The 72,089-nt window shown below is 26.3% G+C and overlaps 3 protein-coding genes across 3 annotated transcripts in view; 1 reads left to right on the top strand and 2 right to left on the bottom strand.

The window, feature by feature from the left end:
• The window catches only part of LOC145833548 (alpha-(1,6)-fucosyltransferase-like), an 11,214-nt gene extending 5,267 nt beyond the window's left edge, over positions 1-5,947 (bottom strand). Inside the window, exons 1-6 of the mRNA XM_082940715.1 lie at positions 5,807-5,947; positions 5,117-5,160; positions 4,688-4,871; positions 3,145-3,253; positions 897-1,125; positions 1-195 (exon numbers count right to left, since the gene is read on the bottom strand). The exon at positions 1-195 is cut by the window's left edge and continues 40 nt beyond it. Of these exons, the coding sequence (XP_082796841.1) occupies positions 1-195; positions 897-1,125; positions 3,145-3,253; positions 4,688-4,871; positions 5,117-5,160; positions 5,807-5,928 (883 nt within the window). The 5' untranslated portion in view covers positions 5,929-5,947. The remainder of the gene's footprint in view (positions 196-896; positions 1,126-3,144; positions 3,254-4,687; positions 4,872-5,116; positions 5,161-5,806) is intronic.
• A 12,853-nt stretch (positions 5,948-18,800) lies between these two features.
• Positions 18,801-38,049, bottom strand: LOC145835099 (H(+)/Cl(-) exchange transporter 6-like). The gene is made up of 20 exons (XM_082942642.1): positions 37,911-38,049; positions 34,921-34,977; positions 34,540-34,620; positions 34,230-34,296; positions 33,863-33,972; positions 33,396-33,522; positions 31,468-31,597; positions 30,819-30,951; positions 29,648-29,761; positions 29,023-29,189; positions 28,734-28,821; positions 27,813-27,948; positions 26,789-26,942; positions 26,164-26,323; positions 22,540-22,646; positions 22,090-22,279; positions 21,685-21,812; positions 20,962-21,070; positions 20,471-20,707; positions 18,801-19,419 (listed from the first exon to the last, which is right to left on the bottom strand). The coding sequence occupies exons 1-20, from the start codon at positions 38,016-38,018 to the stop codon at positions 19,339-19,341; spliced, it is 2,484 nt and encodes an 827-aa protein (XP_082798768.1). The 5' UTR covers positions 38,019-38,049; the 3' UTR covers positions 18,801-19,338.
• Positions 38,050-58,207: 20,158 nt separating this feature from the next.
• On the top strand, positions 58,208-67,315 carry LOC145833546 (alpha-(1,6)-fucosyltransferase-like). Its single transcript, XM_082940714.1, has 10 exons — positions 58,208-58,338; positions 58,975-59,021; positions 59,291-59,474; positions 60,940-61,048; positions 62,336-62,564; positions 63,247-63,481; positions 65,368-65,562; positions 65,828-65,957; positions 66,458-66,556; positions 66,720-67,315. The coding sequence occupies exons 1-10, from the start codon at positions 58,208-58,210 to the stop codon at positions 66,972-66,974; spliced, it is 1,614 nt and encodes a 537-aa protein (XP_082796840.1). The 3' UTR covers positions 66,975-67,315.
• The last annotated feature ends 4,774 nt before the right edge of the window (positions 67,316-72,089 follow it).

Raw genomic sequence — 72,089 nt, 5'->3', positions numbered from 1 at the left:
TTCTTTCCTGTAACTTCTTCTTGGGTCTCATCATGTACATCAGGAACTGGCCCATCCACCAGAGGGCAGGGGCGTCGTGCAGTTTTTCCAGCTTGCTCAAAATATCAGCCGGTACATCGATGGGCGTATGAGGGGGATGATCGGCGAAATTTCCGTGTGGCGGCAGTTCAAAAACTACATTTTCGTCTTCATTTCCTTATAAATTAAACTGTTAGACTTTTTATTAAACAAAAAACCTTAGTTTTTCAACGAATTTAATTTATCAAGCACAGATTGGTTTTACACGCTTACTTATAACGCTTTTAAAGTGGGCTTTTAAAACGGTAAACTCTTTACTAATTTATTATTAATTTATTGTAATAGGTATTGTTTACATTTCTAAACAAATCTTCCTAGTTTAACTTGTAATTTTATATTTAAGTAATAAAATAATAATAATAATAATAATAATAATAATGTTTTATTAGTAAAAGTTAAGCTAGTGTAAAATATACTTAAGCTTTATCTCAAGCCGCATTTAAATGTTATAAACTAAGTAAACTAAAAAGGAATTTTTACTATGTGTGAAAAAAATTTAGTTTTTGCTTAACATTAAAAAAGACATTCAAGATATATTTGAGCTCATTGAATATTTATTTTTTGTGCTTAGTAATAAAGTTAAGTGTTGTGTTTAAATACTTAAAAACCGTTAAACCACAATTTAATATGAACTAACCAAACAGCTCATAAATAAAATAGTTAAATGTTGCTTTTGGTGAGTAAAGAACTTATTTAATGTATCAAGTACTATGTTAAAAACTTATTTTTCTGAGACTTATCGCTGTGTGTTTTGTTTTTGAGCTGCCGTTCCAATTAAAACAACAAACCCAAAACACGCGAACAACTTTTCAACAAACCAGTTTCAACTTTATCCAAATGCCGGCAACTTTCGCTCAGAGGCAGCAACGCCGCCGACCACCCTTCTTGGCTGTAGTCCTTCAAAAACCCGTTGCTAGGCACGAAGGTGCGACCGGTGCCGAACGAGATCATGAAGCAGTACAGCATCCAGTGCGCGACACACCCGAACCCGCAGGTCTGCTGGGGTCCGCAGGTCAGGCGCCTCGCAATAGTGCAGTTCTGTGGGTTCTGTTGAAAGAAATTTTAGTTTCAACGCTTTCATACGTAAAAGTTCAGTAACAACACTTGAACTATCATGTACGTTTAGTTCTAAGTAATGAAAAATTAAGTACAGTAACCTCTCGGATCTTTACGCACTCGTGACGTTACGCTTTCTCGTTTAGTTACGCATTTCAGAATTCTATAAAATTCAGAAAATAAAATTTTTAATTCTTTTTGATATATTGCACAAATTAGGTTTAAAGTATATTTTTGAATTAAAATATGTTTTTGAATGCTAACACACCTCTCTATATCTTTAGACTTTGTTAATTTATGTTCCTTGACTAATTGATAAACATTTAGTTATACCTCAGTATATCAGAAATTTTGTTAACAATAAGAGATTAAATCGAAATTCTGAAATAAACATGACTGTGTTTAATAATGAAAGTATAATGAAATAATGAGAGTTTTTAACACAAAGAAATAATACAGCAGTCTTGCCCTATATATTAATAAACACATGTTATAAATGTAAAGAAATGCTTAATTATAAATTGAATTTGCTGAGTAGAATAGAATATAAATGTCACATATAAATAAAGATAAAGATAATTTCTACTTATTATTAAAATAGTAAAATTATTTCTACTCGTATTATTATTATTTTAAAGAAATTCAAATCCTTTTTTTTAATATATGTATAGTTTTATCTGTTGTTTTCATTTTTATAAATGAAGTAAACAAATAGTTAAAAGTGGGAAAGTGCCCAGTCTGCTTTTAACTAGAAGCAATATTAAAAAACAGCCATTATAGTGAGTATATTTGGTACCTCTCGTTTCTTTACGATCTCTCATATCTTTACGCACTTTTTCTGTGGACACAATGTGCGTAAATAAGCGAGAGGTTACTGTAGTATAAAATTTAAATGTAAACGTCTGTGCTAAAATGAAAACTTTTGCGAGTGAAACTTGCTATAAACAAAAAGGGTTTTTGCGCTTGATTTGAAGTATTGTTGTTTTGTAATTTGTTAAATTCTTAATATTGTATTTGTACTGTCATAAACTTATTTGTGTAAAGAATACGTTGGCAATAAAAAAATTGTTCAACTTGTTGTTTTAGAGTTTTCATAAGAAGTAACTAAACTTTTGTTTAACATTTACAACTTAATTTTCGACGCAGTATAAAATAACAGCTGTTTCTATGTCGTTTGTTAAGTAAAGGTTAAACAAAAACACACAAAAAAAACTATACAAAAACTTTTGTACTGGTTTATTACAAGTTTAAACTAAAATTATCAGTTAAACTGTTTGACAAACCTAGAACAAACTTGTGTGCAAATTTTGAAATGCTAAAGTTCAATAATTCATTTAAAATCCTAAGAAAACGATCTTTTTTGTTCGCTCGACAACAAAAAACGTTACCTTGACAGCACACAATACGTTTGAATACACATTTTGAACAGGTTCAAAGTAACAGCAAACAAGTTTTGTTTAACGGCTTTATCACATTTTGTTACCTAAGTCTTTCTTTTATTATTAGTAGAAAACTTTAAAAGTATTTTTTACTTTAAATATTTAATATATTGTATAAGTTTTGGTACAAAAGATAGTTTAAACATATAAATTGTTTATTAAACTTTTAATCAGTAAATACAAGTAATAAATAGAGATCACTACTTCTAGAGGAGAATATATATAAATTATTAGTTTAAGTTTGTTATCAGTAAACAAAGTTTCGCTCAATGAGCTCATCAATATTTGCATTGAATATTTATTCAAATAGATAGTCAGTACTGATGAGCTCATCGAGCGAAACTTTGTTTACTAACAAAAAAAAAACTATACTATTCTCCTCTAAAAACAAGATATCTCTACTTATTGATTTTTAATACACTATACCGTACAATATATTGATTTAAACATTGTAAATATTAGAAAAATGAGATGGAAAACTGCTAAATGATCGTAAAAATGATTAAAACTTCAAACTAACAACATTCATTTAATAAAATATTCATGATGAATATTATTCAACGACACTTACTTGGATACTATGTATTTTGTCTTGTACAATCTTGCTAAGTTTTTGCAATTCTTCTTTCTTCCACATACTTTCTTTTTCTATTAATTCTTCAACCGTTGCAGTAGCAGCACTAGAAAATTGTTAATTTTAGCGCTAAACTAAAAAAAATATTTAAAGGTAAACTGAAAATTAAAATGGTAAGCTTAAAAGTCAAAAAAACCACATGGTAGTTTTTTTATTAGACTGATTTTCGTTTTGTTTTATTTTATTTCAATTAGTATAGTTTACATGCCTATTAAGTATAAATATAGTATAACAATTTGTTACAACAAGCACTAAATTTTGCAATTATTTAAAACATAAACAAAGTTTATTAAACTTTAAAAATTTTGCTAAAAATAAAAATGTTGTAAACTTTTACAATTTTATGTTAGACTTTATACTTTTAAAATACATTTTGTAATATTATTCAAAAGACTACGACTTCAACAAAACAGTAAAAAACCCAAAAACATTTAAACAAAAAAAAATAAAATTATTTTAAATAAAATACAACTTTTGTTTGAATATTTTTAGATAAGTATTTCAAACAAAAAAGTTATCAAACATGTTTGAATATTTTTCTTATTGACTTAAGAATTAAATTTTTCAAATGTAATAAACTGATAGTAAAACATATATCTTTTTTTTTGAAAAATATTGATTGAAAGTTTTTGTATAATTACCACATCGTTCAAAATTTATAATTTTATTTTATTCGGAGTAATAAACTATTTACAATTCAACTATTTTCAGCTAACACTAAATTAATAAATATGTTTCACTAGTTCTTGTTTGTTTTTACTAGTCTTTTCAAAGTTCTTTCTGAAAAGGTTTAACTGAAGTTTGAACAATTTTTATTGTAAATTGTGCAGAAAACTTGGAAAAATATCAAAAAAACCAAAAAAGTGATCAACTAAAAATAAATTTTATTTTAACACGTTTTGCTATTTAGTTTTAAATTTTTGAATTTTTTTTCAAAATAGCGATATTTTCACTTTCAATTTCAATTGTTTTTGATGTTTGAGTTGTGGTTTAATAAGGCCAGTTATTAAACTAAGTTTGAAACTCCTTTGTTATCAAACCAGTAATTTGATATTTAAAGAAATAAAAGCTTTATTGTGTAAATAGTTTTTTTGATGACATATTTTAACATGTAATAGTTATATCTGAAGCATAAAAAAACATTTTTATCCGTATAGGCATACTTAAGCTGAAAAACTCAAATATAGAATTTATTTTGACTCTGTAAAGTTATATAAACTGTTCAATAGTCTGCTACTTTAAAAACGTACAAAAATAAACGAGTTTTGATGTTAAACAGTATACAAGGTTTTAAATAATAAAATTTATATGTATTATTTGTATTAACAAAGCTGGTCAAAAAAATATCAAGTTATTCAATTTTACGTTTATTGAATTATTTTGAAGGAAACTGTTTTTGATTAGAAAATCTACGTTTAACAAAGTTAACAAAAAAAATTGTTAGGTGATATAAATAGTTAAATATTGTTTTTTGCTAAACCTCAATTGCATGTCGAATTTTTCCAAAAAATCACTTTTTTGGTTGTTGTTGTGAACGAAATAAAACAGCTCCTTCAGATCGTTGTTCACTTTTCTCATCATGTATTCAGTTTCTATCTGATTATCTGTTTTGTGGTTTGCGTTGCTACTCAGCTTATCATCGTGACTTGTTTGAACGTTGACATCTGAAAATTTACAATGACAATAAACACAGTTGGCAAGCTGTAGTAAGTAAGGCAACTGTTTTTTTAATAAGTTAAGTTATCATTGTACTGATATTAATATTTTAATTCAAAAAGTTATAAAATGCTGGTCTAAAAATTTAAACTACTCGTGTAGTTTTAATTGTTTTAGAGTTTAGAGTAGTGAAGATGATTTTTTGTAATAAAAATTAAGACTGATAGAAAACAATTTTTTTTTAAAAACCTACCTTTTAGAAGGTTTTTGTTGAATTTCAGGTAGGTGTTCTCATTTCTGTATATAAAACGTGTATAAGTTATGCATGTTGAAAAAAAAAAAAGAAACTTTGAATAAAAGAAAAAAAAAACTCTTTCTATTAACTTACGTCCCAGGAGTTACAAATAAAAATATTTATTTTTTTCATTAAACTTATATTTAAATACCAGCTAGTTTGACTAATAACTACCTATAAAATTTTATGACACTTATTAGTACATTAATTATAACGAATAGTTTTAAATAAAGTTCTTTACTTTTGACTAAAAATACATGAGTGTTAATGAAAAACAACTTTCATTTTAAAGGGATAAATTAGTTGCCTTGTCATTTTTAATCAGCATATTGTCCTAAATTTAAAATCTATATTTTAACATTCTATTAAAAGTAATACTACAGTTAATAAAGTTTAAAATATGCATTATTTTTTTAAACTATTACGCACGGTAGTTGTTTATAAATAAATATAAAGACTTTTGTACAAAACACTAATACACCAGTCTCAATTCACCTTTGAATTTTTGTACAGTTTTTAGTTGTATTAATCCTACTTAAATGTTGTTTAAATTAATTAAATTTTATGTTTACTTACAGTATTTAAGACGTTTTTTAACTTAAAGTCATATATTTAACTTAAAGGTAGAACTATTGAAACAAAACTTACATTAAAATTCCTTTTGATGACTTGTTTGTCAAATAGTAGCATACGAATGACAAGCATATTAGGAAAGGTATAACAAGTCTTTTAATATTCGAATTAATTCTCCTTGAAGTTTTGACTTGCATTTTTTTTGATTAGATTTTAAATATTGTAAAACACAACTTAAAGCTCGTTGTTATTAAAAAATTGATATTAACTATTCTATTTTTAGTTTAAAATAATCATTAAATTTATATATTTTTATACATAGAGTGCAAATTTTCATTTTAGCATTCAAAAATAAACCAATATAGAAATGTTCAAAAATATAATATAACAAGTGTACAAACTAACTACAGATAAGTATCGACTGTATTTTTATAGTCTAATAAAGTAATATTTTAAAAACACTGTATAAAAAAAAAACTTTTGAAATAAAGTTTAACACTTTGAGTTGAAACTTATAACACGTGATCTCATCTTGCATACAAAAAAAATAACACCCTTAATTTCACACAGCAAGAAAAGAATTAGCTATACAAACTTTTAGATGAAATTAAGAAAATTAACCCTTAACAAATACTTTCATTAGAATCTAACTTTAAAATGAATTTTGAGAAAGTAAAACTGTTATAGGTTTCATTAGAAAATAATAATAAAATTTTGCTTATTTTGTTAAGTGATTTTTTTTGAGTTTATAACTTATAGTTATGTAATTATAAACTGCCAACCTATCTCTATTTACTTTTGATTTATTTCAATAATGGAGTATTTCTGATGAAACCTTTAACTGTTTACTTGCTCAATATTTATTTTCAAAATCAGCTTATAAAAAAAAGTAGTTGATAAGGGTTAGCTAAAATATATTTAGCTTGTTTGCTCGATATATTTTGATTATTCATTATCCTTGTTTGTCTAATAAGTTTGCATAACAAAAGATAAGAGCTCTAATTAGCTAAACAAGGATAATGAATAATCAAAATATTTCTATCATTATCCTTGTTTAGTTAATTAGTGCTCTCATGTTATATTTATGTTTAAATGTTCTAAAATTTAACTTAAAACTCATTGTTATTGCTAATTTGAAATTGACTATTTTTCTTCTAGATTTAAAAGTTGTAAAATTTATATACTTTTGTACATGAAGTGCAGATTTTTATTTTAGCTTTTAAAAATAAACCTGAATAAAAATAAATGTTCACTAATATAAAATAACAAGTGTACAAACTAATTACAGATAAGTATCGACTGTTTTTTGTAGTCTAGTAAAGTAATACTTTAATGCACTGTATAAAAAAAAAACCTTTTAAATAAAGTTTAACACCTTGAATTGAAACTTATAACACGTGATCTCAATCTTACATACAAAATCGATAACACCCTTAAATTCATACAGTAAGAAAAGAACTAGCTATACAAAATTTTAAGATGAAATGTAGAGAAAAAATCAAGGTTTTTAGAACAAAATTATAACTATCGCAGACTGGTAATAAATAAAACAGTTTATTTACACTTTTATTTTCCAATCAACGACAGCTAACAAAGTTACGAAAACTTTAGTGTGTATCGCTGAAACAGCAGAAAAAACATTCAATTTTTGCAAACGTCACGTTTTCTTAGTTAGAACAGTTTCATGAAAATCTAAATTTCAAAGCAGAATTCTACTTAAAGTATATAGAAATAGTGCATACAATTTCCTAGACAAGCATTATGCATCGCTTTTTTTACACTTGCATGGGTTTTGCTAATCTTATTGTGTTTTCATTTCTATTTATTACAAAAAAACAAAAAAAAAGTACAACAGGTTTAAAAAAAGCTATAGATGTTAAGTTATATTATAATACTTAATTGTTTTCATAAAATCATTATGACATTAAGAAATATGTAAAAAGTTGATTTCAATTTGCTTTCAATAGAAAACACAGAACTAAATAGTTCAAACAACTCAAGTACTTGTTTAATATTTTTAAAATGTTTTTTTAAGAAACTTCTTTCTTAGACTGCTCTACAAAACTTAAATTTATAAGAACTAAACAAACATAAGTATCAAATAACTTTTTAGTACTACATATATTAAATAAAAACTTGAGACAATTTTCATTAAAAAATATATTATTCAGCAAACAAGTAAAATATATTTTAGCTTATCTTATCAACTACTTTTGTAAGTAAATGATTTAAAAAATAAGTTTTGAGTAAGTAAATAGTTATAGATTTCATCAGAAAATATACAATTAATTAAATGAGGCACAATTAAGCAAGTTAATTAGCTATAGATTCATAGTTTGTAACTTATAATTATGTAGCTATAATCTTTTAGTCTATCTCTAATTAACTTTAATATTGTAATTTGTTTTAAGTTAAACAATTTTAAGTTCTCGACTCAAATGTCTTTAAAGAGATTTTTATCCAATATTTATTTTAACAGTTTATTACTAACAAAACAATGTTTCTAATTAACTTTGCATAATTCTATTAATTAAGTAGTAATGAATACAGCGTGAAAAAAACTCTAATGACAGTTAACATCGAAAATTTTTAATAACTGTGTTTTTGTTACATAAGTTTCTATAGTTATACCTAACTAATTGAAAAAAGCGTGCACTTGCAATGTTGCATTGTTAATAGAAAATAGACAACAGTAAGTCTATTTTCTATGCTAGGAAGTAACCTAAAAAGTTGTATGCGCATGTATGCATGTTAAGAAAGTATTAATTACTTTTCTAGTTAATAATTTGGTTATCATTCAACTCATGTGCAGCATTTAATTATTTTTATGTATGAGTTTTGTAAAACGTTCAAACATAAAAAACTGAAAAGAGTAGTTTTATACCAAAAAGCTTAAAGTTTTTGAACATATATATTGTATTAGGTTGTAATCGCCTCTATCAACTTGCATCGAATTTTCTTATAAATTTTATCAAACTTTCATTAGAATCAATTAATAAACTAATTTAAAGTAAAAACCTAACTCAATAACTCTATTTATGGACAAATTTAAGAACTATATTTAAAACTAAAACATAAAATCTTAACACTTTGACTAATCTTTTGAACTGGTTAAAAATCGAAATTTGTTGACATAAAACAATAAATAACAACAGAAAAAATATAAATAAGTTACTTAAAGCATTTTCTACAAGCTATTTGATTTTAAGTTGGTGATTTAAAAAACTAAAACCAAAACAATACTAAGTAATATATAGTTGTATTAATGCTAAAAAATGGTAAACACAGTACTGTTTAAGTTTTTTTTTATATTAGCAACTTAAAATTAAATAATTTGTACAAACTGCTTTAAACAACTTATTCATATTTTTTCTGTTTTAATTTATTTATTAGTTTCAAACTATTTTGCAAAAATCTGAATACATGTTAAAAAGTGTATTAACGTGATTTACATTTTCGTACCTAATTATCTAAAATCATTAAACATTTTAAAACATATACACTTGTACTAATGCTGATAAATGGTAAACACAAAATTTTTAATGATTTTAGATAAGAAGATACAAAAAAGGAAATCACGTTAATACTTTTTAAAACATTCATACATATTTTCGCAAAACAGTTTGAAACTTTAAGATTGTGGACTTTTACTTATAAGAAACTTTGACTTGTTCTTTATCTGATGAAAAGACAAACAAAAAACATAAGGTGAACAAAACTTAAAACTTTATGCACAAGCTAGTTCAATTAAAAAGAAAGTTCAATCATTAATTTCAACCTTAAACTTTATAGTTGTTAAAAAATTACAAAATAGTTATTTCTTTAACAAAGTGTTAAATGTTCATGTTAAAAAATGAATAACGACTCAATTTTTTCTTCAATGCAAATTCATAAGGTCGTTTGAAAACTGTTTAATAGAAAATTTTATTTTAAACGAAGTAGTTTATAGAAGTTTAAAGTTTGGCTATACAAAAAAACTTCAATATATAATTACAAATTGTTTTGTTTTTGTTGCATTTCCATTTCGTGAATATTAAAGGTGTTTTTAAGTGTAAAAAATTTTGAAATATAAAGATAAAACAAAAAAAAAAAAGAAAATGATATACCAACTACATATAACACTAAACCAAAATCTTATTATTTGTAGATAGCAAATGTAAACACTACACTTAATTTTTTTTCTGTCAAACTAATTTACTTATGAAAAAATGTATGTATATATAACTTTTTTTAATAACAAATACATTTGTTTAGCTATTCAACCTTTAATTTTACTACTATGAATTTTTAATGAATTCTTAAAATTTACTTAACTTTAAAAAGATTTTCACAAAAACGTAAAAGGACAAACATAGTAGAGAGGTTTCTTAAAAAAGAAAAAAGGCTTTGAATAGTTGTAAGTTCACATCCTGGTTGTTTAATATTTTGTAAGATAATTTGATTTAAAGCTAATCTAAAGTAATTGTTTTCGTTTATAAAAGTAAAAATTATTTCCTTGCATATAGATAATTAATAAAAAAATTTATTTTTGATATAAAAACAATTGATCTTTGTTATAGCATCTTTACAAAAATAGATTTTTACATACATAAGATTAAGATTATTGTTTAAATAAATTACTTAATTCTTTTTTTGTCTGTTTTTACATAGTAGCTATTTTTTCATTAATTAATGTTTTATACTTATGTGGCTAATGACAACTTTTTTTGAAAAAATTATCTCAAATTCTAATCTTCTTATTATTCTAAGATTTTCGAAGACAGTTTATATCATAAATACGGACATAAAACAAAAATTGATCATTATAATTGTAATTGACTTATTAAAACATCTTAAAAACAAAAAATACTTTTGAAATAATAAGTAAATTCAAAACTTAATTTAAAACTATATGCTGTAGTATATTTAAGAAATACCCTCTGAAAAATTCTCCAAAATCAAGCCAAATCAGTTTTATGGCTTAAACTATTTTTTGAACTAAACTACTAAATTAAGGTACTATTACGAAACCTTACTTTTAAAAAGTATTAAAAAAACGAGCATTTACTTTAGTCTTACTGAAAAACTTTATACTCACTAAATTAGTTAGAAAGACTGTTTTTAATCTAAAGTAAATGTTTGTTGAACAAACGATTAAGTTTTAAATTAAATCTTAACTGAGGTATATAAACACTTAAAATTTCAAACTTTAAAAAACTTTTTTAAAGCTTAATGACATCTTTTCACATAAACTTTTTCAGGTAGTATAGTGGCAACTTGAGAAGATATAATCCCTTCATTGCATTAAACTATTTACAGACATACATTATACTAGGGGTGGGCAACGTACGGCCCGCGGGTCGGATCCGGCCCGCAGAGTGAAAATGACCGGCCCTCGACCGTTTTTTAAACTTTAATGGGATCCGGCCCGCCAGCAAATTTACAGGCCCACAATGGGTCAATATTACAAAACTTTTAGATTACGATACATAAGATTAAGATTACATAGTGATTAAGATTAAGATTAAGAAACAAGATTAAGACATAAGATTAAGACATAAGATTAAGATTACATAGATAGATTATAATTACATAATACATAAGATTAAGATTATTGTTTAAATAAATTACTTAATTCTTTTTTTGTCTGTTTTTACATAGTAGCTATTTTTTCATTAATTAATGTTTTATACTTATGTGGCTAATGACAACTTTTTTTGAAAAAATTATCTCAAATTCTAATCTTCTTATTATTCTAAGATTTTCGAAGACAGTTTATATCATAAATACGGACATAAAACAAAAATTGATCATTATAATTGTAATTGACTTATTAAAACATCTTAAAAACAAAAAATACTTTTGAAATAATAAGTAAATTCAAAACTTAATTTAAAACTATATGCTGTAGTATATTTAAGAAATACCCTCTGAAAAATTCTCCAAAATCAAGCCAAATCAGTTTTATGGCTTAAACTATTTTTTGAACTAAACTACTAAATTAAGGTACTATTACGAAACATTACTTTTAAAAAGTAATTAAAAAAACGAGCATTTACTTTAGTCTTACTGAAAAACTTTATACTCACTAAATTAGTTAGAAAGACTGTTTTTAATCTAAAGTAAATGTTTGTTGAACAAACGATTAAGTTTTAAATTAAATCTTAACTGAGGTATATAAAAACAAAAAATTTCAAACTTTAAAAAACTTTTTTAAAACTTAATGACATCTTTTCACATAAACTTTTTCAGGTAGTATAGTGGCAACTTGAGAAGATATAATCCCTTCATTGCATTAAACTATTTACAGACATACATTATACTAGGGGTGGGCAACGTACGGCCCGCGGGTCGGATCCGGCCCGCAGAGTGAAAATGACCGGCCCTCGACCGTTTTTTAAATTTTAATGGGATCCGGCCCGCCAGCAAATTTACAGGCCCACAATGGGTCAATATTACAAAACTTTTAGATTACGATACATAAGATTAAGATTACATATTGATTAAGATTAAGATTAAGACATAAGATTAAGACATAAGATTAAGATTACATAGATAGATTATAATTACATAATACATAAGATTAAGATTATTGTTCAAAAAAATTACTTAATTCTTTTTTTGTCTGTTTTTACATAGTAGCTATTTTTTCATTAATTAATGTTTTATACTTATGTGGCTAATGACAACTTTTCTTGAAAAAATTATCTCAAATTCTAATCTTCTTATTATTCTAAGATTTTCGAAGACAGTTTATATCATAAATACGGACATAAAACAAAAATTGATCATTATAATTGTAATTGACTTATTAAAACATCTTAAAAACAAAAAATACTTTTGAAATAATAAGTAAATTCAAAACTTAATTTAAAACTATATGCTGTAGTATATTTAAGAAATACCCTCTGAAAAATTCTCCAAAATCAAGCCAAATCAGTTTTATGGCTTAAACTATTTTTTGAACTAAACTACTAAATTAAGGTACTATTACGAAACCTTACTTTTAAAAAGTAATTAAAAAAACGAGCATTTACTTTAGTCTTACTGAAAAACTTTATACTCACTAAATTAGTTAGAAAGACTGTTTTTAATCTAAAGTAAATGTTTGTTGAACAAACGATTAAGTTTTAAATTAAATCTTAACTGAGGTATATAAAAACTTAAAATTTCAAACTTTAAAAAACTTTTTTAAAGCTTAATGACATCTTTTCACATAAACTTTTTCAGGTAGTATAGTGGCAACTTGAGAAGATATAATCCCTTCATTGCATTAAACTATTTACAGACATACATTATACTAGGGGTGGGCAACGTACGGCCCGCGGGTCGGATCCGGCCCGCAGAGTGAAAATGACCGGCCCTCGACCGTTTTTTAAATTTTAATGGGATCCGGCCCGCCAGCAAATTTACAGGCCCACAATGGGTCAATATTACAAAACTTTTAGATTACGATACATAAGATTAAGATTACATATTGATTAAGATTAAGATTAAGACATAAGATTAAGACATAAGATTAAGATTACATAGATAGATTATAATTACATAATACATAAGATTAAGATTATTGTTTAAATAAATTACTTAATTCTTTTTTTGTCTGTTTTTACATAGTAGCTATTTTTTCATTAATTAATGTTTTATACTTATGTGGCTAATGACAACTTTTTTTGAAAAAATTATCTCAAATTCTAATCTTCTTATTATTCTAAGATTTTCGAAGACAGTTTATATCATAAATACGGACATAAAACAAAAATTGATCATTATAATTGTAATTGACTTATTAAAACATCTTAAAAACAAAAAATACTTTTGAAATAATAAGTAAATTCAAAACTTAATTTAAAACTATATGCTGTAGTATATTTAAGAAATACCCTCTGAAAAATTCTCCAAAATCAAGCCAAATCAGTTTTATGGCTTAAACTATTTTTTGAACTAAACTACTAAATTAAGGTACTATTACGAAACCTTACTTTTAAAAAGTATTAAAAAACGAGCATTTACTTTAGTCTTACTAAAAAACTTTATACTCACTAAATTAGTTAGAAAGACTGTTTTTAATCTAAAGTAAATGTTTGTTGAACAAACGATTAAGTTTTAAATTAAATCTTAACTGAGGTATATAAACACTTAAAATTTCAAACTTTAAAAAACTTTTTTAAAGCTTAATGACATCTTTTCACATAAACTTTTTCAGGTAGTATAGTGGCAACTTGAGAAGATATAATCCCTTCATTGCATTAAACTATTTATAGACATACATTATACTAGGGGTGGGCAACGTACGGCCCGCGGGTCGGATCCGGCCCGCAGAGTGAAAATGACCGGCCCTCGACCGTTTTTTAAACTTTAATGGGATCCGGCCCGCCAGCAAATTTACAGGCCCACAATGGGTCAATATTACAAAACTTTTAGAAGACTTTGTTTCATATTTAAAGAAAAACTGTAAGAATTTGACTTCAAAAATATGCTAAAAATTACTTTATAAATTAATGTGTACTAATAAATACACCATTTTGTATTGATCTAACTGAGTTAAAAAATATTATCTTAAAATTACCCCAAGAAAAGTGTTTTTTTTAAGTACGATATTTTACATACGTACCTTTGTCAATTACAATGTCAGTTCTATTTATAAAAATTATTTAAACATCTGACATGTGTCAAGCTACATCTTAAGCTGTCAGAATTGAAAAATTTTTCTGAATTTGAAGGATATAAAAAAGTGATTGACCGTATCCATAAAATAAGATTCCGGCCGGACCCGAAATTTTTATTTACATTAGAATCCGACTGTATCCGTATCTCGACTTAAAATTAGTTTCCAGTCGGATTCGGATCTGAAAAGTCATTATTTGGCTGGATCCGGAAACTGGATCCGGTAAAACACTAATTCAAAATGCTCCGGCCCGCTGAAGACTAAATTTTTCCGGATTCGGCCCGTTGATTGAAAAACGTTGCCCACCCCTACATTATACGGTTACATTGTTAATTGATTTTATATAAAAAATTTTTACTATTATAATGCAAAAACTTTTTGTAATACCAGTTTCGATAGTTATAAGTATAATTTTTTTTTCAACAATCTAAATTATACAGTTAAGTTGTTAATATGACAAAATTAAAAATATTTAGAACGCACTCTAGAACTCTAGAACGCAACAAAATTGACAAACTCATGAACTAAAACAAAATTTAATTAATTAAAAAAAAACCTTTATAACAGTACTTTAAAAAGTTTTACTGTTTTAGGTAAAGTTCATTTTATTTCTAATAATTATGTTTAATATAAAAATTTAAGTGAAAAGGAATATAATGAGCTTAAAAACAGTACCATGCAACAATTATACTTCTCTTTTTAGATTAGATTAAAAACACTTACATACAGTTAGAATAAACATTACAGTTAAATAAAAACATCAGCTTAATAAAACAATTTATTACTGAGTCAAATGAACCCAAACAAAGTTATAATCAATTTACTTTGAAAAATTGACACAGTAAGTCTATCGGAAGTGCAATTCAAAACAATTAAAAACTACTTTTACTGAAAAGTGAAGTTTACGAGGTTTTACTTAATCGATTTTCAATTAGACTTTATTGTATGAACTTATACAATCATTAAATAATTTCTCGTATGAAAACTATTCTTTATAACAACAAAGAAACTTTTCAAATACGAAGTGTTTAAAAGTATAACAGTTTGAAATTCATGCTATTAAACAGCGGACTAGTCTTTTAAAAACCTATGCATACTAAATTACAAGTAAAAAATTATTGCACACTAAACAATTGAATTAACAATTAATAATTTATAAAACTTTACTTTTTTATGTTTTTAGTGTTTTAATATATAGAAAACATGCTACGAAATCTAATAATTAGCTTTTTGTAATAAAAACGACGAAGCAAGTGTCAATTTTTTTTTTACTTTACAAAATTTTGTGTGTTTAGTAGAAGAACTTGGGTATACCCACAATTTACTATCACTTTTTACTTAATTAACTTTTACTATCATTTTACCCCCAACCCTTGGTCGGTAAGCGGTTCTGGGATTTGAATGGGTGGGAATTGTGCGCGGGTTGGAACTAAGCTGACCCAGATTTTTATGCATACCGTGAACACCCCCTGTTATAGACGCTAATTTTTGACAACAATATATAATAATTTAAATACTAGCTTCAGAAATTACAAGAGTAAACTTAAAAAAAATGTATTCACATACTTAAAGGCGTGTTAGAAACCTTATTATTTTGTCAGTTAACAATGTTTACAAACACCTGATTTTTAAAAAAATAAACATACAACCTTTTTTTAAAACGAAAATATAAAAACGAATCAAAATCTGTTCCCAAGATCCAAGCGTGAAAGTAGTATTAGAAAAAAAGATGGAAACATAATAACATCTCATCAAAAAATGAGTCAAGTAATAAATATGAGGAAACTTCTGCGGATACCCTACTGTTTTGAGTCAATACCCATCATCGGACACTAAACTAACTATATCCTAAGTGCACCCAAAAGGCTATAATCAGGTTGTCGATAAAACTTATGTTTTTTTTAAAGGATTTGTTTGCCCTTTCCGCATTCACAGTGCAGGCTTTTTGTAGGTTTAAAAACAACAGACTTCAACTTCTGTCTAACTAAAACTGAGCTCATGTGTACTAGGTTAAAAAAAAAAATAACACAAATATAAATATAAGCCTTATTTATAATTTTTTATTCAAAAAGCTTTTTATAAAGTTGTGTTTAGCTCTATTTTTAACTTCTGTAAAAACGACTATATTTAGCCATAAATTGGCTAGGTTTAATATTTTTTTTCTCTAAAAGTTATGATGAGTAAGCAAGACGTATATATCTTTCTAGTATTGTAAGATTAACTGTATTAACTACATTTTTGCTTAAGCAATGTTTGCTTTGAAAATTAACTAGAAGAAAAAAGAAAGCTACATACAGCTTTTATAATTACTATTGTTGTGATATTGACTTTAAAACTTAACTAAAATTTTAACTTTACCTCAAATTTAATCTCAATAATAAAAATTTAATATGTTTAGTTTTTTGAGTAGAAATTTGTATTTATTTTAATTTAATTGTTTGAATGATATTTTCCAAGACTGTCACATATCTTTTTAGATTTATTTAAGCACTGACGAGGTCTTTGACCGAAACCTAGTTTGTAAAATAAGTTCTTGAATGAATAAATTCATTATTTCTCCTCCTGTAGTTGAGATCTCTTCATTTGTTTTCGTAAAACCAAAACATATAATAATATAGATCACTTAAACTAAAAGAAATAAAAATTGATTTTTATTTATATGGTTATAATTACTCTTGATTGTTTAATTTGGGTTGAAGTTTTTTAATTAATAGAGCTTCTGTAGATAAGAAATTATAAAAAAAAATACAAATTTTAACAACTTCAAAACAAATATAAATGTTACTACAATATTAACAATAAGAACAATTCTCAATACTTGAAAAAAACTGGACTGTTAGTTGGAGTTATATGCTTCTTTATTCTTACGAATAGTTGTCGTTTAGTCTCACCATTACATTGGTTGTTCAGATCGCCTGGACACGTGAATTTATAAACCACGCAACTTTGCTATACACTATCAATTGAATACTTTAAAAAAAATATTTCCCTACTGTTTTTGTTTTATATGCAACACGTAATTTCACCCCACTGTCTTCGAAAATTATCGTGATGTTTCTACAAAATTTTTCCGATATCGTTTTAACATACGTTACTGTTATGTAGTGTTGGTTTAACGGGTGATCTTAATTTTTAAGTAACTCAGATTAAGTATTGGTTAGTCGTTGTGTTTGTTCATCAGTAAATTTTGTCGGAAATATTTTGTTTACTAAAAGTTATTTTACTTTTAGCCATTCATTATGATACCTTTTTGAAAAAAGAAAACTGTTTTGTTATTTTTTCATTGAAAACTATTCAACCACGTAGAACTACACAATTGTATTGAACATAATATTATAGGGTAGCTGTCAAATTTGCACGAGTGTACAAATTACACGGATATACTTATGCACGTAGACACTTTAGCTCGCAGGGTCACTTTTGCACGGAAGCATTTTTTACGCGTTGAAATTTTGTTAATTTTTCTTTTCTATCACTCTTACTTCTAACCCTTACCCTCGGTCGGTAACTTAATTTTTTTTTAATTATTATTATTTTTACTTTCTCTGTTACCCCTTACCCTCGGCCGGTATTTTTTTAAAATTTTTTATTAGTTTTATTTTCACTATCACTGTAACCCCTAACCCTTACCTTCAATCAGTAACCTTTTTTTTTATTATTATTTATCTTTAAGTTTTTTTTTCTGTTTTTTTATATATATTTTTTTACTCTCGTGCAAAGTTGACTCCGTGCAATTTTGCTCCCTCGTGCAATTTTGTTCACTCGTGCAATTTTGACCTATTCCCATATTATACGTAGAAAACCGGATGTATACATATGAAACTTATTTTTCACAAAAATATTACCTGATAACATTTAAATTAGCACTTAAAGGTAAACCTGCCTAATACCAACTTGCGATAGTATTTGTTTTAACCAAATAGTTACTGTTTTATAGTAAAAATCATAGTCTTCCACCGTATATATTTATCTATTTAAAAAATTTTTGTACTAAATATCTTCTTTAAATTTGATTTCAATATCAAACCGCAAAAAACACGAAATAATTAGAAAGGAAATAATACTAATATTTAATTTATAGATAGAGTTAAAAAATGGTATGGACAAAAATTACTATGAATATCTATTTAAATAGTTTATAAACGTTTACTTGAAAAAAAAGTTGAAAAAAACAAATGATTAAAAAAAAAAGATGTACAGAAGTTTATAAACTGAAGTGATATTAAAACATCGGTTAAAAACTAAAAAAGTATTTTCTAAATTGCACATAAAATATCTGCTACAAAATAAAATGTTAAAAATACTTTGCAAATGCACAATAGCATTAGTAACGAATGTAAAAGTTTTTATATTTTCAGGGTTGCAACCTTCAAAAATCCTAATAAAGCTAAATCAGAAAGAGTTAACCTGAAATTATGGGTTAAAAAAATAATATATATATCTAAATTATGTTACACGATTTTTAGTTTGAGATGGTATATCAAATTTTTAATCAGAACTTACAAAAAAACTACTAATGAAGACAAACTTTGATTATTGAAACATTTCAAAGTTATAAAAAAACTTGCTCTTTTACCTGAAGTACCTGAAGAAAAGGCAACCCTGTTTATGATTTTAATAATTTTGAAACAAGTTTTGGCCCAATTACTAAACAGAATTTTTAAAGGTGACATATATTCAACAAGTTATGACTTAAGTAGCAAATTTACTGAGTATATGAATGGTGAACTTTAAAAGATATTCGAAACTAAATGTACATATTTATGCAAAAATGGTTATTTAAAAAACTCATGTTTATGTTTCAGATTTTTCTAATAAATACAAAAATTCAGAATAGTAAATGCTTTGATTCACGTAGACTAAAAAGTACTTTGGCACAACAGTAAAATAAACTACCAATAAGAAAGAGGTTTAAAAAACTTGATCCAATAAAAATCATGAGATTTTTGGTGCTAGCCAATCACGTACGGATATTTACCTTCTTGTTGATGACAGATAACTTGTGGTGCATGAGGTCGTGACGAGTTATTATCCCTAAAATCTGTTGATTTTATTAATTTAAATTTTTACAGTTTAACCTGTTTTGTATGACATAAAACTAATGACTAATTAAAAGTTTTATAGTAAGCATAATAGATATAATATTAGTTTTTACAAATCTACCATATGCAATTATGACTACTTAAGTTATAAATTTAGAAAAAGGAATTAAAAATGGTAAAATATTTTTCAATAAACAAATTATAAAAAGAAGTTTAATTTATCTTAAACAAAGAAGTCAATTTTCTACAAAAACTATTGATAAAATATTAATTAGAAATTTGTTTTATAAGAAAATTTACAATTTTATACATTACCTCGACTATCTTATTAACCTCTTAATGAAAACACTGTAATGAAACTAACATTTCATTTTAATATTTTAAAGCTCGTCAATAAATATGAAATTTTTTAAAACAATAAAAGAAATTTTCATTATTCTCAAAATAAGCTTTTCCAAAACAATTTTTATAACTCTCAAAACATTTCTCTTAAAACAATAAATAATATTGTTTACTTATAGGAGTTACATTTGTTTCAGTGCTTATAAAACGGAATTTTACTTGCAGTATCGGTTAGTGTTTGGTGAAGCTCGAAATGTTGTATTATAAAATGTTTAAATTTAAGTTTGAAATGCTTCGTTTTCTTTAGTTTAAAATACTTCTTGTTACTTGTGTTCAACTGTAGTTTTAGTTAGTGCGTCGTGTGATTATTTTATATTTGTAAATAAACTTTTGTTGACTTTTAAGTATCTTAGATGTATCTATCTTATCTAACCATATCTATCCCCATTCAATTACCCCTAGCAATTTAGATTAGTTACATTAGATACCATGTTGGGTACTTTTATCGGGATAACACCAATAAAAAAAACATTAACTACACAGAAACAACAAGTGTAAACTTAAAAAAGGAAAATTAAACAACAAGTAATAAAAAAACTTGTTAAATCTTAAAAAAAAAACTGTCAACACAAACTACTAAAAAGTAATAATAGTGTGCATTTCTTATAAGACACTTAAAAGTTAAAAATTAAAAAAGTTGAACGAAACCTCTCCCCTCTTGTTGACCACCGGCAGATGCCGCAGGCCCATGGTTCTAAACAGGTTGAACACTGGGGGCAGTGGGGAGCAGGGGTGGACGGTGTAGGGGCACGGGTGCATGTGGCTCGTAACGTCCACCAGGTGGCCCTCCGTCGCGTCGATCTCGCCGCGCAGTTCGTGCACGTCCGGAAAGTTGGGGTACAGCTCGTTGCACTGCTCGTAAGACAGCTCGCTCTGGTGGGACGGCTGGAAAGTATGGAAGTAGGGGTTTCGAAAAGTACTTTGTTGGGTTGGATGCTAAAAAACAACTAGGCGTTTTGAAGGGGTGTTCAGAAGGTTTTTGGAAAAATGCTTGAAACTTTTAAGCTTTAATAGGACAATTTGATTTTTTTTTGTTTGTTCATTCAAAAGAGTTTTAGCACTAATTTGATAAGGAACACTAACATACAATACTACACTATACAGTACTTTATCATTAACAAACTATTAAAGCAACCAACTCCTTCGTTTTCTTCATAAGAAACATTTTGCTTGAGAAGAGTTGTCAGCTGAGATCTCAGTATCATTCCGTGCAGAGTCATATTTGCTTGTTGCGTGCACGGTTCGTAACTAATATCATTCGTGTAATTAATAACAAAAAATATTCATTTAGTGTGAATTCTAGTTCTTATTTACCCAAATAATTACAAGAGTTGAGAACATAACATTTATTACCTTATAAATAAATAATTAAGTATTACTTTATAATGTTTGATAAATTTAATAAACAGTGTATGTATATACGTAAATACCTTACGTGTTTTTATATTGTTGTTAATATCTAAGGATTCACTGTTTTGAACTTAAATTTTTTTTACACCTAAAAAGTTTTTATTTGTACAAAAAAAAAGTTTAAAAATTCTAAACGGATAAATACTAACTGGTGCACCGCTCAATTTTTTTTTTACAAAGCTATGTTTAATACACATGAACTATTGAAATTTATTCAAATCTTTTTAACTACATACGTATTTATAACAAGTAAACATATTAGAGCTTTATAAATTAAATACGTATACATTAAAAACGCTTAATAATTTTTCATGTAATTCGTACAAAAAATAGTTGCAGTTATAATTTGTGTATTTGTTATTCATAATACTATAATACTTTTGAAACTAGTTTAAACTTAAAAAAATACCGATAAATACATTTTTCAATTAATTTTTTTTGTAATGTCAAACCTCAAAATATTTTCATCAATGGATCCATTAATATTTAGTCTATTTTCAGTTTGCTGAAAGTTTGGGTTCATTTCTCCAATTTTCGGTTGGTTTTCAATAAAATCCTTTCTTCCGGTGTAACTTTTGTGCTGCAAAAATCATAAAATTAAGTACCTAGATTTAACATTTAAAAAATAAAGAATGACATAATAATTAGACTTACCGGTATAAAGTAGAAATCTTAAATTACAGCTCAAAATAAATAAGTACAATGTTAATAATATAAAATAAAGGTTTTTAAGATTATTTTCTAACAAAAAAACATTTAAAACCTATATTGAGAAAACGATTTAGTTTATTTTCATCTAAAATTTAAACACAAAGCATAAAAAAAAATCAAACAAAAAGCAAAAGAACATTTATTACCCTGTACTTAATATTTTCATTCAACTTTTCGTCACTTTCGGTAGTTTCCCTCAAATGATCATCATTTGCCATTGTAACCACGGGAAACGAATGATGCGCGGTGGTGCGTAGCAAATCGGCCGCGTAACGCCATCTGGTGTGCGGAAGGAGGTACTTTATGTCCGTTGACATAATATCCCCGGCTGTTAAACTGTAAAAAAAAGCTTGATAACGACCTAAATTAATAACTCCTTATAGTAACTTTTCAAAAGTATGAAATCGGCGAACATGTACACTATTTGATAACTAACATATCTATAATAATGGTTTAGTAAAGTGTTTTGTATTTATTTATTAAATTGTTTTTTTAAACGCATTATTTGCCGGAATCAAAGCTAATTGCATCGAAAATAACCAGTTAACATTAAACCAATTAAAAAGCTGCCTTTATCAATGTAAAAAGTCTTCAACCTGGCACACTCTGTAGGAGACTCCCATTCGAGGAGGGGAACGTTTTTCAATTCCACGTGAATGTCGTAGAGACCGTTGTTGACCATATCACCTACCCATTTGGCCACCTGAAAAAAAGAAAAGTGTACTTTGTATAGTAAATTAATAAATATTATTTAGTTTTTAGCCATTTTTAAAACAATTTTTGAAGAATGACTGTTATTGTTATGCTACGATATCGTGAATTAAATCAAAGATGAAAGTATAATCAAAGACAATGTAATTGGCAACAAAATACTAACATCTTTTTTTTTTTTGTTTTACCAAGCCCCCTATTATCTTAATGTAAAGTTACCAGAATATTTTAATTCATCTTAAATACGTGTGGCTCTTAACTTACATAATCTAGCGACTCTGCCTTAATGTAATAAAATTTAAAATTTCGTAAAAACACTAGTGTATCAATGGTATAATGCAAATTGATTATTTTATATGTTCTGTATAAAAAATACATTATGTACATTCATGCTTTACAAAAAAAGCTCTTGCACTTTGTAAACGGCTGTAAGAACTAAGTCTGAACAAACTGGTTTTAATAAATGCAACGAAAAACCTTAATTTAAATAAAGTATGACTAACACAACAAAGCTTAGCTTCATAAGTATTTAAAATTAAAACTAAACCTTTAAATAAATACATAAAAAGAAGTAAAGAGTAACTAAATTAGGTAGGTGCGAACAATGTTAAAAGTTAAGTTTTTTCTGAAGATCTGGTTTAAAACTTAATTAAAAAAGTATACTTGTTCTCCTTTTAAAAAGTTAAGACTTCTAACAGCTTTTTCAACGATTAAACTTAAGGTAAAAATAACATATAAGGGACTTTTAGTCGGCGGGCCACATGTAGAAAAAGTTAGTCCTTGGCGGGCCGGAGAACTTTAACTTTGTTTAATTCACAATAATTACATAATTATCCAATCCATTTAGACAAAATACTAATCGTATGTGAATTTTTGTTATTATATCTAGTGTAAATTTCAAATTTCCCGTTAATAGTTATACCAGAGACATTCTTCTTTTTGGCTCTTTATTTCAATTCCCAGAATATCTAGTCTAAGTTTAAAAATTTGGTTTAGTGGGCCAAATTTACACTTTCGCGGGCCGCAGTTGTACCTTAAGCGGGCCGGATTCCATTTCAATTTTGTAAAAATTGACGGGCCGGTCTTTTACACTCCACTGGCCGTACTTAAACATTGCAAACACTTTTAAAAAGAGATAAATAAATTGACATTGAATGATTGCGGTGCAAAAGTTAAAAACGTGGTTTGAAGTAATGCAAACAATAAAACAAAACTATTTTAAATTGAGATGATCCACAAAAAAAAAAGCAATAAACTTTGTGGTACAAAACTCTAAATTTGACAATAGCACGTAAAAGATATCTAACATTTTCTTCTAATACTTTAAACACAAACCTATATAAGGATTAAAGGAATAAAAATAGAAATAAAAATTCTTAAGCTTCTCATTTATTTTTTTAAAATTATCAAGTCGAAAACTTTAAAAACATTTTTTCATTCACTGGGCTTTATTTAAATGAAGGCGTACTGGAAAAATAAAACAACAATAAGCTTCACTTCTAACCAACTATACTCAACCATTAGTTCAACAGAAACTTAACATCAGCAAAACCAAAAATAACTACTATTTACATATTAAGTTTAGTGATGTACCGGACCCACACTTTCAGGTCCGGCCGGACCCGGATCTGGACTTTTTTTTCAAATTAGGATCCGGCCGGAACCGGATATCAGACAAAAATGGCATTATCCGGCCGGACCCGGATAGTGAGTCAGTATAAACTAGCCTGAGTCAGAATAAGGTTTTTAAAAACAGAAAAATTAAATTTAATCTAATAATAAGTAGAACAGCTAGTCACAAGAATGACAAATTTAGGTGTTATTTTTAATTAAAAATCTAAAATCAAGTTCTGGAACAAAATTAACTAGAAAATCACAAAATATTGAAAACTGGATCAGCTCAAACTCATTCAAAATCTAAAAGAAAACTAGCCTGAGTTTTTATAAAAAACTAAACTAGCCTGAGGCAGTCCAAAATTTTCTAAAATTCCCAAAAATTTTCAAACTTGCAGGGTTGCCACTGTTTAAGTCAATAAAACTAGCTAGAGTGAGTATAAACAAGCCTGAGTCAGAACGAGGGTTTTAAAAACTGAAAAAATTACTTTATTCTAATAATCAGTAGAACAGCTAGCCAAGGTTGACAATTTGGTAGTAAAGTTGTGGACTGATTGTGGTACACTTAACTTATTAATACTACCCATTATAATTAAATATCACCTTATTTAATTAATATCTAACAAATACTAAAGTCTAACTGAGAATCTTTCTACAATCAGACACGACAGTTTTGAGTGATGAATCTTTTATATAAAACACAACAAGAAATACTAGCATATACAAAATTATTTATAACTTTGGTAACACATTAAAAACTAGAAGTTATCTAAATCTATATCAAAAGACTTAAAACAATAAACTAAAAATGAAATAAAACTTTTAATAAACAAGAAACTGTAAAGTTTTTAATAAACAATTAAACTATAAACCTAGCTTAAATATTTAAACAATTAAACACCAATTGAAATATTCACTTTCAAAACAAAACATTACTTACAACATAATAAGCATTCACAAAAAAGTTCAAGATATTTTGTTGCTTCAAGCTGCACACCAAACTAACTAACTGCTTACATATAAACTGCCTGTCATGTTCTGATGTTTTGTTGCATCAGTATTTAGTTTGAAACATATGTCATATGATTCTCATTGGCTCGTACATTAAACCGTATTAACTATAAATATTCTCTGAGCTCAACTTTAAACAATAAGTAATGCAAGTATTCATTCCAAAGTTTTCAATTTTACAACATATGTAAAGAGTTGCATTTCTGAAATGTTTATTCCATAGTTTAAATGTAAACAAATGTAAATTAGTCACGTGTACAAAATGAGCCTATCACGGTAGGTGTTTAATTTTATCTGACGAAAATGACTCTTTTTAATTTACACAGGATTTGTTTTTGAAAAAATACATTTCAGTATGCTCTTTTTTACTAACTAGATCCGGGTCCGGCCGAATCTCTGTTAGTATCCGGACTTTTTTTTCAAATTAGAATCCGGCCGGAACCGGATCCGGACTTTTTTTTCAAATTAGAATCCGGCCAGAACCGGATCCAGACTTTTTTTTCAAATTAGAATCCGGCCGGAACCGGATCCGGACTTTTTTTCAAATTAGGATCCGGCCGGATCCGGATATCAGACAAAAATGGCAATATCCGGCCGGACCCGGATAGTGAGTCCGGTACATCACTAATTAAGTTTCATACTACACAATTGAAAGCTAAGTAAACAAAAAAAAAAATGTATTAAGTTATTTTTTACACAACCGAATATTAAGTAAATCAAAAAACAAAAATCACTAATTGTTTGTTTATTAAGCTTCATATTCTATAACCAGTTAAGTAAATTTAAAAATAAAAAAACACTAAGTATTTGCCTATTAAGTTAAATACTATACAAGTGAACATCAAGCAAATAAATTTAAAAAACAACCAAACGGTAAAACGAACCATCAACGTGACCATTATGGGTAGAGACAGGCTGATTTCATTGGTGCATTCGATCAGTATGACGGTCAAGCTGATGGTCATTCTGACCACCCCTCCCAAGAAAGCAGCCGCTCCTATGAGCGAAAAGGTTCCCAGGTAGATATCCGTCATTCCGAGTTGTCTGTTAACGATTTTAATACGTAACATATTTTCAAATTTCTTACAGCATTTAGTCTTTTTTTGAACTACCAAACAACGCTTTGACATTATAATTGTAACTGAATACCTTTTTTTTGACATAAACTGCAGTCACTAGCAGCTGAACATACTTAAATATCAAACAAACAATCTTTACTGCTATTCGTACAGGAAATAAATGAAGTACACAAGAAAAATATTTAATAAATACCAGAAATTAATACAGTGTAAAAACATAAAAGAAAAAATATTTAATAAATACCAGAAATTAATATAGTGTAAAAACCTACAAGAAAAAATATTTGAGCGCAATGACAAGCGAACACTAAACAATTGTTTCGATATGTTTTTTTATTCGTTGTCAACATTATATAGGCGATGGTCGCGGAAATCACTGCGTTATAAGAACAAAATTTTTCATTTAACGTAATCTATAATCTTAACGAACGTGTAGAGGATGTTGGCGATGAACCTTCCGTACGAGGCGCCGCACAGGATGCAGGGAACGAACAGTCCGGAGGGCACACTGCTCCCGTATGTCCAGCAGGAGAGGAGGAAGAAAAACATGAAGAAGGTGCCCAGCGTGACCAGCGAGAACTGCTCTGTTGGTTTGTAACTTTACTAAATTATTAAAAATCAAATAGAAAGGATATGCGTGCAGGGTTGCTGAAGGTTTTTTTTGTAAATTTTATCCAGGTGTTCTGAATTTCTTACAGATTAAAAAATACATATATTAACCTATTTTAGTATAAACTTAAAAAAAACTGACTTAAATAGTATAACAACAATGAAAAAATACTGTAAAAGCTACTTTAAATGTGTTTTTAATGGAAAATAAGATTAACAGTACAATTTTTGATAGATTTCTCGTATCTAACCAAAGTTTTGTTACTTAGTATATAAAAAAAGTTTAAAATTTCAGATATTTAGTGATTTTTGTTCGAAATTCCGGTATTTTTTCAAAACTTCTCAAATTCTAGGTTTTTTCAATTTTTTTTTGCCTAATTTGTCAAATTCAAGGTTTTTTGTCATCCATGTGCTTGTTTTTTTTTTAACAAGTTTTTGGATGTAAAAAAAAACACATGGGTCTGATAATGAAATAAATATTTATAATTTCTTAAAACTTCAAATATAAAACTATCAAACGACTGTATAAAAATGTTGAAGTTTAAAAACTTAAAAATATAACCATTTTCAACGGACAAAACAAATTAGTTAGATAAAACAAGATAAAAAACAAGAATGCTTAGTTGCTTTAACCAACAGTTCTAAATATTTCAAAAAACTGTAAAACTTAAATCATTTCATTTTCTTATAATTAATTTCAATCTTTTTATTAGTCTATCTAAATCTATTGAGAATACTATAAAATATAGTTTATTAGTTTTTGTTTACTATTGTAAAGACAAAAATGTTGAACAAAGTTTCTGTGCAACGACTAAAGCTCGCAGTTTGTTTGAAAAAGCCCAAACCTGCGTCTCCGTGGAACAGCATCTTGATGGCGTCCTCCTGGGGATTGTAGAACAAAGTTGCCATGTCGTTGTATTCACCGGGCTTGCACAGGAACCTCTGGTACAAACTGCCACTTTCCTGCGTGCTGTTGCTCGTCTGTTAAATACATATCAATTTGTTAGCAAATTTCAAAATCAATTTAGACCAGGGTTTCCCAATTTTTTTCAAATGGCCCCCTTTAAAGAAATTAAAAAGGCTATTTCCCCCTCCAACAAGAAGACTTTTTTTTTTTGCTCTTCATCTGCAACTAAAGAATATCTAGTGTAAGTTTTAAAACTTTATGACTGCCCAAAATTTTATGACTGCCAAAAATTTTTAAATTGTCCCCCTTCGCCCCTTTACTAGTTATTGCCCTGACTTACTAACATCGCCCCCAGGGGGTGTTATTGCCAAATTTGGGAAAATCTGGTTAAGAATAACATATGCAATTTACAAAAACAATTTGCGTTAAACATTTATAGAAGATTCTGTCTTTTTTAATAAAAGTATTTTTATGATGGTAGCGTTTTGAATTTTTACATATGTTTAATAGTAGTGAAATTTTAAGATTTTAATTAAACATTTTTATTCTACATAATCTTTTTTTTTAAATTAACTACAAATATTTGATATTTTGAAACTACATGTTCAAATTATAATGTAGAAGATCTGCTTTTAATAAAAAAAACTTTTTTTGGTCAGAAAATTTTGCACACTCTTCTACGCATAATATCAAGTTAAAAAAACTTTGCTACCTTAAAAAAACATTTGAGTAACATAAAAACTTTTACTTGACTTATAAACAAACTAAACTTCTACTTTTATTGAAAAAGCTTATGTACATATGTTTTCTTCAAAAACAATGAGTGAAAAGCTTATAAAAAGTTTCAAAAAAATCTAACCTTAATAATGGAGCATTCGCCAACCCACAGCGGAATCAAGTAAGCAATTAAACTCGTCATAAGAGCCACTGAAAGCGCTTCTATTATCCTGTTGTAAAACCAGAACATGATTGCTTGTTAGTTTATGAAAGTTAACTAATTTTGACTTATTTAACTTAGCATTATGATGATAAAACAAAAGTGTTTTGAATAAGTTTGTTATTTTGCACCTTGATAATTAAATTTGGTTTTACTTTTTCAAGCAGTTATAATATAAGTTTAATTTTCTCAATTTTCAAACAAAACACACTTGTAATACTTGGGCTTCTTGGACAAGTAGTTGAGCCGCCACACGGTCAGCTTCGTGTTGAGCCAGTTGAAAATGAAACCGAATATTCCGCCGCCGAAACCGATCAGAATGAATATGAAAAGGTGGTAAGCAGTCCACAAGTGGCAACTCCCGTCCGACGATTCGCACTGCATGGGTTGAATGTTAAATTGAAAAAAAAATATATATACACACTAATATTTGTTATGGTAAATGCTCTTCTTTTCCAGATGTTATGCTTATGTTAAAAAATTATTATCATGTATAAGAAGCTGAACTTCTTTTAATTAAAAAAAGAAAGCACTAATTTTAAAGAATCATAAAAGGAGTATTTTCCTTTCAGTAAATAACTTACGGCTTAGAAAAATGTAAATTAGAATTGCTCAATGAAAAGGCTTTGACATTTAAGCAAAAGTAGGCAGGTTGTTTAATTTTAATTATTTAAAAGTTCTCAACTAACAATTTCAATATAAAACTACTGAAAGAAACTTATTAAAACTAATCAAGACAAATGCACGCAAAAAGTTTGGAGCCTTGCACGTTTTGCGAATGAGCAATTTTTTTCAGTATCTGACATCAAGCAGTTTTAAGCAACACAGTAACGTACCTCGAACACTCCGAACGTTAGCAGCCCGCTTTGGTCGAAGTAGCCCCACGTCCCCTCCCTGATTCCGGACAGGAAAAAGTTCAGCGTGAACGTTGAAGTCATCGTGCAAAACAGCTGGAGGACAAAAAGACTTGAAAAATGCATAACTTTAGCTCGATATTACTTACGTTTAAGTCATTATTTATAAAATAAAATAAACAGAAGCAAAGAAAATTTATGACACTAAAAAAAAAATAAAACTATGATTTAAAAAAAAATCATTCTAGTGAGTTTATTTTCTTTAAAATATCTGACGAGCTATTTACAGGAGCTATTACAACAAAGTATACAAAATTAATCTGAATAGTAAAATTTGAAGTAATTGGTTTTTAAACATTTTAGATTTGCTTAATTGATACAAATGGAACAGAGTATGTGCTAAAAGTTATATTAGGAAATTCATTTCATTGAAAAAATTTAAGTTGAAATGATTTCAGTTGTTGTTTAAAAATGCAGTATGTTCTAAATTTTTCATGAACTAGCCTTTTTATAGTTTTAACTAATAGTTTGCTACTAATATGACTCACAAACTTTGTTACCTTGTATATAAAGAATACTTTGAATTTGAAAAACAGATGCAAAATGGTAGCTGAGATAAAATCTACTAGATAATAAATGAAAATTAAGTAAGACACCCGTATGATTTAATAAGTCTTACTTGTTGACAAACTAATATACAAAATACAGCCGAAAAAATTAACTATCTTTGCAGTCAGAATGCCGTGCAATTGTGCATAGCTTCAAAAGTGCTTATTACTGTGTTGTCACTGGTCTTGAGAAATATCTTCCAGGTTTTCTGAGCTTCTTGCAGGGTTTTGAAAGTAGACATTTTAGGTTTAACTTTAGTTTAATGTTTAGTTTAAGGTTAAAAACTTTGTTTAGTAGTATAATTAAATAGATACTGTAAAGCTACTTTAAATGTTTTTTTATAATAAAATAAATTCGGATGATGACAAACAAATTTTACGTATATGATATATTTTTTGTATCAAATCAAAATTTAACTACTGAACATGTAAAAACTTTTCAGAATCTTCAAATTCTAGGTTTTTTAGTCTAAAATGTCAAATTGCAGGATTCCAGGTTTTTTGGTAACCCTGTAATTATTGTACAAAAATTTAACCAAACCAACAGTTTTCCAGGTGAGTTTCTGGTTCCAGAAGCTGCAGCCCTCCTCCAAACTAAACAGCACCCCACCTATCGGGGCTCCGAACGCCGCAGCGACACCTGACGCCGCCCCCGCGCTCACAAAATCCCTCTTGTCCCTGAAAAATGAAAATAAAGTTTTAAAACGTTCAAAATTCAAGCTTACAGTTTGTTAGTAAAGATTCTAGAGAAGCAAGTTCGCTGTGGTATGCAATAAGAACAAAATGCTTAGTACTATAATTTTTGAACTGACAGGTGTTTCTGTGTGGTGTACGAGTTAACACGCTTCCAAGGAGTTACCAAGATCCAAAAAGTAGCTCAAGTAACTAGTTTTCTTCCCTGGTTTTTATTGCGTTTTAAACTAAAGGATGTTCGTTTTTTTTTTTACAAAATTGTAACATTGATGTCTCGAGTAGGGAAAGCTTATAAGACCATCTCTTTTAACATTTGTAAACAAGGTTAAAATCGTAATTAAAAAATGATAGATACTTTGTGGATTTCGTGTTTAATTTCCTATCAGAAGGGTAGTTTAAGCCTTATTTGTTAAGAAAAAGAAATTACTAACTTGAAACCAGAATTTAAACGATGCGATAGGTAGCGCAAGAAAATTAAAAACTGAAAATTTTTCTACTCACCTGTCGGATCGAAAATAGCTGAGCATCGGAATTTGATATTTGAACATTGAAATAAACTGAAACTGGGGAATACCCGCCCCTATAACTCCCCCGCTGTGTATCATGGGTCCTTCCTTGCCAACCAGCAAACCTGTGGGAAGATATTTGAGTTGAATTGAGGAGTGAAAGTAAGAGTTCAGCACAAAGTCAAGAACAATAAATAATATAAAATCTTATTATAGTAAAGTCAACTATTACAAGTTATTACATTGAACTGATCATTTTTAAAAACAGTAATTAAATTTAACAAAAGTACGTAATTAAACAAGAGGTAGAAAATATACCTACTATATTGGCTGTTTCTTATAATGACTTGTTTAAATACTGTTTGAGGACATTTTCACATTTTTTTTTTACAAAAATTGTTTTCATTCAAGTAGCACGTATATGTCAAAAGTTTTTTAATAAAAATTGTTTATGTGTACACTGAGTTTATGCTTACTTTTTTCTTTGTCCGCCTAAATTAAACTTATCTCGCATTGTATTAAGTATAAAGAAGATATTAATTAACTTAATGTTGATATGACACTTTATGCCATAAAGTTGTGACAAATTAAACATCGTACCTTGTCTGACTTAAAGGTATACATGGGGGCTTTAACAATTAAATTATAAAGAGCACAGCCATAGAGTTTGATAGGTTTCTTATGGAAAGCACAAACTAAAAATGCAAAAGTCTTAACTTTAACAAAATTATTTTAAATTTTTTATTGAAAATTTAATATATTGTTAGGTCAATACATACAATTTTTTACAGTATTCAATAACTTTGAAATATTTATTGTACTTTTTGAGAATTTTTGAATGCATAACTAAAAAAGAGTGCGTAGATTCGCGAGAGGTAACTGTACATATAATTTAAAATTAATAAAGCTCCTTATGATATACATATGACTAGATTTAATTTATTAAAGAAAATCTTTGACTTAATAAAAGGCTTTTTAATTTAAAGTGTAAATAAACATACTAAAACAAATATTAATCTAACAGTTTACTTGATAACATACTAAATATAAAAGATGTTAAAAAAATACATTTTAAACTCTGCGTTTATTAACATTTTGTTTATAATGATACACTAAAATAAATTATATAGTACAAAAAACTATTATATGTTAATAAAGGTTCCAATTACAAAATGAAGAGTCTTTTAAGCTAATTTTTAACTATCCTTTTCTACTATTAATATATATTAAGATTTGATTTCCTAAGATGATAGTCTCAACATTTTCTTTTTATAGAGTTTTTGCATATCTACAAAGTATTTAACACAAAAATACATTGCAGTAACAGCATTAAAAGTTATTTACTGCCATCTAAAATTTCTAAGAAATTAGTTAACGAAATTATCTGTGTTTCACTAATTTTATTTTCGGTTCCTAAATATTATATTAAATACAGGGTTGCCACTCGTTTTTTCAAAATTTTTTCCAGGTTTTCTAAGTTTCCTCCAGGTTTTTAAAAGTAGACATTTTTGGGTCTATTTTTAGTTTAAAGTTAAGTTTAAGGTAAGAAACTGTGTTAAATAGTATAACACATTGAAAAGATACTATTTAGTTACTTTAAAAGTGTTTTTAATTTTAAAAAAACTTTGATGATGACAAAAAAATTTTATTTATATGATAGATTTTTTGCATCAAATCGAAATTTTATTACTTAACATGTTAAAAATTCCAGGTTTCCAGGTGAAGTGGTAACCCTGTTTTAAAGTTTTTTTTTAAGTAGATTTATTTTACTGCCAAAGAAAGGAACTGGTACCTGCATAATAAATAAAACACATGTAGTTTCTAATGTAACAAACTAGCATAAAAAATCAGCAACAGCTTGTTAAAAAAAGTATATTTTAAACAGCTTTAAAACAACAACTACTGTTTATTTATAAAATTGACCTCCAGAAACGCTGAAGAGAACGCCGACTGCCTTGCAAATCAGGGTCTTCATTCTCGTGACGTTTCGCACTTTAACCCCGTTCAAATAACACTTAATCTCCGGAATACCCGAGCCTGCCGCTAGTGGCTGAAAACGAAGATTTGTATGATTTAATACAACAAGACGCTATAGTAAAACTTTTAGGAATAAATACTAATAAAAAACATTAAGTTTTGAAAAGAAGTGAAATCGTTGTAATGGAATGTTAGTAACAATTTTATAACTTTTTTCTAGTTTCCTGTTGATATAAATTCACTTGCACTATTAAAATGCATATAGAACCAATATTTAAAAATAAAATATTATTTTATACCAACAGCCTTCAGTAAACATTAAAAAAAATCCTATTAATTTAAAAATTGGTACAGTAATATTTGAGTGCATGATTTTAGTCTTTATGATTAGAAAAAAATCTAAATAAACCAACTTCTCCGTAAACAACCAATAAGCAAGCTACAAGAACGAAGGCCATGTTGAAACCGACCAATGAAAAAAGAGAAGACGCAACACACGACTTGTCCTCACACGAAGTCATCACTTAATTTAAAATAAGCATTTTAAGTGAAGTGGTTAAAGGTAATGTTGATTATTTTTCAAGTGTAGATACATTTTACTGCTTGTATCCTTTAAAACTCAATTATAAGCGCATGCATAGTAAAAAAAAAATATTGACAACAGCTTTTTTTTTGCAAAGATCAAACTTTTAGCTACTTTTTTATATTTTTATTATTTATTTTTTTTAACTTAACAGTTTTAAGATAATCGAATGAAAGTCTTATATTAAAAAGACATACTTGCTGTTACAGTGTTCAATTTCGTGTCAGTCAAAATTCTAATGATGCTGTCAATAAACAGAGCGACCTGAATATATTAACTAATTTGAAATTTTCAGCTGAAAATTAAAATCAAAAAGCTTTCTTTAAGTTTTTTGAAACTGTGAGTGACATCATAGTACTTAATAAAACCTATTTAAATTTCTATAGGTTTTGATTAGATTAAACTTTATTTAGTTCCAGAGCTATGCTTATTTAAAAAATAATTCTACAAAAGAAAACACAACAAAACCGAATAATAAATTTACAGAAAATTGAACTTTAATCTAACCAGAGCAGTAAAAAATCCAACAAGAAAAATGCAAATCCAACTCATAAGCTCTTTCTTTTCTTCATACCATGGCTTTGATGACTAAAAACATATAAACTTGTATGAACATTTATAATTAATAATAAATAATCTTTTTTTTTGGACAAAAACACTTATATATGTATAAAGAATAAATACAATTATTTGTTAACATGTTTAATTAAGTTGTTTTGGTGTGAAACGAGAACATTCTTTATATTGAATATATTTAATGAAGGTCACTAACTTATTATTTTTGAAAAAAAAAATTTGTTTAACATAAAACATTACTAGAGAGACAAATAAAAACATTACGTTTTAGTGAATAAATCTACAAAGTATGTTTTACATATAATGTTTTACCTGCTTTTTGACAAACTCTCTGTAAGGTTCATTGTAAATTCTGTCATAATCCAGACTCTAAAAGTATTTTTTTGATATATTTACAATTAAAAAAGTACTAAAACTTAACTTTTACTTATATTACTATCTTGATACACTATAAGGCCATATGGAGGTAAGCAATGTTTTTTACAGGTTGATCTTATTTTATAGAGTTGCTTAGACTAAGCTTTAAGATGATTTTTACCGTTTAAAAAAATCAAATTAGTTTTTGAGATATGACCGATCAAACTCGGACCGCACGATATGAAGGGAAACCTAAAACAAAAAAAGACTATTTGATTTAAAATCTATCTCCTCCTACATTTTTCAAGCAATCTTTCTCAAATTTTCACAGTCTAATCTTTATACAATAAAAAAACGTTACTTTTGGCTTTAAAAAAATTTAAGTATATTACCTTCCTTTTTTTAAAAGGTTTTTTTTTTGTCATAAAGTTTTTTTTTTTAATTACTAAAATTCATAAATAACGTGTTTTTCTTATAATGTATGGAACATTTCCTGAAAACTTGAAGAATATTGCTTGAAAAATGAAGGAGGAGATAGATTTTTAGTGATTTTTTAAATTTCAAAGAAAATTAACCTCAAAAAATTTGCGTCCCATACGTTTGTATTGGAAACTTTTTACAAAAAATAAAATACCTCAAAAATTAAACGATATTTCTGAATTCTATAACAACTGGCTTCTAGTTTGTACTTAGCTTTCATATAAATACCAAAGTTATTTTTTGTAAAAAAAGTGTTGGACCACTCCCTATGGCCCTACACTACTATTCAACCCTACAAATACTAAAAGGTTATTTATTATGTGTTTTAAAAACAACCAAATTTAATTTAAAAAATATAATTTTGTTTTTAATGAAAACTAATAAATGTGAAAAATAAATTGCATTAATCTATCTTTTTCTAATATTTTAGAAATGTGTACTTAACTAAGAACTAATTTAAAAAGTTTTTGAATGAAAACACTTTTTTATATTTAATTTTTATTTAAAGTTATTTGAAACTGAATAAAAAGCAGATAAAAACCAATTAGGCCTTGAAATTTATCACTTTTTACCGCAAAAATAATCTATTTGCATAACATATTGATTATGTAAATAGTATTGCAAACAATGCTAAGTTTCAAATTTTAACTGATAAATCGAACAAACAATAATTTAACAGTAACTTTTAAAAAGTAGTGTTATCAATTTCTTCAGAAAAAAAAAACAAATTATAACAATTAAACATCTTGTAAATAATACTCCAAATAAAATAAGTGTCTAAGTTGAATAGTTTTATTATAATGATTTGTCGAAAGTAAATTTATTTAGAATCCATTTAATTTTTAATAAAAAGATTTATTGTACTTTTAGACTTGAATGCCAAACATATTCATTTCGATTTAAAAAAAAAGAACTCATTTATGAAGTTCTAGAAAAAAAACATTTTCTGCTTGATTCGAGTATTTAATTTTTACCATAATTTAAGAAAATTGTAAAATAAAACAACAAAAAGCATCAATAATGTTAATGACTTTATTTTTAGCAACATCAAAATATTCTTAAGCTTTACTAAAAAATAATTTGACTTCATTTTACAAAAACAGTAATTAACAATTTTTTAGCTTTGGATAGTATCTATTACAACAGCTTTTTTTATTTTTTCAACAGTTAATATTTTTCATTTAAAATGAATAAAAGCATGTGTACCATGTTTCAAATACTTTTAATTTGATAATAATATAAAATTATAATAAATACAGACTACACTAAAAATAATATATATATATATATATATATCCATTTTTTTTGTACTTTTTTTTTAACTTATAAAAATTTAATAGCAGTCTAAGGATAAAGTCATTATTTTTAAGTGTAAATAAATTGGTAAATTTCTCAGTAAAACTGAAACTTAAACAATTTAATAGTGGCCTGGTAGTCAAAGAACTTATCAATTTTTTATTAAACTGCTCAGAAGCAAAAATTACCAAAAAAAGTGTGTTACATAGTACTAATCAAGACCACTTACTCCAGCACAAATTACAGTAATGTGACAAAAAAGTAAATTAATTATAAAGTTTACAAATATCTACAAAACAAAAAAAAAACATAAATAAACAGTAACTATTAAAAAGAAATGAGCTAATACCATTAAACACATGAAGTGTTTAGTTTTTTTTCTTTTTCAAATAACCTTTTTTTTTAAATGCTCACTTGTATACTATTCATAAATTACTCATGTTAAGTATGTATAGTAAAAAATTACTATTCAATCAAATGAATCTTTAAACTGTACTTAAATATTAAAAATATTTTTATTGTAACAAACTTTAAAAAAATTTAATTAGTGAAACAAACAAATTTAATTTTTAATGAGGATACAATTATTCAATAATCAGTAAAGAAAGCTTCAAGACAAACTTATTTTGTTAAGGTAAAATTAGTTATAACTATAATTTAACATAAATCAGCTTGACGTTACACCCCAAACATATAACTTAATTAAAGATAACATTGGCGAAAGTCTATCTGGCAAAGCCTGGTACTATGTGTGCAATGAGACAACTAAAGTTAACTAAAAGGTTTGATCATACCACTTGACAATTCATGCAAGTATCAGGGCACATGTTAGTTCAGGCTTTGGCCTGATAGACTTTTGCCAATATTCTCTTTGATTGTATTCAAAGCAAGAGTACCGGCTATTTTGCCAATTGACAATATATTATAAATTGGCAACTGATGTTACTAATCATACCAGCAAACAGTAGCTTCATGATAAAATATCATAAACCGTTTGTAGATTGACGACTACAAGTTTTTTTGGCTGCCACTGATTGACAAGTTTCAATAAAAACAAAACCCTGGTCTCTCAGTCTTCTTAAAGCTTGTGTTCTGATGATTAAAGTGGTATGATCAAGTCTTTATCTTTGAAAAATGAAAAATAATACGCACAATAGTTGGTAACAAACCTCATAGTCTTTACAGCCAGCAGTAGTGTGTTCCTCAACTTCTAACAGACAAGCATCATCATCATTGAGTTCATTTTGATTTGATGGTTTTAAACACAGCAGTTCCATATACTTGCTTATACAAACTGCCTAGTGTTGTTTAAATTATTTCTGTTTAAATTTTTTTATGTTGTATTTTGATTGGAAAATAAACAAGTTTATTTATTATGTCGCTAAATATTGATCTACTAATTTTTACTAACTACTGCTACAATTTTTCCTGTAAAAAATCCTTTAGAGTTGCCAAAGGTTAATGATTTTTTTTTCCTTGTTTTTTTAAATTTCTTCCAAGTTTTATAAAGTACAAGTTATTTTGTCCACTTTAAATATAAAACTAAGTTTTAGATAAAAATATACCTTAAATAGTATCATAATTTATTCTTTCAAGACTTCATTTTACAAAATAAGTTTTGGTCAAAGACCTCGTCAGTGCTTAAATAAATTTTATTCAAATAGAATAAGATTCTATTTGAATAAGATTTATTTAAGCACTGACGAGGTCTTTGACTATGTAGTTCAAAGATTTTCCTGTTTTTTTTCACATTATTAAAATTCATGGGTTTTTTCTAAACTGTCAAATTAAAGGTTTTTCCAGGATTCCAAGTTTTTTGGCAACCTGATCCTTGTTTTAAATTAAGATGCTGTTATAAAACCGAGTAACATAATAGATAAACAAGAGAAAACTAAGTCGTACAAAATCATAATACAGCAAAAAACATAAGTGTTAACATATAAAAGGTTAGCAACAGCAACGTAAGTTACCATTGAATTGATTGTTGTATAAAAAGCGTACCAAATAGTTGCAACTTATTATGTGCTTAAAAATTTTCTAGAAGCTCATGCCTATTATTGATTTTAAAACAGGATTAAACATCTCAACTTTGTTGATGATGAACAGAATATATACTATTGATGTTACTTATCTTGACAAATTTTCATCTTTATAAACTCTAATAAGTGTTAGTTTCTTCTCAGTGTAGCATTTATATATCAAATTATAATATTTTAGTGTTTTTGTGAATTAACTCTTCAGGTAAATCATAAACAACTTTTGTTTTTGGATAAACATATTCTTTAAATTATTTAACCAGCCAAACTAGTAAAAAAATATAATCAGATTTTTGTTAATTAATATAAATCTTAACTCATTAATAATTTAGTTTTATAGGGACATTTAATAAGGCACATCTTGAACTGAAACAAAAATGAGTTCCTTACAATTTTAAGTCAAAATTTATTTTGAAAAAATATTTATTACAAACTCAGGAAGTTACTAAGTTTCATTTCTGAACGGATTATCAAATTGTAATTTTTATTTAAATATAAATTTGACTCTTTTCAAATGCTAGGATTTACTCTTTTTGAACATGGTCTAATTTAGTTTATTCTGAGCTAATAGATGTTTTCAAAATCTTATTGTGTTTTACTTACATAAGTTATAATCCAATTCATGATTTTGAGTGTTTATCTCATTTGTTTATATAAACATCTTACTTATCAAATTTTTTTGATCTCAACTTTTTAGAGATATACCTTATGTGGGTGAGTACCTTAACAATTTCCCTTTTGGGCAAACAATTTGTTTAGTACAGTAACCTCTCGCTTATTTACGCACATTGTGTCCACAGGAAAACTGTGTAAAGATACAAGAGATTGTGAGAGGTACCAAATATACTTACTAATTTTTGATATTGCTTCTAGTTAAAAGCAGACTGGGGACATTCTCACTATTTAAAAATTTGTTTAATTTTTATACAAATATGAAAACAAAAGACAATACTATACATATTTAAAAAAAAGATTTAAATTTATACAAAATAATAATATTTTTAGAAAATTTTTACTAGTTTTAATAATAATTAGATTTTATCTTTTTTTGTATGTGATTTATTTGATACTAAACATTTATGTTCTGTTCTACTTAGCAAATTCATATAAGCATATAATTAAGCGTTTGTGTTAAATATAAGCTCTATATTTGTTATATATCACTGCTACTTTTTGCTAGGAAGTTTCATAAGATTTGTTTTTTAGATGTTTGTTTATATAAAGGGCAAGAGTGCTGTATTATTGGTTTGTGTTTTAAACTTGCATTATTTCATTATACTTTCATTATTTAACACAGTCATATTTCTTTCAGAGTTCTAATTTAAACTCTTATTGTTAACAAAATTTCTGATATACTGAGGTATAACTAAATGTTTATCAATTAGTCAAGGAACATAAGTTTACAAAGTCTAAAGGTATAGTGAAGTGAGTTAGCATTTAAAAACATATTTTACATTAAAAATATAAAATAAACCTAATTTGTGGAATATTAAAAAACATTAAAAATTATTTTTGATTTTTTTAAAATTCTAAAATGCGTAACTAAACAAGAGTGCGTAACGTCACGAGTATGTAAACATGTGAGAGGTTACTGTATTAATATTTTTTCATTTATTTTAAGTTTCTTTAAAAAGTTTCTTATATACTTTATCTCAGAATTTTAAAGTTCAAGTTTTATTGATGTTATTATAGTAGAAAATTGAACTTAAGATAAAAAAGGTCTTTTAAACACTTTCAAAATATCAAAAAAATATTGTAATCATATTTTAAGTATGCATTTCAATTCAACCTGTAGTAATTTTTTTAAATTTAGTTCTTCAAAATCTTTGTTTAAAGATTGTTTTAAAGTCAAAACACATACTTAGTTTCAATTTAAAGTGGTTTTAAAGTTTCTTTTTGTTTTCCTTAAATAAACTAACTCACTATATGCTTTTTATTAAACATTTTTGATGAGTATTTTACAAATTGTTGTCTATAAACAAAAACCATATTAATAATTGTAAATAATTTAACTTAGTACAAACTTGAACTTTTAAAACATATACTACAAATAGAAATTATAGATAAATTAAGTGAAAAAATAAGTAAATACTGTTTTAATTTAGTAAATTATTTAGTTATAATTGTTACTTATTATGTATCACAGAAATAAATGACAACTGTTGAACATATAAATATAATAAAGTTCTATGACTTTTCAGGTCTAATGGCCTACCCAAAAAATCCAACAAACTTACACTCATAGATTAAGAAAAACAAAAGGAAAATAATAACGATGTTAGAAATTTTTGCACCACAAAATATTTTATTTTGGGTTTGCTAAATTAAAAAAATATATATAGTTTGAAATATTTTATGAACGTTTCAAACTTAAAAACATGTAAAAATATCAAAACTAAAGGTTAAACTATAATTTTATTGAATTTAGAGCTATAAACTCATCTACCAAATAACTTTGCATGTAGATCTCAATTAAAAACTGCAAATATAAATAATAACTGCCAAGATAGTTTTCTAGTATAAGCTGTAAAATTATACTAATTAGTATTTTTTATGCTTTTAGCACTCAGTTTAAATCATAATTTACCAAAAGATACTAACTAATTTAATTTCATATTTTATTTTACAGCAGATTAGCCCTAGATAGAGCTTTTTTTTTAATCTAGAAGTTGAATTGATATGCTCTTTTATAGTTATGTTTTAAATCTTAATTTTTGTCTAAGCTTAGGTTTTAACCTTGCAACAATCAACCTAAAGAGTTTTCAAAGCCATCATTAAATAACCTACACCATTAGGCAACACAAAAGCAAAAAATACAAGTTTTATAATCAAATCATTTTAGAAAAATCTGCTTATGATGGTACTTATTTTAACACTCATGACTGTTTGAAATACTCTCAGAAGGTCATATTAGTCATCTAAACCAGGGTATACTTAACAGGGGTGCTCGCAACCCTGGGTGGTGCAAAACAGCATTTCATTGGGTCCAAGATAGCTTTTAATTTTTTTGATAAATAAGAAGACTTTTCTTTAACCTGGGCAACTGTATGCCAACATTTATTTTACTAAACAAAACATAACTATAATTTTTTAAAGCTAACAAGCAATTCAAATCATATAAATACGTTTACTTAAAATGCATTTTTAAAGCAAAACTCTGAAACAATATTGGTGTTGTGCCATCAACATGTTAGTTTGTGAAAAGCACTAAGTATGTTCATCCCATTCGCGCCAACTTACTTGTGTGAGTCTGGATTTACTACTCTTTTATCAATAAAACCAAAATCTAGAGTATGCTTGAACTTACAGGCAGACATGCAAAGCAAACTGCTATCAGCAACAAAGTGCCACATTTTTAGAAACTCTTGTACAACAAACAGAAACAAAAAAATCTTTAAACTTTATTTCAAATTTAACTCTTAATATTTTCAAAAATGTATTGCATAAATAAAAATCTAATTTATTGTTAAATACCTTATGAGTAGCCAAAAGACGTGTCATAAGATTTTTTTTAAGTAAAGATATAGAACCAGGTTTTTATTTATTTTTTTTTATGTTTATTTATAAATAAAAAGTTTTTTTTTAAGGTAGATTTATTTTCTTTTTTTTTTTGCTTAAAAGGTTTTTTTTTTAACAATATAAACATGGGGCAGATAGAATATTAAGCAATGAGCTTATAATTCACTTGCTTGTTCTTCAGAAAATGTTTATTGTTGCAGAAGAGAGAGTCAGTTCTGATGTTTTCTACCTTAGTAAAAAATTAAAATGTTAGAAAGCAGTTTGTTATATTTTTTAATTCTCATATATTAAATTTTTGTTAATATAGTACACTATCAAAATATATATATACACATATAAGAAAGAAAAATGTGAACGCGCACAACTATGGTCAATGGATTGGTGTGGAGAAAGACCTTTTGGCCATTGAGCCATCTTATTATCGAGTCAATATGTGACCATATTATACACATCTTCATTGTTCTCTTTCAAGTTATCAATTGTTGCATGTACTACAAGGGGTGCAAGAACAAACTAAAATATTTTAGTAGTGTATAGCCTTGATCTAATGCAGGGTTTCCCAAAGTGAGCCAAGTGGCCCCCTTAGAGGCCATGACAGATACTCAGGGGGCCACAAGCAGCAAAGGGGTAAGAGCACTAATTACAGGAGCACTAAAGAAACCACAGGGGAGCCATGAGGTCATAATATAATTTGAAAACTTACACTAAATATTCTCGAGTTGCAGATAAAAAGCAAAAAAAAAAAAAAGCTCTTAGGTGTTTTTAGTGGTAGTTTAGAAACTTACACTAGATATTCTTGAGTTGCAGATGAAGAGAAAAAAAAAGTCTTAGGTGTTTTTAATGGTAGTTTAAAAATTTACTCTAGATATTCTTGAGTTGTAGATGAAGAGCAAATAAAAAAAGAAAAGGTTTTAGGTGTTTTTGAGTAATCTTCTTGAAGGGGGCCATGGCTCTTAAAATTTCTTTAAAGGGGGCTATTTGCAAAAAAGTTTCGGAAATCCTGATCTAAACTGATTATAATTATATATTTAGCAGATAACAAATAGCATTTAAATACTATTGCAGCAACACACAAGCTTGTTATGGTTGGGTGACCAGAAGTCTTAAAAGTTCAAACTTCAGTTTGTTTTTAATTTTATTATTTTTTGGAAGTTTTTGCTTGTGACTTTAAATAATACGTTTAGTTTAGTTTACGTTATTTTTCTACCACGTCATGATATTTGCATTAAAAAAAATAACAAAGAATAAATAACAAACGAGAAAGTACATAAAAAAAAAAGTTATAACAAAAATAAAAACTAAACCAACCAAAAAATTAAGACAGTAAATAAACCAATAGATTTTTTTTTTTTCAAACTAAGGAAAAAAATATGAAACGATTGCATTTTAAACTTTGCTTAATATTACACTACTTTTACAGTATTTAAAAAATATATATTTATAATGTTTGTAAACCACAACAAAAAATATTAATTACAATTTGATAAAGCACCTGCCACCTACTACTTTAGATTTATTTGTACTTGATGGATGGTATGGTCATGGTGGTCTGCTTGTGTTCTTTATCAGATAAGTATTTTTTTAAACTTAGTATGATTATTAATTAAACTGAAGACGTTTTATTTATTATTTTTTGTTAGTCAATTGGACCTGGATTCAGGGGGTAGCTGTCAAATTTGCACGAGCGTACATAATGGTTAGATTGGAAAAAATTGCACGAAGAAAATTTATCACAAGGGGATAAAAATGCACGAAGATAACTTTTAAAATAACTAAACTTAAATTAAATGTTATTTAGTCAGAAAAATTTTTGGACTACTCTTTATGGCCTAAAGTAATTTTCAATACTAAAGTAGTTTTTAGTAATTATACCATCTCAAAATTATAATAAATTTTTATCATTACAACTTTATGAAATTTTTATTACACAACTCTTTTGGTTTGTTATACAATTTTCTGACTGTAACAGGGTTGCCAAAAATCTGGAACACTTGAAAAACCTGGATTTTGACAATTTATTGCAGAACTTTGTATTTGAGAAATTTAAGAAAACCTGTAATTTAGAACAAAATCATTTAAAAAACTGGAACTTTAAACAAATTTTCCATGTAAAGTAATAAAATTTTGATTAGGTACGAAAAATCTATCATAAACATTTTTTAAATATTATCTTGAGTTTTATTTATTATAAAACACATTTAAAGTAGTGTTATAGTATCTTTTTATAAATACTTTTTACTACAGTATTTTACCTTAAACTTAATCGTATACTAAAATGGCCAAAAAATTGTTTATTCAAAAAATTTGGAAAATTACAAAAAACTTTTTTGGCAACTCTGATGTAATAAGAATAGTCAATACAATATTTCACAAACTATTAGTTTACATTAAACATTAGATTTCTATTGAATGTATACACGTGTTAACTTTAACTAATACGCTTTTAACTAAGTAACAACGTTGAACCATAAATAAACATTATGTAATCATGTATTTTAGGTATAATTGTAGTTTTAGTTAAAATTTTTATAGTTGTGTTTACAAGTTAGCTAATTTAATAAATCAATTTTGAAAAAGATGTTGTTTTCGTTTTAAACTTTTAATAACGGAAACGGTACTAAATTGAACGAAGTTACAAAATTGCACGAGAACGAAATTGCACGAGTGCACAAAATTGCACGAAGGAACAAAATTGCACGAAAACGATTTTGCACAAAGGGTCAATTTTGCACGACTTACATTTTTGCACGAGAGTAAAAAATTAAAGAAAAAATAAAAAACACAGAAAATAATTTATTAGAAAAATAAAAAAGATAAAGAAAGTTACTGACCGAGGGTTAGGGGGAACAGAGATAGTAAAAAAAAAGATAATAAATAATAAAATATGTTAAAAATAACAAATAGATTGATATATAAAACTATAAAAAAAAGCTACCGACCGAGTGGGTAAGGATTAGGGGTAACAGTGATAGTAAAAAATAAAAATTTAATAAAATTAAAATAAAAAAATAAATTTAATTAAAAATTATGCATAAAAATTTAACATGTGCAAAAATATCTCCGTGCAAAATTGTCTGCTTGTGCAAAATTGTCTTCGTGCAATTTTGTCCCCTAGTTCAAAAGTCTCTTCGTGCAACTTTGTGCGCTCGTGCAAATTTGACAGCTACCCTTTAATAACATACGAAGCTAAGTTTTCTTAAAGTGTAAATGTAATACTTAAATGTGTATATTTACTAAAATCGAGTTCTGAGAAGGAAAAGAGTTGTGTTAAAAAACAAAAAACTACCATTTTACTAAATTGATATATTTTTAGTATAATTTTTTTAGTTTTAAAAATATAATATTAAGAGAATGTAAATTTAAACTTTAAAAATTCTAGAATGAACTTTCTGGAAAGTTTGTTACCATCCTGTTTAGCAAAAAACGTGTAACATAATTTAAATTTGTAAGTTTTTTTTTAACACTTACTCATAATATCAGGCTAACTCTTTCTGAATTAACTTTATTAGGATTTTTGAAGGTGCCAACCCTGAAAATATAAAAGCTTTTATATTCGTTAATAATGCTATTGAGCATTTTCATAGTATTTTTAACATTTTATTTTGTAGCAAATATTTTATGTGCAATTTCGAAAATACTTTTTTAGTTTTTAACCGATGTTTAAATATCACTTCAGTTTATAAACTTCTGTACATCTTTTTTTTTCAATCATTTGGATTTTTTCTTTTATTGTAATATAATTTTCATTTCAAGTAAACGTTTATAAACTATTTTAATAAATATTCATGTTCTTTTTTTCTATGCAGCTTTTTAACTCTATCTATAAACTTTTAAATTAAATAGTATCTTTTCTTTCTACTGCTTTCGTTTTTTTTGTGGTTTGATATTAAAATCAAATTGAAAGAAAATATTTAGTACAAAAAATATTATAAATATATGAAAAAATAAGTATTTAGTACAAAAGATGTTTTAAAACAAAGTTGATACTGTTGAAGACTATGATTTTAATTATAAAACAGTAACTAATTGGTTAAAACAAATACTATTGCAAGTTGGTATAAGATAGGTTTACCTTTAAGTGCATCATTTAATTGTTATATTGTATTATTAGTCATAATAAGTTTCATACTTAGCATACATGCGGATTTCTACGTATAGTATTTTGTTCAATACGGTTGTTTAGTTTTACGTGGTTGAATATTTTTCAAACAAAATATATTGTATCATTAAAAAAAAAAAGATTTATACTTTATATTTTCGGAAAAAGCATCTTGATACTTTTATTGACTTTAGTATATTCATTTGTTAATATTCCTACAAGACTTGCATAGTTCTTAATGAGCAAATTAAACTATATATAAAAAAAAGAAAACTATTTTAAAGTATACTATATAAATGTTTATAAATTTTGCAAGCTTAAAAGAAATGTGAATTAATTTTTATTTCATTACTTAATTTTATACATTACATTTAATACACCATTGTTTTTTTTTGGTATAAGAGTACTTAAAGTCTAGTAAAAAAAAATAGAACAATTTAAGTTTTGATTGTGGTACTAAGTGTGTTGAAAAGCAAAGACCGAGATGTACTACAAAAATTTTTAAACAAGCATATATTTATACAACTTACTCTTCATTTTGAAAACAAATCTTAAACTCAACAGTTTCACGAAAAACTTAAAATACACAACGACGTGAAATTTGTAACTTAAAATTGTCAGGAAAATAAACTACTATATCTGGAAACACAAGTAGGAACAAAAGACAACAAGTTCTTTACAACAGTATACAGAAAACCAACCAGCACATATGTGCTTATAAACTGAAACTCGTGTGTACCGCAGTCCTTGAAGAGAAATTAGTTTAAGAACTTATGCTAAAGAAATATAAAACTTGTCTCAGAAACGTTTCAGCATAATGAATGGCAAAAAGCAGGGTTACCACTTTACCTGGAAAAACCTGGAATTTGACAATTTAGGCAAAAAAAATATGGAAAAACCTTGAATTTAAACAATTTTCACATGTTCAGTAGTAAAGTTTTATTTTGACTCAAAAAATCTATTATAGAAATAAGGAAAATTTCTCATCATCAAAAATTATTTTATTAAATTCATATTAGTACAGGGATCGGCAAGCAATTGGTTCCAAATTTCAAGTTTCAAAATTTTCCGCGGGCCGCAGTTTTAGTTTTAGTCGGACGACGTGCAAAGGTGACCCAACGTGCTAAAAAGACACTTTATGATAAAATGATGGTGTGCAGAAATGTCGCTGCATCCTAAAATGCTATTCGTACTAAAGTGACGGTGTGCATACTGACCTACCGTGCTAAAGTGATGCCGTGCAAAAGTGACGCACCGTGCAGTATTGACGCCATTAAATTTTCACTCGCTGTTGTATTTCTATGTTTAATATTTAAACAGAATAGTTTTAAGTTTAAGAACTATATGCAAAAAGTTTAAGTTTTGAATTATCAAAAAAGTAAGCATAAATAAGCGAATTTATCTCAAAGATTAAAAATTTGTTTGTATTTTACTGTGACAAAGTTATATAACTGTTCTAAAATTTTCGAGTTTTTAAGTGTTTAAAAAAGTAAAAAGTCTAATTTTTATAAGAATAAGCTTATTAAAAGGTTTATCAACAAAATAATTTGCAATATTTGTTTAAGCCACATGATTCTAAGCTAAAGTTGTACAAGTCTTAAGTGAACAAACAGTTTTCAATGAAATAAAACTTATAGGATTTGTTTTATTTTAGCAAATGAAATACGTATAACATGGTTAAAAATGGATAGAACAACCAAAAAGTGTGTAGTGTAGAAGCAGAAAGTAATTTTCAAAATACTTTGTATAGTATATATAAACTAGGTATAATTATCTTTTCATAATTAGTTAAACTTTTCATTGTAAATAATTTAGTCTGCACTGTACATAAATTCATTTTTAATGTGCATATCTTTTGAAAATTAAGCGATCGCTGCTTTTAAAAGCATCAAAATAAAACTAAATTTATTTACTTTTAAAACAAACAAAGGAAGTAAGCTGCACTTATTGTTCACTTTACGCCTACCTACTTGCTCATTGCCAAGAAGCTAATAAGCAGGAAGCTTTTATGAAGTTAATAGTTAGTCATTTTGCTTCTAAGCACAATAAGCTTTTTTCTCTTTTATTACGATTGTGTGTTGTAAGCAGCCTTACTAGTTTGTAAGTTATGTAAAGATTAAATAAAGTATTAAGTTTTGTAGATCAGCTGCACAAAAAACTTTTTTTTGTGTTTATAGTTCAAAATTTCATTGCTAAAAAAATTGATTTAAAATGTGTTTTCAGATAGAACGGTTAACAGGATTTGTTTGCTTTGCTGCTCGTAAAGCAAGTGTTTTAGAATCAGTATTGACATCATTCAAAGAAGATAAATATGAATAAAAACTAATGCTAAAACTTATAGCAGCCTGTTTATAATACCAAGAACTGAATACAAATAAATAAAAAAAGTCTTATTGGCAACTACTCTGTTATTTAACACCAGGGGTCGGCAGTCAATTAGTTCTCGCTGGCCAAATTTTAAGTTTCATGCGGGCCGCAGTTTTAATTTTAGTCAGTTTTTATTTTTAATCGGTTTTAGTTATATTTAGCTACTTATAAGGGTCTGGCCTGGCCCATTTAAAATGTTTTTTTTTTGTTTTAGAGCAGGGGTCGGCAAACTGCGGCCCTCGAGCAGTAAATCTGCGGCCCGCGAGCATGTTTTTTATTTAAATGGAATGCGGCCCGCGAAAGAAAAAATCTACGGCCCGCTAGTATGTAAATGTGGCCCTCGAACATATAAAGTATGGCCGCTAAACAAAACTAAATTTTAAATTGATTTTTTTGAAAAAAAAAAGTATTTTTTATTACCTTTATTACCTGAATATCTTATAAATTCCGTTTATTATCTTCATTGTTTAAGCTTAAATATGTGAATTAAGACAGATAGCAGTTCTAGCAGTTTTTTATTTTTATTTTAGACTTTGACTTTCCTTTCAAACAACAACATTTTGGAGTGTATACAAAAACTTACGTACTAGGATTGGAAAGTTTTTTAGCTTCAGTAAGTTGACTATGCAATAAGTAATATTATTTAGTATAAAGGTTTTTATGTGCACAAACATTATAGTATTCTACTAACATGTCAATTCTTTATAATTTAGGTATTTTGCTTTGACATGTGATTATAAAAATGTTTTATTCATAATTATTTTATCACTATATTGAAATTTGCAAAGAAACATTTTAAAAAATCAAAAACTATTTAATGAATCTTTTCTTTTTAATTTGTAAATTACTTTGTTTAAATGACAAAGTTTTTGAATCTTGGCTTTTTTACATTTTTTTATCCTTTAAAAACACTGACTGATTTGATGTAACTTATTATAACTTTTTTGTTTCTAAAAGTTGCAACCAGGAAAACTTTAAATAGATTATTAAAGTATTTAAGGGTTTTTAAAGAAAAACTTGGGCTATTCAAAATTAAATTAATAATATAAGTTTTGTTTGTATTTTACTTAACTTAACAAAATAACTGAAACTTTAAACATGTGATGTGCAATGTATTGAATATATAAAGAATATTTTCATAAACTTAAAACAAAATAATAACTAAATAAATAGAAGTTGATTATATAAAAAGTGTACAAAATGATCCACATCTGTTTTTGAGCTTAGTTTTTTACAAAGGTCAGTGAGAGTTGCTTGTAAATTGCTGCGGGAAATGGCTATCTACAAAAAACAAAAGACTGGAAGAAAGAATAAAAACAACACTATATCAAAACGACACTATAAGAAACTGAACTAGAATATGAATTGAATATCAAATTTTGTTAATTGTTTTACTGCATCACTGTGTTTGCAGTTGATTTTTTATTGTTGTATAACGTGTAATTTTTTTTCAAACACAAAACGTCTGATAGATTACTTATTTCATTGTTAAAGAGTTAGGTAGTAGTTAAAAAACAAAATTGTTATATTATTTAAATAAATATATAAACAAAGACAGAAATAGTATTCGGACATAAGTATTATATTAAATATTAATTTTATAATCTAAAACAGGGGTCGGCAGGCAATTGGTTTTCGCGGGCCAAATTTCAAGTTTTAAAATTTTCCGCGGGCTGCAGTTTTAATTTTAGTCTGTTTTTATTTTTAATCGGTTTTAGTCACATTTAGCTAATTATAAGGGTCTAGCCTGGCCCATTTAAAACATTTTTTGTTTTAAAGCATAAAATTAATATTTAATATAATACTTATGTCCTAATACTGTTTATATCATTATTTATATGTTTATTTAAATAATATAACAATTTTGTTTTTTTCTTTACCACCTAACTCTTTAACAATTAAATAAGCAATCTATCAGACGTTTTGTGTATGAAAAAAAATTACACGATACACAACAATAAAAGATCAACTGCAAACACAGTGATGCAGTAAAACAATTAACAAAATTTGATATTCATTTCCTATTCTAGTTCGGTTTCTTATAGTGTCGTTTTCATATAGTGTTTTTTTTTCTCTTTCTTTTAGTCTTTTGCATTTTTTAGATAGCCATTTCACGCAGTAATTTACAAGCAACTCTCACTGACATCTGTAAAAAACTAAGCTCAAAAAACAGATGTAGATCACTTTATACACTTTTTAAATAATCAACTTTTATTTATTCAGTTTTTATTTCAAGTTGTTGAAAATAAGCTTTATTTATTTAATACATTGCACATCACATATTTAAAGTTTCAGTTGTTTTCTTAAGTTAAGTAAAATACAAAGAAAACATATATTATTAATTTAATTTTGAATAGCCCAAGTTTTATTTAAAAACCCTTAAATACTTTAATAATCTATTTAAAGTTTTCCTGGTTGCAACTTTTAGAAACAAAAAAGTTACAATCAGTGACATCAAATCACTCAGTGTTTTTAAAGGATAAAAAAATGTTAAAAAGCCAAGATTCAAAAACTTTGCCATTTAAAAAACAATAATTAACAGATTAAAAAATACTTTAGTTGTAGTAAATATTTTTTGTTTTTTTTGAAATATTTCTTTGCAAAATTTAATATAGTAATAAAATAATTATAAAATAAATATTTTTATAACCACATGTCAAAGCAAAGACCTAACTTATAAATAATTGACATGTTAGTATAACACAGTATTGTTTGGAAAGTGTTTGTACACATAAAAACTTTTATACTAAATAAAATTACTTATTGCATTGTCAACTTACTTAAGCTAGAAAACTTTTCTCTCCAAGATGTTATTATTTGAAAGGAAAATCAAAGTCTAAAATTAAAAAAAACTGCTAGAACTACTATCTGTCTTTTTTCACATATTTAAGCTTAAGCAGTGAAAATGATAAACGGTTTTTAAATGATATCCAGGTACTTAAAAACAAAACTAATAAAAATACTGTTTTTTTTTCGAAAAAATCAATTTAAAAAATATTTTTTTAGCGGGCCAAATTTACATGTTCTAGAGCCACATTTACATACTCCTAGGCCGCAGATTTTTTCTTTTGCGGGCCGAAGCTTTTTATTTCGCGAACTGCATTCCATTTAAATGAAAACATGCTCGCGGGCCGCAGATTTACACTTCGTGGGCCTTAGTTTGCCGACCTCTGGTTTAGAACTATTTTTGATACAAACTGAAAAGTCCGTTTTGTCTTTGGCATTGAAAGACATTGTTAACCTAGTTTAGCTGTATTAGTTTTTTCGTCTTTCCTTAAGTTTATAGCTATGAAAGTTTTTCACAAATATAATAAAGTTTAGTACCAGTAGAAAAACGTTAGTTGTCAACGGTTAATTAAAAGCTTATAAGTGTACAAACTCAGTATTTTATGTCAATGTCTGTATTGGTCAAACACTTTTTTTTTGTTTTATTTATGGTCAAATTTAGGGAAAACTTTTTTTTCTGGATATGCAAACAAGGTTTTATATTTTTTTACACACAATGTTTTCAATCCAACATTTATAGCTGGAACAAGTTTTCCGCTTTTAATAAAATAGAAAATATTTATTTTTGAAGTTTCTTGCATTATCAAAATAGTCAACTTTTCGACTCGACCAATCACTGAAAATAGGTTCGTCATGAGTATTTTATTAAGATTTTGAAAATATCTGTCAATCCATTAAAAATTTAACTGACGGACCGGAAGACATGTTATATAAGGGTCAGCTGCACTTGTAAGGTTTTAGACTTTTTTTTTCATTCATAACATTATGCAAATAAAGTAAATTAATGTTATAGCAGAATAACTCTACTTCTAATTTTGTTTTCGTTTTATATTATAACACAAGGATTAAAAAATAAGACTAAAATGAAATAGAAATTGCTTTAAATGTTTTAAACAGTAAAAAGATTTTCTTTCTTATTATGTTTTGAATTTTTTGTTACACGTTTTATCTTTATTATTTTTAATTTCCTGTTACATTACATTATCTAGCTCGTGCGAAAAACTTTTTAGTAATAAAAATAAAACTTAAGCACACAAATATTAAAACAAAGATTTGATATTTACATTAGCAGTAACTTCCGAAATTAAACTAATTAAAAAGTTTTAAGTTAGTAGAGCGTATTAATTTATTTACGTCTTAGACATTTTACTAAAATAATACTTATGAATCAGAGTTTAGAACAGGGGTTGGCAGGCAGTTGATGCTCGCGGGCCGATATTCAAGTTTCAAAATTTTCGCGGGCCGAAGTTTCAGTTTTGGTAATATTTAAATAATCTATTAGTTTTAGTTTTAATCATACTAAAAAAAAAGTTTTACTATTATTCAGTTTATTATTTTAAATGACATTTAGCTACACATACAAAACCTTTTTGAATTATACATGTTTATCAGTATAAAGTTTAAATAGACTAATACTTAAGTCTTATTAATTCATTCGTATTAATTCTTAGTATGTATTCTTTTAACAGTTAATAAGTTCAACTAAATGGTTTTGTTTACAACCTAACTCTCACCGAGCTGGAAAAAAAAGGTTACTTTAAGAAAAATATTAAGTTTTAACAATATTCTTTACGTTTTAAATAACTTAAACTTTTTTAAAATCTAATAATTTGTTAATTGAATGAAATTAATACCTATTTCTGTTGTAAAAAAAATAAAACTATTTTCTAAACATAATAAATGCTCAAAAAAAACCTTATTAGTTTATCAAATAGCATTTTACATGGTTGCCACTTTTTAGAGCGAAAATGTCTGAGGTACATCAAACCAGCCTAAGTTTATTAAACGTTGCTGTTAGTCGAGCTTATATACCTAACTAAAATATCATAATTATAAAAAAGTAAAAAAGATGTAACTAGAATAGAACAAAATTACAACTAATAAACTACAATAAAGTCATAAAAACTATTCTGAGAACTCGAAGATTTATTCAAAGTATTTAAAATAAAAATTTTACACATACCTGAGTTTTGAAAAAGTTATCCTTCGTGCTATACTGACGCCATACTAAAGTGACCTACCGTGCTAAAGTGATGCCGTGCAAAAGTGACGCACCGTGCAATATTGACGCCACTAAATTTTGTCTCGCTATCGTATTTTTATATTTAATTTATAAACAGAATAGTTTTAAGTTTAAAAACTATATGCAAAAAGTTTAAGTTTTAAATTATCAAAAAAGTAAGCAGAAATAAGCGAATTTATTTTAAAGATTAAAAATTTATTTGTATTTTACTGTGATAAAGTTATATAACTGTTCTAAAACTTTTAAGTTTTCAAGTGTTTAAAAGTGTTAAAAGTCTTATTTTTACTTAGAATAAGCTAATTAAAAGGTTTTTCAACAAAATAATTTGCAATATTTGTCTAAGCCACGTGATTCTAAGCCAAAAGTTGTACAAATCTTAAGTGAACAAACAGTTTTCAATAAAATAAAACTTATAGGATTAGTTTTATTTTAGCATATGAAATACGTATAACACGGTTAAAAATGGATAGAACAACCAAGAAGTGTGTAGTGTAGAAGCAGAAAGTAATTTTCAAAATACCTTATATTGTATATATAAACTAGGTATAATTATCTTTTCATAATTAGTTAAATTTTTTATTGTAAATGATTTAGTCTGCACTGTACAGAAATTCATTTTTAATGTGCATATCTTTAGAAAATTAGGCGATCGCTGCTTTTAAAAGCATCAAAATAAAACTGAATTTATTTATTTTTGAAACAAACAAAGGAAGTAAGCTGCACTTATTGTTCACTTTACGCCTACCTACTTGCTCATTGCCAAGCAGCTAATAAGCAGGAAGCTTTTATGAAGTTAATAGTTAGTCATTCTGCTTGTAAGCACAATAAGCTTTTTTTCTTTTTTATTACGCTTGTGTGTTGTAAGCAGCCTTACTAGTTCGTAAGTTATGTAAAGATTAAATGAAGTATTAAGTTTTGTAGATCAGCTGCACAAAAAAAATTTTTTGTGTATATAGTTCATAACTTCATTACTAAAAAAATTTATTTAAAATGTGTTTTCAGACAGAACGGTTTACAGGATTTGTTTGTTTTACTGCTCGTAAGGCAAGTATTTCAGAACTGTTAATTACATCATTATAAGAAGATCAATATGAATTAAAAACTAATGCTAAAACTTATAGCAGCCTGTTTATAATATCAAGAACTAAATACAAATAAAAAAAAGTATTGTTGGCAACTACTCTGTTATTCTACACCAGTGGTCGGCAGGCTATTTGTTCTTGCGGGCCAAATTTCAAGTTTCATGCGGGCTGCAGTTTTATTTTTAGTCCGTTTTTATTTTCAATCGGTTTTAGTTTTATTTAGCTACTTATAAGGGTCTGGCCTGGCCCATTTAAAATGTTTTTTATTTGTTTTAGATTATAAAATTAATATTTAATATAATACTTATGTCCAAATACTATTTCTGTCTTTGTTTATATATTTATTTAAATAATATAATAATTTTGTTTTTTTCATTACCACCTAACTCTTTAACAATTAAATAAGCAATCTATCAGACGTATTGTGTTTGAAAAAAAATTACACGATACACAACAATAAAAGATCAACTGCAAACACAGTGATGCAGTAAAACAATTGATAAAATTTGATATCCATTTTATATTCTAGTTCGGTTTCTTATAGTGTCGTTTTCATATAGTGTTGTTTTTTCTCTTTCTTCCAGTCTTTTGTTATTTGTAGATAGCCATTTCACGCAGTAATTTACAAGCAACTCTCACTGACATCTGTAAAAAACTAAGCTCAAAAACAGATGTGGGTCACTTTTAACAATTTTAATATAAAAAATTTCTATTTATTTAGTTATTATTTTATTAAAATTTGTTTAAAATAATCTTTATATATTCAATAAACTGCACATCACATGTTTAAAGTTACCATTATTTTGTTAAATTAAGTAAAATACAAAGAAAACATATATTATTAATTTAATTTTAAACAGCCAAAGTCGTTCTTTTAAAACCTTAATAATCGATTCTAACAAACGATAATCTAATAAACGATTAATGATCTATTTAAAGTTTTTCTGGTTGCAAACTTTTGTAACAAAAAATTTAAAATCAGTTACATTAAACCAGTTAGTGTTTTTAAAAGATAAAAAAATGTAAAAAAGCCAAGATTCAAAGCCTTTGCCATTTAAACAAAATAATTTACAAATTAAAAAAAGTATTTTAGTTTTAGTAAATAGTTTTTGATTTCTTTAAAATGTTTCTTTACAAATTTTAATATAGTGATAAAATAATTATAAAAGAAGCATTTTTATAATCACATGTCAGAGCAAAGACCTAAATTATAAAGAATCGACATGTTAATAAAATACTGTAATGTTTGTGCACATAAAAACCTTTATACTAAATAATATTACTTATTGCATAGTCAACTTACTCAAGCTTAAAAACTTTCCAATCCTAGTACGTAAGTTTTTGTCTACACTCAAAGATATTGTCATTTGAAAGACAAATCAAAGTATAAAATTTAAATAAAAACTGCGAGAACTGCTATATGTCTTAATTCACATATTCAAGTTTGAGCAGTGAAAATTTTAAACGGTTTTTATATGATATCCAAGTACTTAAAAACAAAACTAACAAATTACAGTTTCTTTTTTAATTTAAAATATATTTTTGTTTAGCGGCCCAAATTTATATGTTCGAGGGCCACATTTACATGCTAACGGGCTGCAGATTTTTTCTTTTGCGGGCCGCAGCATTTTCTTTCGCGGGCCGCATTTCATTTAAATAAAATACATGCTCGCGTACCGCAGATTTACTGTTCAGTCGGCCCGCGGGCCGCAGTTTGACGACCCCTGATCTATATCTAATTAATTTGCTTAATTATGCTTCATTTTATTAATTGTGTATTTTCTGATTAAATCTATAACTATTTACTTACTGTTCATAAAACTGTTTTAACTAAGAAAACGTGACGTTTGCAAAAACTGATAGTTTTTTCTTCTGTTTAAGCGATACACACTAAAGTTTTTGTAACTTTGTTAGCTGTCGTTGATTGGATAATAAAAGTGTAAATAAACTGTTTTATTTATTACCAGTCTGCGATAGTTATAATTTTGTTCTAAAAACCTTGATCTTTTCTCTAAGTTTCATCTAAAACTTTGTATAGCTAATTCTTTTTTTACTGTGTGAAATTAAAGGTGTTATCGAATTCGAATGTAAAATTGAGATCACGTGTTAGAAATTTCAATTCAAAATGTTAAACTTTATTTCAAAAGTTTTTTTTTATACAATGTTTTTAAAATAACGTTTTTATTTTTAAATAAATAATATTTTAAAGTACTTTACTAGACTATAAACACACATTCGATGCTTATCTATAGTTAGTTTATACACTTGTTATTTTATATAAGTAAATATTTATTTTTATTAAGGTTTATTTTTGAAAGCTAAAATAAAAACTTGCAGTTTATGTATAAAAGTATATATATATATTTTTTAAATCTAGATTATAAAATAGTTAATTTCAAATTAGCAATAACAATGAGTTTTAAGTTATATTTTTAAAAAATCTAAAAATAAATATAACATTCAATATAACATGAGAGCACTAATTAACTTAACAAGGATAATGAGAAAAATAGTTTGATTATTCATTATCCTTGTTTAGCTATTTAGAGCTCTCATCTTTTGTTTTGCAAAATTATTAGACAAAAACATTTTTATCGAGCAAAAAATTAAAATATATTTTAGCTAACTCTTATAAACTACTTTTGTTAGCAACTAATTTCAAAAATAAATTATGAGTAAGTAAACACTTAAAGGTTTCATCAGAAAATAATCCAAGAATGAAACTAAGCAAAGTTAATTAGAGGTAGGTTGGCAGTTTATAATTATAAGTTATAAACTAAAAAAAACACTTACTTTACAAAATTAAGCAAAATTTCATTAATTGAGTATTTTCCAATGAAGCCTATAACATTTTACTTTCTCAAAATTTATTTTAAAATTAGATTCTAATAAAAGTAGTTAATGAGGGTTATTTCTCTTAATTTCATTTAAAAGTTTGTATAGCTAATTCTTTTTTTACTGTGTTTTTTTACTTTAAGGGTGTTATCGATTTTGTATGTAAGATTGAAATCACGTGTTATAAGTTTCAATTCAAGGTATTAAACTTTATTTCGAAGGTTTTTTTTATACAGTGCATTAAAGTATTACTTTACTAGACTACAAAAAACACAATCGATACTTATCTGTAGTTAGTTTGTACATTTGTTATTTTATATTATTGAACATTTCTATATCGTTTTTTTTTTCGAAAACTAAAATGAAAATTTGCAGATTATGTACAAAAGTACATTAATATAATGATTTCTTTAATCAAAAATAGAAAAGTTAATATCAATTTTACAATAACAACAAGCTTTAAGTTGTGTTTTAGAATATTTTAAATCTAATGAAAAAAATGCAAGTCAAAACTTCAAAGAAAATGAAGAAAATGAATTCGAATATTAAAAGACTTGTTATACCTTTCCTAATATGCTTGTCATTTATATGCTACTATTTGACAAACAAGTCTGAAAAAGAAATTTTAATGTAAGTTTTGTTTCAATATTTCTACCTATAATTTAAATATATGATTTTGAGTTAAAAAACTTCTAAAATACTGTATTTAAATATATAAATTCAATTAATTTTAATGATATATAACTAGGATAAATAATGATAAATACTGTACAAAAACTTAAAGGTGAATTGAGACTGGTGTGTTAGCATTTTGTAAAAAAGTCTTTATATTTATTTATAAACAACTTCCGTACGTAATAGTTTAAAAAATAATCCAAATTTTAAACTTTATTGACTGTAGTATTAATTTTAATAAAAAGTTATAATATAGATTCTAAATTTAGGACAATATGTTGATTTAAAAATAACAAGACAACTAATTTATCCTTTAAAATGAAAGTTGTTTTACATTAATATGTACCTTTAGTCAACAGTGAATAATTTTATTTAAAACTATTCGTTATAATTAATGCAATAATAAATGTCATAAAATTCTATAGGTAGTTATTAGTTAAACTAGCTAGTATTTAAATATAACTTGTATAAAAAATAAATGTTTTTATTTATAACTCCTGGGACGTAAGTTAATAGAAAAAGTTTTTTATTCTTTTTTTTTTAAATTGCTTTTTTTTTAATATGCATAACTTATACAAGTTTTATATACAGAAATGAGAATAACTACCTGAAATTCAAGGTAGGAAACCATCTAAAAGGTAGGTTTGATTTGAATTTTGAAAATAAAAAAACTGTTTCTTTTCATTTAATTTTTTAAAGTGAAAAAGCATCATTATTACTCTAAACCCTAAAACAATAAAAACTACACGAATAGTTAACTATTTGAATTTTTAGACCAGCATTTTATAACTTTTTGAATTAAAAAATTAACATCAATATAATGGTAACTTAACTTAACAAAAAAAAAAACAGTTGCCTTACTTACTACAGCTTGCCAACTATGTTTATTGTCATTGTAAATTTTCAGATGTCAACGTTCAAACAAGTCACGATGATAAGCTGAGTAGCAACGCAAACCACAAAACAGATAATCAGATAGAAACTGAATACATGATGAGAAAAGTGAACAACGATCTGAAGGAGCTGTTTTATTTCGTTCACAACAACAACCAAAAAAGTGATTTTTTGGAAAAATTCGACTTGCAATTGAGGTTGAGCAAAAAGCAATATTAAACTATTAAAAAATACTTTTTTTTCTTAACATTGTTAAACGTAGATTGTTTAAACAACAACAGTTTCATTCACAATAATTCAATAAACGTAAAATTGAATAACTTGATGTTTTTTTGATCAGCTTTGTTAATATGAATAATACATATAAACTTTATTGTTTGAAACCTTGTATACTATATAACATCAAAACTCGTTTATTTTGTACGTTTTTAAAGTAGCAGACTATTGAACTGTTTATATAACTTTACAAAGTCAAAATAAATTCTATATTTGAGTTTTTCAGCTTAAGTATGCCTATACGGATAAAAATATATTTTTATGCTTAATATATAACTATTACATGTTAAAATATATCATCAAAAAAACTATTTACACAATCAAGCTTTCATTTCTTTAAATATCAAATCACTGGTTTGATAACCAAGGAGTTTCAAACTTAGTTTAATAATTTGCCTTATTAAACCACAACTCAAACATCAAAAACAATTGAAACTGAAAGTGAAGTTGTTTTTTAAATGTCGGTATTTAAAAAAAAAAACAAAAATTTAAAACTAAATAGCAAAATGTGTTAAAATAAAATTTATTTTTAGTCGATCACTTTTTTGATTTTTTTAATATTCTTCCAAGTTTTCTGCACAATTTACAATAAAAATTGTTCAAACTTTAGTTAAACCTTTCAAGAAAGAACTTTGAAAGGACTAGTAAAAATAAACAAGAACTAGTGAAACACATTTATTACTTTGGTTTAAGCTGTAAATAGTTGAATCGTAAGCAATTTATTCCTCCGAATAAAATAAAATTGTAAATTTTGAACGATGTGGTAATAATACAAAGACTTTCAAACAACATTATTCAAAATTAAAAGAATATATGTCTTACAATCAGTGTGTTACATTTGATTAATTTAACACTTAAGTCAATAAGAAAAATATTTCAATATGTTTGATAACTTTTTTTGTTTGAAAAACTTATCTAAAAGTATACAAACGAAAGTTGTGTTTTATTTAAAATAATATTTTATTTTCACTACATTTTATAACTTGTTGTTAAAAGTGTATAAAAAGGTTTTTGGTTTTTTTACTGTTTTGTTGAAGTAGTAGTCTTTGAATAGTATTACAAAATATATTTTAAAAGTAAAAAGTCTAACTTAAATTGTAAAAGTTTAAAACATTTTTATTTTTAGCAAAATTTTTAAAGTTTAATAAACTTTGTTTATGTTTTAAATAATTGCAAAATTTAGTGCTTGTTGTAACAATTTGTTATACTATATTTATACTTAATAGGCATGTAAACTATAAAACTTGAAATAAAATACAACAAAACGAAGATCAGTCTAATAAAAAACTACCATGTGGTTTTTTTGACTTTTAAGCTTACCATTTTAATTTTCAGTTTACCTTTAGATATTTTTTTAGTTTGATGCTAAAATTAACAATTTCCTAGTGCTGCTACTGCAACGGTTGAAGAATTAATAGAAAAAGAAAGTATGTGGAAGAAAGAAGAATTGCAAAAACTTAGCAAGATTGTACAAGACAAAATACATAGTATCCAAGTAAGTGTCGTTGAATAATATTCATCATGAACAATTTTATTAACTGAATGTTGTTAATTTAGAAGTATCAATCGTTTTTACGATCATCCAGCAGTTTTTCATCTAATTTTTTTAATATTTACAATGTTTAAATTAATATATTATACGGTTTAATGTTTTTTAAATCAATAAGTAGAGATATCTTGTTTTTAAAGCAGAGTAATATAGTTTATTTAAAAAAAAGTTCTAATCAGTATACAAAGTTTTGCTCAATGAGCTCATCAGTACTGACTTTCTATTTGAATAAATATTTAATGCAAATTTTGATGAGCTCATTGAGCGAAACTTTGTTTACTGATAACAAACTCAAAAGAATAAATTATCTTATTCTCCCCTAGAAGTATTGATTTCTATTTATTACTTTTGTTTACTGATTAAAGTTTTAATAAACAAGTTATATGTTTAAACTATCTTTTGTACCAAAACTTATACAACATATTAAATATTCAAAGTAAAAAATACTTTTAAAGTTTTCTACTAATGATAAAAGAAAGACTTAGGAAACAAAATGTGATAAAGCCGTTAAACAACACTTGTTTGCTGTTACTTTGAACCTGTTCGAAATGTGTATTCAAACGTATTGTGTGCTGTCAAGGTAACCTTTTTGTTGTCGAGCGAACGAAAAAGATCGTTTTCAACTAACTCATTTTCTATTCATTATTTTAGTTTCAGTGTTTTCTTGGTATTTTCAATAAATTATTGCATTTTAGCATTTCAAAATTTGCACACAAATTTGTTCTCGGTTTGTCAAACAGTTTAACTGATAGTTTTAGTTTAAACTTGTAATAAACCAGTACAAAAGTTTTTGTATATTTTTTTTTGTGTGTATTTGTTTAACCTTTACTTAACAAACGACATAGAAACTGCTGTTATTTTATGCTGCTTCTAAAATTAAATTGTAAATGTTAAACAAAAGTTTAGTTTCTTCTTATGAAAACTCTAAAACATTAAGTTGAACAATGTATCTAATCTCAACGTATTCTTTACACAAATAAGTTTTTACAATACAAATAAAATTTTTAGATTTTACCAAATTTGAAAACAACAATACTTCAAATCAAGCACAAAAACCCTTTTTGTTTATAGCAAGTTTCACTCGCAAAAGTTTTCATTTTAGCACATACGTCTACATTAGAATTTTATACTACTTAATTTTTCATTACTTAGAACTAAACGTACATGATACTTCAAATGTTGTTACTGAACTTTTACGTATGAAAGCGTTGAAACTAAAATTTCTTTCAACAGAACCCACAGAACTGCACTATTGCGAGGCGCCTTACCTGCAAGCCCCAGGCGACCTGCGGGTTCGGGTGTGTCGCGCACTGGATGCTGTACTGCTTCATGATCTCGTTCGGCACCGGTCGCACCTTTGTGCCCAGCAACGGGTTTTTGAAGAACTACAGCCAAAAAGGGTGGTCGGCGGCGTTGCTTCCTCTCAGCGAAAGTTGCCGGCATTTGGATAAAGTTGAAACTGGTTTGTTGAAAAGTTGTTCGCGTGTTTTGGTTTTGTTGTTTTAATTGGAAGAGTGGTTTAAAAACAAAGCTGAAAAACAATCTAAACATCAATAAGTTTTTAACATAGTACTTGATGCATTAAGTAAGTTCTTTACTCACCAAAATCAACATTTATCTATTTTGTTTATGAGCTGTTTGGTTAGTTCATATTAAATTGTGGTTTAACGGTTTTTAAATATTTAAACACAACACTTAACTTTGTTACTAAACACAAGAAATAAATACTTAATAAGCTCGAAAATGTCTTTAAACTTTTCCTTTTTTAATGTTAAGCAAAAACTAAATGTTTTTCACACATAGTAAAAATTCCTCCTTAGTTCACTTAGTTTATAACATTTAAATGCAGCTTGAGATAAAGCTTAAGTATATTTTACACTAGCTTAACTTTTACTAATAATTTTTTTGTTTTTTATTACTTAAGTATGAAATAACACGTTAAATTAGCAACACTTGTTAAAAAATGAAAAAAAAATATAAAACAAAAAATGAATAAAAAACTAGTAAAGAGTTTACCGTTTTAAAAGCCCACTTTAAAAGCGTTATAAGTAAGCGTGTAAAACCAATATGTGCTTGATAAGTTAAATTCGTTAAAAAACTAAGGTTTTTTGTTTAATAAAAAGTCTAACAGTTTAATTTATAAGGAAATGAAGACGAAAATGTAGTTTTTGAACTGCCGCCACACGGAAATTTCGCCGATCATCCCCCTCATACGCCCATCGATGTACCAGCTGATATTTTGGTTAAGCTGGAAAAACTGCACGACGCCCCTGCCCTCTGGTGGATGGGCCAGTTCCTGATGTACATGATGAGACCCAAAAAGAAGTTACAGGAAAGAATAGATAAATTGACCGCGAAAATTAAACATCCGTTTGTCGGGTGAGTGTTTTCTGTTCGTCTTAAGCAAAAAATATGTATATAAATTTTCACTAAAGTTTTTATTTTATCTTAATTAAACATTGTAACATTTATAATGTATTTTTTTGGAAAGAAGTATATTAAAGTAGTGGATCAGTAAATATAACTTATTTATCTAGAAATTGTTTCCTTTCTTTTAAACTCTAAAAACCTATAAAGACGTTGATTTTTTGTAAGTTTCAAAGTTTTTTGCTACACTTTAAGAGTAAAACATCATCAAAATAGAAATTTTGCTTTGATTTAGTTTTGTATTTTTTTTTTTCTAAGTATTTAAGATAAGTATTAATACATAGCCAGCTTATTGTTTATATGAGCTAAATTAAGATAGCCAAATTTATTCAAATTAAAATTACCTCATGTTTGTTTATAGAACATAGAAGAAGTTTTTCTGTTTCAGCTAAAACTTTGCGAAATTCAAATGAATATTTTTTTCACATAATTTAACATCAGTTCCTTTTGTATTTACTATAATTTATTCATTGTTACCGTCAAAATCACTTAAAAAACGATTTTGTTTAAGACTTTTTCTGATAAAAAATATGTAATAAATGTGAAATCGGCTTTTATCTAAAGATAATGTATCTAAAACCTTTTTTTTTGTACTATAAGAGCTAAATGAATTCAAAAAGCAAAACAGGATAAATAAGTTTGTAACTTGAATAAACAATATAACCTTTTCACAATTATATTTCAACAATTTTCTTCAGAATGTGATGTGTAAACTATTTATTAGTAAGTTTTTCTTTTGTGTATTTGTTGATGAAGCTCCGCTTGAACTGAAGTGATAGCTATTGATTGTACCAAAGATATAATTGTTAGGAATGATGTATGTATCATTGCAACTGTATACTTTACGCACTGAGGAAAGTTGTTAAACTATGCCTGTTAACAAAATACTGTTGTTTTATTTGTGTCAGTACAGTTAGTAGACATGTATCAGCTAGCACAGTTCTTTTATTCCTTTTCTCTCAAAGTTAAAAATGCTTAAACTCAATAAAGCGCTAGTTTTTTGGCCAGTTAGTTTTTAGCTTGTAATAATAACATATCGTGCTTAAAAGGTTGTGTTCGCCTCGTACTTCTTGTACGAAGGCGACTGTTTTTTTTGAGCTTGGGAATTGAAGTAGTTATTTGTATAGTTTGCTATGTTTTGTTAATGTGTTTATCGCAGTTTATATTCATCATAATACAGCTTTTATTTCTAGAACTCGATTTCTTTATATATAATTAGTTAAAGCATTCTAACAATCTAACTATTTAATTAGGCTAAGCTTAAAAGATAGTTTAAGTTTAGTTCGCAACTCATTAAGTCGACTTAGCTAAATAACTTAGCTAAGTCATTTCTAAACATTTAAATAACATCACCGATAGTGTTACAACGCGCACGGAGTCAGGTAATAAAAAGAATCGCGTATAAGTAATAACATTAGTAAATCGGGATCGTTAAAGACACACTAAATGTTAAAAAATATATGTCATTTTCGTATATACTTATTTTAAAAACAAATTAAGATTTTATTTTTCTTTAAAACGTGCTTTCACTTAATTAGCTACTAATAAAGTTTACCGTGACATAAAGTAAAACTAAGTTCAACTTAAACATTAAATTGATTAAATCTTTCATTTAGTTTAAAGTGTTATACTTAAATCAACTAATTTATATGAAAAAAAAGGTTTGATCAAACAAAGAGTTTTTAATTATAAATAATTTGTTATCAATTACCAATGAAACTTTGTATACATTTTCATTTATGCAACAATAAATGAGTCACTTGCTTAGTTTTTAGGTAAAATGTTTTACAACATAAGTAGCTCAGTCGAACCTGCTTAACATCAAAGTACTTTTGTAGTTTACATGTCCGTAGAACTGATAAAAAACTTGAAGTAAAACCCGTAGATATTGAACAGTACATGTTGCATGTAGAAAAATGGTACAGAGATTATCAGTTTAAACTTAATGCTAACGGTTCTACAAACGAGAAGATCACTAAAAGAGTGTTTTTGGCTACTGATGAAAAGTCCATAATTTCTGAACTAGAGAAAAAGTAACTTTAATTAGTTAATATATTTTAAAATTATTTTATCAAAAAAACTATAAATGGTTTGTCAGCTTCTTTGAGTATACTAGCTAAATATAAAAACATTTTTTCTAAAAGGTTATAAAATATTTTCAAGTTCATTGCCAAATTAATTAAAAAAAATAGTATATTTTCGATTCAAATATTATAAATTTACCACCTATTTGTACTTAAACAACATAAGTATGTTTGTTCGGACTCAAATTTTAAATCTAAACAAAAATTGAAACAGTTATTCAGAATACGAATTTATTACTGACGAAAATTACGAAAGACGTAGTGACAGCGGATTGGAGCAAATAGTAAGCGACATAGAAATTCTTTCGCAATCTGATTACGTCATTTGCACTGCGTCATCTAATGTTTGTTTGAACTTTTCTACACTGTTTATGAGCTTACATTTAACTGAATATGCGTGTGTTTACCGTGATGTGCATAGGTTTTAATCAAAAAATTGAATATGTTTTACGGTAAACTAGCTAATCTAAACGTATTTTTTACAAGTTTGTTACAAATTTGTTCTAATACTATGTATGATGTGTTAGTTAATGTTTTTTTACTTACATTTTTATCTACAAAAGCTAAACAAGTTTTCTAATATCTATCATGATATGATATCTACCATGAAATATGTGTTACTACTCGTAAGGACCAAATTTTACAACATTTAGGTTTTAATTTTTAAAATTATTTTAACTATTTACACATAAATATTGATATTCTTATTAACAAACTTTTTTTTTCACACTTAAATGCAGGATTAGTTTAAAGATGGATTAATAAATCAATTACTTTTAAAAATTTTTCTCAATATAGTTTAACAAGGTTTGAATAATATAAAATATTTTCGATTTTTTCACAGGTATGCAGGATGGTGTATGAACTGATGCAAACTTCAAACGAGGCCCACTCCTCCTCCAAATTTCAATCGCTTGACGAAGAGTACTACTACATCATTTGGGTTAATTTACTAAAACTCTATAAGTAAAATTATAGCTACTAGATCTAGATAAAATTTAGGGAAAGTATCGAAGTAAAATCACCTTTAAAAAGCTTAAGTTTGTTTCCTAAAATAAAGTAGCTAAGTAAACTCAAATAAAAATAATAATTATTAATCCATCCAGGGCTGGTTTGTCTCAACCAACCGAATCGCTGTGTTGGACCACCGACCAATCGGCAGTGAGGAAATCGAGTTGAAGGTCGGTGACGTCATAACCATTGCTGGGGTGACTAAAGGTAAGAGGAAGACGAACCTGCTGACGGGGTGGTCGTTGGGGCGGAACGCGAGAACGGGGAAAACCGGAATTTACCCGTCGCACAAAAGTTTTGAAACGAGGCGTTTTGATAAGAGGTGGTGGAGGAGGACACCGACTTATTGATTGTAAAACAACAAGATTTTTCAATAATTTCATTTTTTCATTAGTTTTATATGAGCAGGTATTTATTGAGTTTCATTGGTGATTTTTGCTCTGAAGAATTCCGTTTGCAGTTGTGTTTTTAGTGAGTTTAAAGTAACGTTTTTTGACGATTTTTATAGAAAGTTAAAAGTAAATTGAGTATAATAAAAATGTTCTGTTTAATTTAAGTATTACTGAATGTACCTGGGTAAGTTTTCAATATATCAGTATGAAGAAAACGGCGTTTTTATGCTTTTTTTCAATTTGCATTGTATTTGTATTAATAAGCTGTATAGTTTTTTGTTTATTTATATGTGTTAACTATTTACTACATGTATTACTTGTTTATCAAAATTATAATAAAGTTATCAAATTTTGAAATTTTGCACTAGCTTCTACAAATTATATAATACACAATAAGTAAACTTTCATTTTAAATTTATAAAACATTTTAGATAGAGTTAGAATATTTAATTTAATTTTTTTTTTTTTTCTTTTATTACTGTAAGTTTTAAAGAAATAGAAGTATAGTATCATATATTAAATTTAGTATAACTTTGTTATGCCTATAAACTAGCATATTGGCTTATAAATTAAAGCTGTTGAATTTTTAACAAACTTTGGAAAAACATATATTAAAAACAAAACATATATTCTTAGTATAAGCAAGAGTTTTCAATTTTCTTTTTTAAAGTACAAATTGATTTTCTGTTTTGTGATCAATAGAATTCATGTTATTAAGAACTTTAGTATAAAATAAGAAAAATTGTATCAAGGTTTTTTCAAGTATAAAGGGATATTATTTATATAGAAAAATAAATTCTTTTTAAGTTTTTATTATTTGTAAGCAACTTTTAACCAGTTGTAAAATATATGACTGTATTTAAAAAAATGCATTATTATATAAGTTTATTAACGAAAATATTTTATACATTTATTTAATTTGTCAAATTAAAAGTTTTAGTTTAAATTTACGATAAGCCACTATACTTCTGTTTTAGTAGTAATTAACACTGAGTTAACATGGAGTTATCTGATTACCAACATAGTTTTCTTAGTTTAGTTTAGAATATTTTTATAATAACAACCTTAGAACACATGCTTCCATTTCAATTTTATCATAAATAATTAATTTTTACTCCGTTCTATAATTAAAATGTGTGGTTTAACTTTAATTAGTTTATTACGTCTGTTATGTAACGTAAATTAAGAAATAATTATTAAAAGAAGGTTACTGATAAATAGAAAGTAGTTATTTTGTTTTTGTCTTCCTAGTTTTAAATCTTTGGGTAATCCAAAAAGTTTTAAATCTAAAACTAACTTTATAAATTTTAATTAGTTTATTAATTTGAAGAAAGCGAAGTTTTTTTTCATATTTCTTATTTTTAAGTAGTAGTTTGTGTTGTCTAAGTATTTTCTAACTTGATATTTTTTATATTAACGAATGTTACTTATTAATTATTTGTTAAATTATTTATAAAATTCGTAGTACCGTTTAACAGTAAATCTTGAAGTTTTTCACAAGTTGGAATTCTTTTTTGTCAAGCTGGTACAAATTCGCTACTAGATAATATGTATGCATATTAATAAGTTGTTACATTTATATAGAGTTAGAATGTTTTTTTTATCACTACTTTAGATATTTTTTAACAGAAGTTTTATATACTTAATTTAATCCAACTTGTTAATATTTAAAAATTTACTTGTTGTTGTTAAATTGGCTTAAAAATTAAAACTGTTTAATTTTTACCGAGTTTTTGAAGACAACACAAATAAAAAGTACCAACATATAGTCAAAGTATTAGTGAGATGCTTTTTAACTTTTATTTTACGTTTTTTAATTATAAATTCATTTTATATTCTGTGATTAATAGATTTTATCAAATTCAATTATGTAAGAATTTCAGATTAAAAGAAGAATTTATTTATCGAAATTTAAAAAAGAACAAAAAAAATTAAAATCGAAAAACTGCATTATTTAGTTTTACGAATTTATAAGCAACTTTAAATCAACTTATTATTGTAAGCAAAATCTACTATTATAACTTTAAGTAACTGCATTAGTAGTTTTTTTACAATAATGCTTATTAACATATAAATTGTTAAATCAAAAGTTTTTTTCAAGTTTACGACTAACAACATTGCTTATGTTTTTAGTATTAGTTACCAAAGACTACTAACAAACTTTTTTAGTTTACTTGAGAACTTAAAAAATAGTTTCATGTAAAAGTTAAAAAGAACTTTTAAAATTTTCCTTAAATTAGTCTTAGACTTAAAATTTTTTTAGAAAAATCAAACATTTTAAGTCAGGACGACGAATATAAAATAATATTCAGGTACAAATAAATAATACTCTAATATAAGCAGTTTAATATATTTCCCTACTTGTCGTCAAAAATTTACAGTAGAAACTAAACATAAAAAATATTATTCAAATATAATTGTATAACTTTATCAATAATAATAATGATGTAATAGTATAAAATTATTAATATTTACAAAAAATAGAGTGTTTTATTTGTGTACCCGGTTAAATGTAGAGACTTATGCTAATAGTTTTAAAAAATAACGTCACTTTTTCATAACACTTGATAAACTAGACAAGCGTGATTACCAACCTACAGTAATACAAAAGGAACTGTTATTTAACTTAAGTTTATTATTTTCTTTATAAGCTGTTTAGCAAGAAAATTTTGTAAGATTCGGCTGATAGTAAATTTAGTAGTGGTTGTAACAAAAATAAAGTTTCTATAAGTTATGTACTTTTCAATTGAGACAAAAAATTAGATAAATCAAAAAAATTGGTTATGTTAAAGCATATTCTCAATCATTTATTAAAAAAAAAATTAGGTATCGTTATTTATTTTTTTAAGTTTTGTTTCTTATGTTTCACTTAATATTGACCATGTCATAAAAATAGTGATATTTAACGTTTTCTTTAAAAACTTATACGTTAACAAATTCTACGTTTCTTTATAAATTATATTTGTTAAAAAAATTTAATGCTGTTTTTTTATTTTGTAATGACTTTGCATATTTCATATGTTAATTTAAAAAGATAATCCAGTCAACAGTTTATGTTTAAGTATAGAGAAATTAATATTCTAATTAAATATATTAATTTCTCAAAACTTTTTATTAGTTAAATATAGATAGCTAGTATTAAATATATAAGTAATGGTAACAGCTTTGACTATGATATCTTAAACAAATAGCTAGTCTATTACAGTGTAAGTCTTTATCATAATGGCTGTACTAAATGAAAAAATCGAAACCATTTTCTTATTAAACCTTCTTTTTGAAGAAAAACTTATATAATAAAACAAAAGTAAGAGCTATTGAAGTTTATAGTACTAATTTTAATTTTATTTATTATTGTTTTACTTTTTATGTTAAGTTTAAAAAAAGTAGTTTACAATGTTTGTTTTATTGTATTAATTTGCAAATTTCCATGTGTTTTTGTAGCTGTAAAAAGATACACACTCTACTTGCAAGTTGTTAGTATAAGTTTTAGTTTTGTTATTGATATTATTTTTAACAAATTTTAAAATTTAGTTTGACAGTCATATTAAAAACTATTCTTAATTTTTGATGCTTTTTTTTTTGAAGCTTTATTACTTTACAACGAAATTTCTGGATACCGCATAAAAATATACAAAACTATGGACTATGATAGTTGGACAAGTTTAAATCTAAGTTTATACCTAGAAAATAATAAAATGATTTAATTGAAAGTATCAAAGTGTCCAACAACAACTACAAGCGAAACGTTACTGAAGCACAAGATTTACTTTTACGGGATCTTTACAAAAAGTTTCCATATCTAGAATTTACAAATAAATATATCAAGTTTGGATTCCTCGGTTTCAGAGGTTTTCTTTACAGAGGAACGTCACGAAACATTGTTGTGCTTTCTACAGAGCAAGCGTTGCGAATAACTCACGTTTCCTGCAAAAATCATCGCAACCCTTGCCCTGCTACGATAAGTTCCATAAAGAAAAACAGTATTTCACAAGAAAATGTTAAGCTAAAAATGAAAACACTCGATGAAAACAGTGAAGCAATGACGTTTTTAAAAGAAAACAAATGTCATGTGTGTTTCGAAAGTTTCAAAGAAATTCTGAAGGAAACATTCATCTCTCAGTTTATGTTTTCACGTTTCAAATACAGGGTTGTTAAAGACTTATTGTAAATTTTTTTCCAGGGTTTCTGAATTCCTTTCATTTAAAAAAATTAAAGATCTCAGTTTTTTAGTCCATTTTTAAGATAAAGTTAAGTTAAAAATAAAAACAGTTTTCAACATTTAAAACAACATTGAAAAGGTACTGTAAAGCAACTTAAAGTGTGTTTTTAATGAAAAAAAATTGAATGAAATATTTTTTTTCATAGATTTTCGTATCTAGTCTAAATTTTGTTACTTTACATGTAAAGTTAGTTTAAATTATAAGGATTTTTGATCGAAATTTAAGTTTTAAGAACATTTAAATTAAAGTGCCAAAATTGTCAAATTCTACTTAAAATTGTTTTTAGGAAATCCTGTAATATGAATTAACATTTGAAAAAAATGGGTAGAAATCTAATATGCACGAAGGGACAATTTTGCACGGCGTCAATTTTACACAATGGAATAATAAATGTTCTAATTTATGTTTTTAAGTTACTCCAAAATAACTTGTTGATTTATAGAAATTACGCTTATTAAGTATTTTAACTTTATACAAAATTATAAACCATATAATATGATTTAAAAAGGCATAACAAATGTCATGTTTTCAAAACACTGTTATTGTAAAAACAACTGAATTTGACAAGTTTTTTATTGACTCCTTGGTTCGTACACTTTAATTTTTTCAGTAAATCTACCCAGTTGACTACAAAAGTAGCTTAGATCCGTATTTATGAAAAACTACATTTAAAACACGCAAGACATAATTTACAACAAAATAGTTCTAAATAAACTTAAGTCTTAATTATTTTTATACAGTTCCTAATGTAAGGACAGTGTCCTCAACCTGTCTTTTTAATAAGTATATATTCTTACGAGTATGTCACATTTACCATCTTTGTAAAAAATTACTTTTTCCAGCCTTGAAGTTT

Source organism: Thalia democratica, chromosome 4 (assembly GCF_965202585.1).
Source record: "Thalia democratica chromosome 4, ktThaDemo2.hap1.1, whole genome shotgun sequence".
Taxonomy (NCBI): domain Eukaryota; kingdom Metazoa; phylum Chordata; class Thaliacea; order Salpida; family Salpidae; genus Thalia; species Thalia democratica.
The sequence above is the reverse complement of the archived record's forward strand: the minus strand, read 5'-3'. Positions and strand labels throughout refer to the sequence as shown.

Bases quoted from the DNA above. Each gene is read 5' to 3' on its own strand.
- LOC145835099 (XM_082942642.1), bottom strand. From the start codon at position 38,018: ATGGAACTGCTGTGTTTAAAACCATCAAATCAAAATGAACTCAATGAT. The intron at 29,762-30,818 runs GTTGGTTTGGTT...TTTGTCCTCCAG, and splicing joins AGAAACTCACCTGGAAAACT to CTGTTTTGCACGATGACTTC. The intron at 22,647-26,163 runs GTTCGTTTTACC...TCTTTTTTTCAG, and splicing joins CCATAATGGTCACGTTGATG to GTGGCCAAATGGGTAGGTGA.
- LOC145833546 (XM_082940714.1), top strand. From the start codon at position 58,208: ATGCAAGTCAAAACTTCAAAGAAAATGAAGAAAATGAATTCGAATATT. The intron at 65,563-65,827 runs GTAACTTTAATT...AAATTGAAACAG, and splicing joins ATTTCTGAACTAGAGAAAAA to TTATTCAGAATACGAATTTA. The intron at 65,958-66,457 runs GTTTGTTTGAAC...ATTTTTTCACAG, and splicing joins TTTGCACTGCGTCATCTAAT to GTATGCAGGATGGTGTATGA.